Source organism: Dermacentor andersoni, chromosome 11 (genome assembly GCF_023375885.2).
Source record: "Dermacentor andersoni chromosome 11, qqDerAnde1_hic_scaffold, whole genome shotgun sequence".
Classification (NCBI taxonomy): Eukaryota; Metazoa; Arthropoda; class Arachnida; order Ixodida; family Ixodidae; genus Dermacentor; species Dermacentor andersoni.
Window position 1 is genome coordinate 69,127,377 of NC_092824.1, and position 60,948 is coordinate 69,188,324.

The window sequence follows — 60,948 nt, forward strand, 5'->3', positions numbered from 1 at the left end:
ATACCTGTAACTGCTCAAAGAAAGGGACCGCTAACTTAAATGGTTACCGTCCTTGTATACATCTCTATCTATCTTTAACACGTGCTCCTGAACACACACAACAAAAATCTTCCTCGATATGGCTACACAAATAATTGTTGGAACACCAGGGGCCTATTTAAGAATCTAGATGATGTCAAAGATCTAGTAGAGGAATATAAACCACGACTGTCATGTGTTCAAGAAACACATTTAAAGTCTACACACAAGAACTTTTTAAGACAGTGCATAATTCTCCGTAAAGATAGAAATAATGGTAATTTTTCTTCAGGAGGTGTGGCAATCATAGCCGAAAAGTCAGTAGCAAGCCAGCATGTATCACTCCAGAGCTCATTTGAAGCAGTGGCTGTTCGGGCTATATTTTTCAACAAACTTATAACTATTTGCTTCATATATATATATCGCCTGATGAACGGTTTCACAAAGCAGAATTTGAAAAGCTGATTGACCAGCTTCCCAACCCTATATAGTAATCGGAGACTTCAATGCTCACACACATTCTGGGGTGAATCAAGATCTGATGCAACAGGACGGACAATCGAACAGTTCTTTCTTTCATCTGGAGCCTGTCTATTTCACAAGACAGAGCCAACATTTTGCAGTCCTACACCCAACACGTATTCGTGTATAGACTGAACCATAGGGTCAGCATCACTTCTTCCATACCTCGGATGGAGAGTTATTATTAATTCATATAGGAGCGATCACTTCCCAACACTCCTAGAAACAAAGTGGCACGATGGACCAGCTTACCCCAAAAAGTGTAAACTTCATCGTGCAGGTTAGTCAAAATTTAGAAACCTATGTAAATTGTCCCTGGAAGATGTGGACCCCCTAGGTGCAGAGGAAGTGACCAGCTAAATCATTGAACATATCCTGTTCTGCTAAAAACTGCATACCTCAGTACTGCACAGATAAAGTTAATCTGAAACCGTGGTGGAACAAAGACTGTGAAACAGCCAGGAAACGCAAGAAAAAGGCATGGAGTAGATTTTCACGCTACCCAACAAAAGAAAATCTAATAGAATTTAAGCGGTGCAAAGCAAATGGCCGCCTTATCCGCCAAATATCCAAAAAGACACAGCTGGGCACGCTATGTATTCTCCATAACCTCATACACGGATGTTAGCAAAGTATATAATAGGGTACGTAAACTACGACTGCGTCCAAATCCCTTTCCTCCCATACCTGGCTCTGGCGATAGAATAGAAGATCAAGCAAACGCTCTTGGTGAACACTTTCAGAGAGTATCAAACTCGGAAAATTATACCAAAAAGTTCTTACACAATAAATGAATAGCTCAAAATATTCCTCTGAGTCCAAACAAGTTGTCATCAGAAGGATAGAACAACCCACTAACGTTCCATGAACGCAAGCTTGCCCTATACCCTTGTGGCAGCTCGGCTCCAGGCTCTGACGCAATAACTTATGAAATAACAATCTCCCTGGTGAGACCCTAAACTGCATCTTAGGTCTATACAAGAATATTTTTGCAGCTTGTCTTATACCTCATCTTAGAAGGAGGCTAGAGTTCTGCCAATACTGAAACACGGCAAGGACCCTTCCTTAGTTAACAATTACAGACCATTTGCGCTCCGTAGCTGTTTACTTGAAGTATTTGAAAAAATGATTAACTGTCGCCTTGTTTTCTTTTTGGGATGTAGTAGTATCTTGATCCCTCACCAATTTGGCTTCTGAAGAGCAAGGTCTACGAACCGATAGTCTTATTCTCCCTGAGTCATATATACGTGATGCATTTGTACACAGCCAATGCTGTCGATCTGTATTCTTTGAACTTGAGAAGGCGTATGATACTGTCTGGCGATAGGGTATTCTGCAAGACCTGTCGCCCTATGAAATTTGTGTTTATATGCTGAAGATCTTGCAAAATTACCTATCTGAAATCTGAATTGGCAATGTACTATCGCGCACTTTTGTTCAAGAAAACGGCGTACCGCAGGGAGGAGTGCTAAGTTGCACACTTTTCCTAATTAATATGAACTCGATCCCCTCTGCTATACCATTCATGGTGTCTTATTCTGTCTATGTAGACAACATCCAAGTCAGTTTTAAACATTGCAATCTGTCCATATGTGAACGCCAGACACAGTTAGGTGTTAATCGGCTCGGGAAATGGGCAGACGAAAACGGGTTTAGGTTCAGTGCAGAGAAGAGTACCTGTGTGCTGTTTTCCAGATGAAGAGGGACTTGTCCTGACCCATGAATTAGATGAATGGGAGAAGCCTGGTAAATAGAAAAGAAAAAAATCTGGGCGTAATCTTCGATAGTAAGCTAACCTTCATGCAGCATACAAAACAGTTCAAGCTGAAATGTTTTAAAACTATGAACCTTTGAAACTATGAAAAATGAAACTATGAAACTATGAAACTATTAAACTATGAACAGTCGTGGAGAACATATAGGTATTGTATCCTATCTCTTTTTAAAGGCCTTATGTTGTCACGCATAGACTATGGACGTATTGTTTACCAGTCAGCTTCAAAGACGGCACTTAACCTACTCGATCCTATCTATCACATAGGTATCCGCCTAGCACTTGGTGCCTTTAGTACGAGCCCTGTCCAAAATCTCTATACAGAGGCGGATCAGTGGCCACTGAATTATCAGTGCACATATCTCGGGGTCACCTATGCAAAAAGAACGATGTCGCAAAAGCAACATCCATGTAAAGCAATCATAAATGATCAGTTCGCAAACCAGTTGTATTTCAACCGGCCGTATCACGCCCCGCCGTTCCCATTAGCAGTAATGTCTGTTGCTGAAAAACTTGCAATAGTTTTCCAGATCTGCAGGTAAGTGACTATGCTTAACCCATCCCACTTTGGGAGTAATGTCCAGTCACCTGTGACTTGCAATTTACAGAGCTTAACAAAAAAAGTGGTCCAAGTGCCCTCATCCAGCAACATTTCATGGCTCTTGTAGACAAGTACGGATCTATTGCATTTTTCACTGATGCTTCAAAGTGTGCAAATTCGGTATCATGTGTCACCCATGGCCCAAACTTCTCCAACTTTAAAACTTTGCGCAACCATAGCAGCATCGTTACAGCGGAAGCATACGGTATTCTGATCATTGTTAAGTATATAGTACAGCACAAGATACAAAAGTCTATAATATACACAGATTCTTTAAGCGTTGTCACCGCCCCGTCCTGTGGCAAAGCAAGCCGAAACCCTGTATTAAACAAGCTCCAAATAATTCAAGTTGAATGCCGGAGTGGCTGGGTACCAGGCCACTATGTCGGATAAGAATGCTGGACAAGCGTCTCATCGAGATACAATTGATGTGCGCTGGGTACCTGGTGCAGACATGAAACCTGCGGTACGACAGACCCTCTGTAATCATTGGCAAGTTGAATGGGACAGGGTAGTCGAAAATAGGCTGCACCTTCTTAAACCGCAGTTAACCAAATGTTTCCCGCTGAAGCTTGATCGACTCACCCAAGTCTGGCTGGCACGACTCAGGATAGGACACCCTTATGGAACAAACAAATGCCTCTTGACTGTAACTGACCCACCGACGTGCACACGCTGCGGTGAAAACTTAACCGTCCTACATGTCCTGATTCAATGTACTCAACTTCACCGAGAGCCATTGGCTCATTTTACGGAATTTTACTCGCACCATATAACCCCCCCCCCATTCCGGAATGGTCTGATCAGAGGATGGACTTTCTAACTTTAAAAGAATGCTTATAATTATCTTGCACAAGTTAGCTTTCTAGACATCATTTCTTATCATCCTAACCATCAGATTGTGCCTAACAGGTGAGCTATGGTCTGATGCACAAAAGTAAGTCTGAGCTCTCGCTCTTCTTGCGTAAGCAAGAATTGTACAGCTAGGGACTCGGACAATCCACAATAATTTATCATCTGTGCCTGCAACCAATGAATTTAAGGCCTTATGCTCATCTTAATCAATATTTTATAATTGATGGAAAGGTATTTGTAGACATAGTTTATGTGTAGGCCTCTATACAGCTTTTATTTTAGGTCCTATTCCTAAACTCACAATTTTACTAAACCAAACCACATGTCCTGGTGCTTTTTGGCTTTAGATGCCCTAGCGCCAATAAAGTTCAACCATCTTCATCATTATCAACTTTGTAAATTCTAAGCTTCTATTGTTTTTAAGCTTAGCGAGTTGATAATTTTTCCCACTTGCAAGCCTGAATAAAAGTTATGATGGATATTTTGCCGCAGCTTAACTGTCTCTATCGAACGAAATTTCATTATTTGATAGTTCTAATTCTAAATTAAATAATCTGGTCTCGATGCCGGCCAAACTGGAATGATTAGAAACTACGTGCAAGGTAACACCGCACGACTCGAACCAAACTGTAGGTTGAGGAGGTCAACCTACAGTACCCAACGTTTAATTCATACTGCAGCTCACTATGTCTGACCCGTCAGATCGTGCAACATTAGCCATTACCACGTGTGCAGCAGGCTTTACTCTTCAGGTGTTCGTAGACTTCAACATGCTGCTGAACCTTTCTACTCTTCCTAGCGACAATATTTCCTGAAAAATTCACCGACCATTACGATAGCCCATAAAGTGAAATTTGAGAGCAGCTGTGTACGTGTTTTTATTACGGGATATATTCAGGCAAATATTTTGAGAGATACAAATAGCAGAGGTCAAGCGCGACGGCTTTTGTAAATGACTGATCGAAGGATCTAGTGTAATAAGTCGTGCTGTGTGGCTTCCATAAAGTTCGCGCATAAACTCAGATTGAAAAACAATTGCAGACCAATACAACCGAAGCAAGCAATTCATCAAGCGAAAGCGAGAGCCCACACGAGCTCATCATAGCACGAAATGAGCGCTCTGGCTGAGATCCGATGCTAGTACGAAACGAGTGGTAGGGTGAGTCCGCATGAAACCAGTCTTCTGCGCTCATGTTACTGAAGGGGCAGCTATCATTGGTCTCGGCCTCTCGACCATTCAAGGCTCGCGTCTTCTGTCGCTCCGCATTCGCTCTTTCATCTTTCGCTCTTGTGTCCTTCGCTCTGTTGCGCCGCCGACGCTCGCCGCAAGAATGGGTCATTAAGAGCTGCACCATAAAACGGAGACCTATTTTAGGTGACGCAAAACAGTCTTTCTCAACGCCAAAAGTCTCACTACCGAAAGCACGCTTCTGGACTTTTGCCTGAATATTCCTTGTGAGCGTGTTGAAAACGGGGTCGTATTTTCAATACTCAGACTGGCTAGTTCTTTAACTTACCATCAGTGAGAGGTACTTCTATTCTCCTGCACCTGTTTCATGTAGAACATACATGATGTATTAGATAATGCAAGGCTTCTGTTATGTTTGCGACTCGAACGAGGAAAGTTCTTAATTTCCAGTTTAGCATCACAGGCCACCGAAAGCCGCACCGTTCAATTTCTGCCAATCTAGAGCCCAAATCGAACGCTAAATATCAATGCAGCAACTTAGCGCTAAAATGGAACGAGTCGCCTTATCATTAACGAGCGATTTTCTTTTTGTCAAACACTCAATTGGTCAAAATGTGTTTTTGTATGTCCCATAAGGAGAGTCAGCCATATTGAGCTAATTTGCCCGTATCCTTGCAGGAATGCTACTGGAACCGGCGGAATGGAACAGCTAGACTCCTGCGGTGTCAGAGCAAGTGATCAATCGTCTGCCAAGAAGTCGAAACACAAATGTGAAACATGTGGTAAATTTTTAAGAAGGGCTCGCAATCTATCTGCACATTACCGCACGCATACCGGCGAGAAACCATACAAATGTAAAATATGTGAGAAATCATTCGCGGATAGTTCCACTTTCCGTAGGCATCAACGGATTCATACAGGTGTGAAACCCGATATCTGCCAAATATGCACTAAACCATTCAGAAACAAATCGGATCTTAACAGTCATCTCATATCACATAGTAAGGACAAACCTTTTGTTTGCGAAATATGTAATCTCTGCTTTAAGAGCCGCTCAAATCTCAGCAGACACCGCAAAATAATTCACGAAGGCAAAATGGCGCACGAGTGCAAGCAGTGTGGATTTCGTTCCACAAAGAAAGAAAACCTCGACGCACATCTCTGCAAGAATATTAGGTGCCAGTTGTGTGACGATTCATTTACAGATGCATCTCAACTGATTGAGCATCTCGTTACGCATGCGAGTGGGCCGTCGAAAGAGCGTGACCAGTGCCCATGTGAAGCAAATCGTCCACCGGTTTGGCACAGGAACACGTCCATGAAGCCGTGCAGCAAATAACGCTGACATTCTCCTACAGGGGTGAGAAACTACCAGAACGCATCGTGTTGAGAGACTGGCTTCTTTGGCGTTTAAAACTGCTGAGTGAAATGCAAGACGGAAACAATGCCGCTTGATTTTTCGAAATTACATGGCGAAACATCGCCTCCAGCAGAATTTGGGATGCTTCAATGTCGAAGTATACTGCAGGTCCTGGCTAGAGCTCACTTTTTGCGAAACTATGTTGTTCACCAACGTAGCTTTAGCAAACTCATTTCTAGACAAACCCTAAAGGGCTGCGAGTTTGCGTTCGGTGTAACTAGAAGGTTGAATGCTCGCACAAGATTCTTGACGCCTCCTTTAGTTTTGTTCAAGCGTTTCGCGAGTGTACTGGTAAATAAGCTTTAACTAACCATGCTTTTAATGATTCTGCAGTGCGAGTAGAAGGGAGTACCTCACATGAGGAACCATTTATAAAGGAGGCACTGTGTCGTCAAATAAAAACTAGTCTCTGCTAATAATAGAGGTCCTTAAGCCTTGCTGCCTCTCAGAGACTGCTTTTACAATGTACAGACACAGGCATGGCAAAATGTATTTCCCTTACAAACTGTTCAACGCACGTAATGTTTTAGTTCTCTCTTTGGCTCTTTAATTCATACCGAAGATTTTTGTTCTTAATCATGCTGATGACTACAGCGAGACTGTAATAACTCAAATCATTTGGTGCTTAATTATATATGCTGAACTGCGAATATGTTAATAATTGTTGTATTGAGGTGAGCCTGTGTAGCCTTTAAAGTGCAGTTTTTTAGTTACACGGAAGTCGCCTCTTTTGACTTGCGCTCCACTCTAGTTACAGCAGTGAAATTTTTTTAGCCTGACGTGACAAATGAATCTCTTCGAGCAATGATAGGACGATTGAGATTCAGTTCTTAGTTATCTTATTGACTCGCGTCCTTCTATATCTTTTTTCTGTGAACGCGTTTCACCGAATAACAAATGTTAAGTTACAGTTCAGGGAATGTGGCACCAGCATGTATCAGATCACTCTGCAATATTTTCGTTAATTCTATCTTTTTCCTATCTTATAGTCAAGCCTTCTGAAATAAAATTACACACGCAACGCTAATACAGTTGTGTATTTTGCAAGACACGCGAGCACCAGCGATTGCGCTGGAACCTTCTACGAATAAAGTGAGAATAGCCAACGCTCCTTAATCGCAAATCATTTCTTCGACTATCGAACTCAATTGCCGGCACTATCTTTGTGCCCGAATTTAACTTGCTTTGTTGGTTCCGGTTCGCCCAATAAAGAGTCTTTCATGACCCACGGTTCTTCTGACTATGTTTTTCGCCGTCGCAACAACGTGACATCTCGTAGAGGTGCTTCATGGAAACCGAATAAACCTTACCAGTCATGAAAATAACGTAAATGTCGCCATGGACGAGCGAGCTAGCCGCAGGCTACGGCTAACCCCCGAGTACAGACCTCTGCCCCAGAAGGCTAGGTAGATCGTGGCCCAGCGACGTTTGCTGTAAAAGCCTAGGTAGCCACCGATCATTCGCGGATAATTGTTGGGAGATCTGAAAAGCTGGCTGTAGACGTACCCAAGAACCGCTATGTTTATCAATTCAAACTGAACAGCTGCGGTTTCGCAGCTTACATTTCTTACGCCATTTCATTATTACATTACAACAGTTCCACAGACATTCATGAGCGTCATACTTACGGAGCGGCCTGAAGTTCAATGAGAACACCGTGATCTTCAGGACAGAAATCAACTGTTAGTTCAGACACGTCGACCCGCACATGGCAGAGATTAACGCGTTTTTCCTAGTCTGCGGTTTTGAAGTAAGTGGTTTACGCCGGATGCATACGTAAACCGGCCAAGACCATTACGGAATTCCTAACGGAAGCAGCGGACATCGAAATGACGTTGGAAAACCTCACTCGCCGACATTGTTGCCTAGTGTTCTCGCCCAGCTGAAAAATTCTAGCCCTAGGCTCCGACGGACTCTGAAAGACCACCAGAACAGTTGCACGCGAAGAACCACTTGAGATGTTCTCTTCGACGCAGCGTCAAGTAGCCTTAATTGTAGACGTCGCCTGAGAGGTGTTCCAGCAGCCATTCGCCTTTAATCAACTACCAACGCTAAAGCCTGCAGTGATGGCCCACGTCACCGTCTTCAGGCATCTGCGTCCCCCTTCGCGTCCGCACCTGACGACTGCTCGCTCTGCGGAAATAGCGATGAAGCGAGACACGTCAATTGCTTATACCAATACCATGAGATGCTACTAAAAGGTTTACCAGTCGGCTCTTTGCGTGCACAGCAAGACGAACGGCCCCGCGAAATTGCTAACTCTTTGGCGTCAACTGAACGGAGGAAACCCCGACTACTTTCTCGACCGCCGTTGTCAAGGCACTGCCTCTCACAGCAACGCCGAAGGTAGCCTGGGGCAATACATGGCCGATATGTTGGCCCGTATCCGCTAAACGAAACACAGCAACCTATGGATTTGCGGTTTCTGTTCACTGAAGTGCCCAAGCTCCTCCGCCGCAACGCAAGATCAGTCTCCACGACGAAGAAACGACGTGATGGAATGTCGACGAAGCTCCGAAGAAAAAAACACGTTGCCAAAACAATACCTGACCACGCCATGGAACCATGGGACAGTGCCATGGAGCCATGATCACACACCTCGAAATGAACCAACATAATATGAACCAACAACACCGACGCTGTCGCCACGCAGTGGCCGCTTTAGTGGACAGAGGACCCGACTACTCCGTCATGAATCAATACTTAACCGCATAGTCGATGACAGTTTTGACTACATGGCAAGAACCCCAAATGCAATCAGCTGGAGGCCACCTGACAAGGACGACTGAAATGAACTTGTAGGTTGATCACAAGAGGTGCTAGACACCCTTGCGTCGCAGAATCATCATTTTGTCGGAGGATCACGACAACTCGCCCGCCTACCCATCAAGCACCAGCCAAGGACGGTCAGACAACGCTACAATCTTCCGCTACGTTTCGTTGAGTACCAGGCCGGTGACCATGATTGGGTTTGCACCCTTATAAGCCAATGTGGACTGAGTGAATCTTATTACGCACGCTACAAGAAAATTGAGCGTATGTGCGCACAGCCCGTAAGCCCTTAACATGCCTGTAAGCAGTCCAACTTCCACGCCAGTTAGCGTTTTTACCTTCGCTAAACCACTATGATTATTTTCTTTACTACGTTTCCCTTTGGTCTTCGTTCTCGTTTTATCTTTTCGGGGTGAACGCATTTCACCGCCTAAAGTCTGAAGTTGTCGCTCCGCGCATGACGCGGTTTAATGTATAAGAACCTTCTGGGTCATCCTCACTAATTTTATCTGCTCTCTGTTATAGTGGAACCTTGAGTAATCAGATTGCATGCGTGACGAGAATAGTGCTCCACATACTGTAAGGCACTTGAGCCATTGCGACTAGTACAGAAAAAGGAACTTGTGCGTGGCTGCCATGCTCTCCTTGCGAGCTTCTTAATCTGATACGTCCTACTAACTTTCTACCGCCGCCTGCTAAGGTTCCATTTTCTTGGAATCAAGTGCGTAACCCTTAATGACCACCGGCTATCTTTCCTTTTCATTAAATGCCCTGCCCATGCCCATTTTTTTTTCTTGATTTCAACTAAGATGACATTATTTCGCATTTGTTCCCTCACCCAATCTGCTCTGTTCTTATCCCTCAACGGTACACCCATCATTCTTCTTTCCATACCTCGTTGCGTCGTCCTGAATTTAAGTACAATCCTTTTCGTAGGCCTCCAGATTTCTGGCCCGTAGGTGAGTACTGGTAAGACACAGCTGTTATATGCTTTTCTCTTGAGTGGAAATAGCAACCTGCTGTTCATCATCTGAGAATGCCTGCCAAAAGCGCCCCAGCCCATGCTTATTCTTCTGATTATGTCGGTCTAATGATACGGATCCACGATCACAACTTGCCCTAAGTAGATGTATTCCCTTGCCACTTCCAGTGCCTCGCTACCTATCGTAAACTCGTGTTCTCTTCCGAGACTGTTAAACATTACGTTGGTTTTCTCCAGATTCATGTTTAGACCCACCCTTCTGCTTTGCCTGTCCAGGTCAGTGAGCATGTATTGCAATTGGTCCCCTGAGTTACTAAGCAAGGCAATATCATCAGCGAATCGCAAGTTACAAAGGTATTCTCTATTAACTCTTATCCCCAATTCTTCCCAATCCAGCAAGCACGCTGTGAATAGCATTGGAGAGATCGTATCTCCCTGCATGACACCCTTGTTTATTGGGATTTTGTTGCTTTCTTTATGGAGGACTACAGTGGCTGTGGAGCCGCAACAGATATCTTTCAGTATTTTTTTACATACGACTAGTCTACACCTTGATTCCTTAATGACTGCATGACTGCTGAGGTTTCGACTGAATAAAACGCTTTCTCATAATCGATCAAAGCTATGTATAAGGGTTGGTTATATTCCGCACATTTCTTTATCACCTGATTGATAGTGTGAATATACTCCATTGTTGAGCAGCCTTCACGAAATCCTGCCTGTTCCTTTGATTGACAGAAGTCTAAGGTCTTTCTGATTCTGTTTGCGATTACCTTAGTAAATACTTTGTAGGCAACGGACAGTAAGCTGATCGGTCTATTTTTCAAGTTTTCGGCGTCCCCTTGTTTATTGATTAATATTATGTTGACGTTGTTCCAAGATGTTTGTACGCTCGAGTTCATCAGGCATTGCGTATGCAGTGGCCAGTTTTTTTACACCAATCTGCCCATCATCCTTCAACAAATCTACTGTAACCTAATCCTCGCAAGCTGCCTTCCCCTTTCGCATACCACCCAAGGTTTTCTTTACTTCTTCCGGCGTACTTGTGGTATGTCAAATTCCTCTAGACTATTCTCTCTTCCATTATCTTCGTGGATGCCACTGGTACTGTATAAATCTCTATAGAACTCCTCAGCCACTTGAACTATCTTATCCATGTTAGTAATGATAAAGCCGGCTTGTCTCTTAACGCATACATCTGATTCTTGCATGTTCCTGGTTTCTTCTTCACTGCTTTTAGGCTTCCTCGTACCTGAGGGCATGCTCAACTGTATCGATATTATACTTCCTTGTCAGCTATATTACGCTTGTTGATTAACTTGGAAAGTTCTGCCAGTTCTCGTCTAGCTGTAGGGTTAGATGCTTTAATACATTGGCGTTTCTTAATCAGATCTTTCATCTCTTGCGATAGCTTAGCGGTATCCTGTCTAATGAAGTTACCACCGACTTCTTTTGCACACGCCTTAATGATGCCCATAACATTGTCGTTCATTGCTTCAACACTAAGGTCCTCTTCTTGAGTTAAAGGCGAATACCTGTTCTGTAGCTTGATACGGAATACCTCTATTTTGCCTCTTGCCGCTAACTGATTGATCGGCTTCTTGTGTACCAGTTTCTTCCGTTCCCACCCCAAATCTAGGCTAATGCGAGGTCTTACCATTCTGTGGTCTCTGCAGCGCACCTTGTCGAGCACGTCCACATCTTGTATGATGGTATAACTAACCCTCAATAAAAGACACCGCCTGGACGTACTTGGAGAAACTTGAGTCCAGCCTAAGAACGTGGGAGCCGTTTCGCAGCGGCTTCCTGCAATGATTCACTAGTGTCGTGTGCCGTGAGCTGGCCGACGTTATGCTGAAAACTCGTGTGCAGTTACCGACTCAGAGCATCACGATCTTCACGGCGGAAATGAACCGTCTGTTCAGCCACGTCGACCCCGACATGCCTGAGAAAAAAGCAGCCAAGACCATCGCGAAATTTTAACGCAAGCCAGAGAAATCGATAAGGCGGTGAAAATGCGCAATCTGCAACAAAGCACCCAAGGGCTTCGCCAAGGTGAAAAATGAAAGCCTTATAGTCTACGATGATTAGCGAGAAACCACCAGAACCGTTGCACGTAATATGTCCTCTTCGACGCAGCCTTAAAAAGTCTTCGTTGATGACGTGGTGAAAATGAAGGTCCAGCATTCACTTGGAGTTCATAAACTGCCACAGCTGAAGCCACGAGTAGTGACCTACGTCGCTGTCTTCGCCCCTCGGCGTCGCCCTTCGCACGGGCACCCGACCGCTGCCCACTCTGTTGCCGCCGCGAAGTCGGACAGGTCTATTGCCGATGGCCATACCATGAGATGGCACTGAGAAATTTTGCATAGAGAAAGATAAAGGTAAAAGAGGAACACTCCCGTAGGGCCCTGCGGCCGTGCTACGGCTGGTCAGACCACCAATTTTGTCTTCAGAGATTTAATACACGTGGTTTATCTGTCTTGGTTTCCGTTTTGATAGGAATAATTTCGATTCTTGTGTACCTTTGCCGGTGAATATGTGCAAGTACGTCGCCTATAGTGCAGCGCAAGAGCCCAACAAATAGACGTAAGAAACCCGCAGATCGCAACCTATATTACTGGAAAAGCCGCCAAGCTTCTCACAGAGCCTCAGTAGGGCTGGCTCATGCAGACTGGAAAACTAATGGAACAAGAGTTCTCATTATTCGAATTATTTTGCCAATTTTAAGGCGTTTTTCGCAGTTGCATGCATTAGGAAGCAGTTGGTCCATCAAAAAGTTTATTGTTTACATAGGAAACTACACAGAAAAAATGCTGCTTTACACGCTTGATATACACAGAGACAGAAAGACGCAGACTACAAGAACAATGTTTTAGCCATGACAAGCAACGCGTCAAGTAAATGTGGCACTTGCCAACCGGGCCAGGCAGCGTATGCAGCGACTGTATATGCAGCGTGCATATACAGTCAGGCAAACATCCTTCGCAAAGCGATCCGAAATGCGCATTACACTGCTCGATCCAATCCAAAACGCTTGTGTAAAGGTAAGGGTGAGCCACAAATAACAAATTCTGCGCTTTAAACCGAAGAACTGGCCAGTGACTTTTGGAAAATTATGTGTTGGAAGTAATGGATATGCTCTTGCAGAAAACACTTGTGCAAAAACAAATGACCGCGTGGACGGTAAACGGCTTCCACGGCTCAGGTCCTATGCTACTTGTGCAAAGTACGCTCACCAAGCATAACACACGATTTTCTAACAGTGTTGGTAAACCAAGAAACAGCAAAAGTATGTCTGCAAAGAAAACACTTTCACATCAGAGCGAGGTGACGCACGAAAAATCGTGGTGGGGTGCGTGTCAGCAACGACACATGACCTGCGTTGCATCAACGTCTCTCTGGAAACAGGATGTGAGGATGAAACCGCGCAGACGTATGATACGCTAAAGGATAAACAATTAGGCGAGTTGGTACGATAACATGATCTTGGCTAGTAGCGCGAAGTGAACAAGGACACAGAAAGGAGTAGCGCTTGTCCTGTCTGCTCCTTTCTGTGTCCGTGTTCACTTCGCGCTACTAGCCAAGATTATGTATGATAAGCTGTCCACCATTGAGGTCAAGTAGGAGCGGACATCACCACGCCGCCTAACGGGTGGTCATATCCTTACTTGTTCGGCCACGAAACGGCTCGGGTGTCAGCTCTTACATAGGTATATTTCTCAATAGTTTCGCCGCCTACTCTCTGCGTCCACAGCAAAGTGAACGACCCGGTGAAATTGCTCACTGCTTGGCTGCAACTCAGCGGAAACTCCGACGAATTTGCCGATCACCCACGATACACTGGGCGGATGCGTGGAGGGTATCTGAGCCCATATCCGGTATAAAGTAGAAGCAACAACCGATGGATGTGTGTGGTCGCAGTTCACCGCCGACACCAGATCAGTCTCCAGGACGGAACGACGACACGCTGCCATTTTGACGAAGCTCCGCTGGAAAAAACCGCGCTGTCTAAGGATTAAATGATGCCGCGACGTAACAGCGGGACAATGCTGTACAGCCGAGATCCGCCACCGCGAATTAATTAGGCAATACCACGAACTGCCAACCTCGCCATGCTTTTCTATGGCCGCGCAGTAGCCGCTTTATTGGGCCCAGGAGCCGACTGCTCTGTCATGAGTGAGCCCTTATCCGCGCAGCGGGGGAAAGTTATGACTAAGTGGCAAGACTCCCAAATCCGAGCAGCCGGAGGTCACCTGATACGGATGACTCGAGTGTTGCCATTACGTCGAACGCAAGACCTGCGGTGCCACCGTTCCGTACGTAGCCTGCGCTTACAACACAGCAGTCAAAGAATCAATTGAGCTCACGGCGTTCAAGCCAGTTCAGGGAAAAGAACGCAACTGCAGCTCTCAACGGCACGCCGCCACAATTCACCGCCGAAGAGATTATCAAAGACGCAAGCTTTCTGCAGCCCTGAAGAATCGCAACAACTCGCCCGTCGTACGTAACTTAGATGTAGTGCCGGGTGGCACGCAATCAAAGCGGCGCCGCTCAGGCCCTTAAGTCACGCCCATAGCAAAGTCAAGTCAAGCTCAGGCCTGTAGCTAATGAACTCTGTAATTTCCATTGTTTTCTTTACAACGTCCTTTGTTTTTCGCTCTCGCGCGCTGCTCATAGTAATCGGAGGATGAATTTTAAGATGGGTGCAATAACACATGTACTGTTAATGTTCTGTGTACGCGTTTCATCGGTTAACAAATCATAAGTTATCGCCCGGCTCATGCCGGGCTTGCATTTATCAGAACATTCAGAGTCACCCACGCTGATTTTATCTGCTGTCTATGTTGTAGTAGAGCCACGTGTAATCAGATTGCATGCGTGACGAGAACACTGCTCCACATTCTGTAAGGCTCTTGAGCACATGCGATAACGCCGGAATCTTCCAGTAAACATTTATGCATGACCGACGTGCTTGAGAGGCAGAGGACTTTTCCGACGAACTACGTATATGCTCGGTGCTATCATTCAGCCCGAGTGAAATTCGTTTTGTGCGCACAGTTTCGCTTAATAAATAATTGGTTTCGCGACTGCCGGTTTTTCTACTGTGTTCCTCACCGTCAATGCAAGGTGAAAATACCGACGATTTACTCGCATCTTAGCGGAACCTTAGTCGATAGTAAAAGACAAAACACTTATCGATGTGGAAGGTATCTATGTTGTCTCGCATTACTTCAGTTGCAGATATTCCGTCTCTGGCAAACGAAACGCGAACAGTGGAGCCCGTGTCCGAATCATAGCTGAATGAAATGTGGGCGCCGTCGGCTAGTCTTACTGCACTTGGCGATGATGCTCACCTTATACTGCGATATTTTCGCAGCTTCTTTCTTTGATTTTTGTTTTCTAGCTACGAAATTAAAGCGAAACGAAATAGAAGAGAATGTGTCGCAGTGAAGGTCCGGCATCATCGACCGTTGAGGTCAAACCAGACGTGTCCGCCTCTCAATGCTGATGACTGGCAGAAGATGCGCACTGAACTTGTGTGTTCCACTTCCGAAACGCACGCACTGTTTCCGTCTCATTCGGTACCGATACAGAATATTTCAGCATATTGTGACAAGGAAAACAACTGGGAAAGGAATGAAAGGGAACTCTTTCTAGCAAACATACGTACACGCCCAGAACCTTCCCCCAAACTTTTGCTCACTAATTGAATTAAAGAAATGATAAATTAATGAAATTGAAAGTGGATGAAGAAGAACGACTTGCCGCAGGTGGGAAAGGATCCCACATCTGCGCCCCCCCCCCCCCGGTGCTGTATACCATACGATAGTTTTTGCTCACGGGGATGCCGACGCAGGAGCCTGACGCCGACACCGTAGTTTCTGTCATACGTACTGCGCCCTCGACGGTTTCGTGTTAACATCTATCGTTCCATAAATGAAATACAATAGACGCAAAAGACTTGTAACCTGGGGGAATGAGGATTGCAGCAACACGTGAAAGAAACACAAGAAAGCACTGGGCATACTTCGTTGATACCGAAGCACGGAAATTATTATCTAATGAAAAACGTAAGTCATACAGTACCCGACATAGTAGCAGGCTGAAGAGCAAGCTGGGGAAAGTTTTGAACGCGAAGGTTTATCGCATTACATATTTTTGTAGGTTCGGGCAGGTCACCTTAATGGCAACTTTGGGTGCGGAGTGTTTGCTTGATAACAAATACTTTTTTCACCTAGGTTTACATAAACTGTGTTTAACACGCTTAGCAAGCATCAACAATGTGGCAAACATGTAGAAACACTGTTCTTCATTTTTCGAGTAAGATATTGCGTAAGAAGAAAGCATTTGCTAGTCACTGTCACGCTATGGGAAATAACTTGCGTAAATTGAGTTAAAAATTACTTACGGCAATTGCATAAATACGTGAACAATGTCCAGCTACGCTAGCACTTTATAGCATTGTATATTGACAGATTTACTTACAAAGCATAGAATATACCAAACACGGAAATAAATGTCCTTCCGTTTATCATTTAGAGCACATAGTCCTCTACGAAGTCTACACACTGTAACGAGCACCATTTCCGAAAGGTATGAAAAACCAAAAATATAGCTGGTATCTGGTAGTAGCAAGAAAGAAATTACTTGAGGCAACGCGCAGACAGGCACGTAGGACAACAGAAGTGAGCAAAAACACAGCGCTTCACTTATCTTGTGCTACATGTCTTTTTGCGCTTAGCCTGAAAATATGCAGTACCAAATAGCCCACCTCTCTGTTTTCATAAAGAAATAAGTTACTACAACTGCGTTTGTATTACCTATTGAGCACCTGTGGGCTATAATTGTGACGTCAGTGAATTGCGTATGTAGACTGCTGTCCTTCTGAGAAGCTGCATGTGCTCTTGCGCTGCAGTCACCCTGTTAACGAGACTTTTCGCTCTTGCTTGCGCAATAAAAACAGACATAACTTACTACTATAAATTAACGTTATCTGAAACATTAGCTCATTGAAATAGCCTGTTGCTGCTCAGTCTAATGTATTTTCAACTGACAAAGCTACAGAAAGTACAAATAGCACAATGACGCGTCGACGATGCAGAACGCGCTCGAAATTATTAGACATCCCAATTTTCCTCGATTTGCTCTCAATATTCATTTGCGTTTGAAGTGGCGGAAACTTTTGTACAGCAACAATTTTCATAAAGCAATGGAAGTTTGTACAACTCATAGGCTTCCACGACTTCTTATACGAGCAACAATGTCTTCCCAGCAAGATGTGTACTTTACTGTGAGTGGAGCATGAAAGTATATACATAGCGTTATCACCCGATAAATGTACTTTTTTTCGTAATACCTGAGGTTTAGTTTAGTTAGATGATTTAGCGGATAGATAGCACGGGTAATCGGGGCGCCTCTGCTGGAGCTCAAAAATTTGTACATTAGAGTCAAGCTAGTGGCGGCCTCAAACGTTTAGTTTTTTCCAGATATGCGGTATCATTTTAAACGAAACACCGAAGGGACAAATATTTTATTAGTTTCCCTTCTTTCTTGGCATTGAGTGCGCATGCGCGGTGATTCCACACCGCGCAGTCGGCAATACACGCCAGTTACAGGACATCGAAACATCAGGCATGGCGGAAGAAAGGAGCAACGAATGCATGCCCCTTGACTTAAGCATGAAGGGCAAAGCAACACCAAGTACAAGCAGTGACCGTACCCAGGGCGCTTCATCTACATTGGGCGCCTACAATACGTGAGCTTTACCACTTGTCAATATTTTTCATTGAATACTGTTACCCTTAGACAGGACCCATATAATGGGCTTTAACATCTGTACATTTGTTCCCACCTCCAACCGGTCTTTTTTACAGCCAGCTTGAGCTTTGAAATCGGAGGCTTTCTTTGCCGCGTCGACGCAAGGGCCGTGCAAAAATATTGTCATGTTCAGCGCAAAGTCAGCTGTTTGGCGGTGAAGATAAGATTTTTCAGAACATGAAGCGAACGTGTACTTACAGAAGAAAATATTTTTCATTGGTGTATAATTATTGCACTGCACTGCAGTCCGGGTTACAATTCCGGATGGCACCACCGTATTTCGATGAAAGCACACTGTAACCAGGCTCTTGATTACTTCCCTTTAAGTGCTCCTTACACAAGCCCGAATGGTCAAAATTTATGCGCAGTTCCCCTAAATTCGGTATGCGTTTTATCAGGTCATGGCTCTTGCACGAAAAACCTCGCAATTTGTTTTACCGCAGTGTCCAATTGGTGGGCTGTACCATAGGTGTTTTCAAGACAACTCGTCAAAGTGCGCCGCAATACTGCCATATGCCGATTAACAAAAAAATGTCACCAAGTGGGTGGTGCCCGCTTAAAGCTTTGCTTTAATAAAAAGTAAGCACCGTGCATGAAAAGCCACAACTTGGTTTAACACGATTGTACTTCCGTTTGAATGTGTTGCTTAAGGAAAACAAGCTTGGATTTGTGCGGCCAAAGAAGTTATTTGTTAGTTTTTATGTTTCTTGTCAGCCTAAGTTTAGATAACTTTGTTGTCAAGTGTTTTCTTTTTTGAGATAGCAAACTGGGGTGAGTTAATACGACAGCGATAAAGTGGGAAGTCGGAGTTTTCTACGGTACCCCTTACCATTTGTGAACGCATGCAGTTGCACGTCGCATTTCAGCGATTCCTTGCTAAGCATTGCATCAGTCATAGGATATTTTTCATGTCGTTCTCACAATAAACATCGACTTTCAGAGAACTGTTAGAGGTCCCAGCGTGAGACATAGAAGCAAACACTCGGGTCAATACATGGTGCAGAACACTCATCCACCATAGACGAAACGGCGCATTGACTGGCACGCATACTGTCAGTTTCACTGTTAAAGTGCTTACAATGTGCCCTATGTAGTTTGCTATGTAACATGCGTGCTTCACTTGCCCCAGTGACAGAATCTTAAGGACCTCTATGGAAACGTTTTTCCAGTAATCGAACACGTTGAAGCATGAAAATGGCACTATGCGGATGCGCCGTTTCGTCTATGGTGGATGAGTGCTCTGGACCATGTATTGACCCGAGTGTGCCGTTTCAAAACAAATATTTATGAACTCCATTCTAGTTCATCCTTTCTTCTTTCGAACTCGTCACTTTGTTCGTAAGTAATCAAAATAATACTTGGCTAAGAGGCAGAAATCTGTTTTGTATCCTTCAGAGAAGTCCTGTAAGCCCATAATAGCAAGTATTCTTCGAAATACGATACATTGCTGATAGCTCGGGGTACATGAGTCGTGACTGTAATTTGCGTGAAAACGCGACATTCACTACGATTACGCCAAATCCCACAAGGTGGGTACAAAGCAGAATTTCTCTAACATGAGCGCTGTTTTGCATCCTAATTGCGGAAACCATCCGCATAGTGCCATTTTCATGCTTCAACGTGTTCGATTATTGGAAAAACGTTTCCATAGAGCAACAGTTTTACTCAGAAATGGTCCTTAAGTTTCTGTCACTGGGGCAAGTGAAGCACGCATGTTACATAGCAAACTACATAGGGCACGTTGTAAGTACTTTAACAGTGAAACTGACAGTATGCGTGCCAGTCAATGCGCCGTTTCGTCTATGGTGGATGAGTGCTCTGCACCATGTATTGACCCGAGTGTGCCGTTCGTCCTATACCAGTCAGCATAGTCGGCATTTAATGAGAACGAACCATTGCGAGCAGCGCGTTTACAAAACACGACTTTGCTTTTTCCGAACTTTGCTTTAATAAAAGATAATTTCACTTTTTTTGGCACAGCTAGTAACTGTCTGACCAATACTTCATCAATTGTAGGATTTCTCACGATGCCTTGCGTTACCAGGGAAACAGGCCGCACAGACCGACGACCTACGAGACTTACAGCGTCCACGGTACGTAGACGATTATGACTCGCTTTTCGCAGATAGCCCCTACGGTTACCATGGTAGTGGTACATTTATTGCGTAAGTAGATGCACTTTACCACCACCGCCAAGACGGTTCCCGCATGAACCAGTTTATAACAGTCCTTATTAAGAAATTTGTGCTCATCTCAATATATTCAAATTCATTCATAACCTATGCAGTAAAAGATGTTGAATGAATTTGTTCTTGTATCGGTGGGCTGGTAAACCACAAGATAACGAGGGCAGAAGCCGATTGTGCATTCCATGTAGTAATTAATTCGCTCGTAAATGGAATCATCGCATGACCATTGGTCTACAATTTTATTTGCCAAGCAGAATCCAGGTGGGTTTGACCTGGCAACACCGTGAATATTTTCCTTAAACCAATGACGCTGGTTGACAAAGCAAGTTCTTTGATGCGAATGCCGCGTGTGATATGTAATTAGCGGGGCGCTTCAGATCTCATTACGGGAGGGTCGCAATGGTAATGTCACGTTTTAGGCAAAGTGTGGGAATTGATCACCAATAGCATGTTACGAGCAGCAGACATATCCCGCTGCTGCCGAATGCAGAAGTTACAGAGCACAATTCGGGGCACCCGAAAAGAGTTTATATTGCAGCTCTTGGTTCTCTCATACCACATACCAAGGAAGCCAAGCCACAGCCGCAGCATAAACAGTGTTAAATAGTTGTATGAAAATGCAACGCAAGGGGAAACAAAATTGTTGGCTAGACGTTTGCGCTCTGTTGCCATAAATTCTTACCAAACATCCCAACTATGCGCTTCTGAAGCGTAAACATTATTCGTATTGTATGAGTAACAATCACAGTACCCAACGATTTCCAGTGAGCGTGCCCCTACTTAAAAATTGTAATGCTTTGTAAACGCGAAAATCTACGCATGCTGAAACACCCGCCTTCCAACCTGAACATTCTTTTTTGTAAGGTGATTTGCATTCCTTGGATACGTGAAGCATTATTCGCTCTGACAGTGTCTGCGCAACCTCTTTCGCAGGCCTGACGAATGTTGCGACTTTAACTGCGTGACTAATGAAGTTGAGAATGCCAGACAATAAAAACTGAGTTCCCTAACTTACGCCTATGCTATTGTACTGTAGTTCATTCGAAGTCAAAGATGAAACTCAAATCTTTAGTTCCTCTGGTTTGTAATCCGCGTTAAGTGTTTTCTGTAGCGTACGAAGGCAAAGATACGAAGGCATGCGGCTGTAGTAATGCCGTAAACACTCTTAGCCAGCTTGCCCACCTTTCATATTGTAAATACAGGCGCGTTGAAAAATACGGAGTCTCCCAGTAGTTTCAATGCCACTTGCAGTGCCGTCCATAGTCATGCCTAGAAGGGTTCTGCCGTAATTTCGGCCTTTTAGGTCTATTGCATATTCCTTTCAGTTTCGCGTGATTTTTGCGCCATTAAAGGGAATATGTGGACCTAGGTACAATACTTCCGGCGCTATCTATAAAGTCCACACTTTTACCGCGTTTTGAGGCTTTCGGTTGCATATATTAGTGATATTGCCCCCTGAAAAAACACTTCCGCATGCCTTTCCAAGCTAGTGTGCTGTCTGCAATACGATTCTTACATATGCGCCTTGAGCAATCTTTTTGAGTGTTATCTTCTACTTTATTGATGGCCTACACAGGAACATGTGCGAGGACCGCTGTTTAAGTGCTCGTAATGAGCTGGTAAACCTGCAGTGCTTACAGCAAGTGCTGATGAACTTCAGCTACACGAGTCAGCAAATGGAGTTCGGATAACCAGTTTCTGAAAGGCGAGAAGGTATTTCGATGACGCACATGTGTCCTAGAAGGTCAATAATTTAGGGGCATACGTCAAAAAAGGATTTAATATCCCCCGGTAGAAATGCGTCCTCTCACTTTTGCTTTGTTGTCGTCAGCATGGGGCTATGTCTGCAGCTCGTAATAGATGAACAATAAGCAATAACCTCATGAGGCATCTAATGTGCTTATTACTGGATAACACAGCAAATATATTAGGCCAAGTGTTTCAAGCACAAGAGACCCAAATGTCCTTTTTCACCTCGAGCACTGTCGTGCACATCTTCTGCCCGAGGTTTGAGACAAAGCGTAATAATTTTCACAAGAATCCAACACTGCACAATCTTGATTGTGCTCGACTTCCCCATCGCCACGAAATTCTTGCATGCATTTAAGACAAAGTTGCAGAAAAAAAAGCACCGCGTACGGAAGCACAGCAGTAAAGTTTCCCTACCATTAAAAGCTTCTTGCCTTGCATCATAAGCATGAAGTATTCATTTCCCATAAATTGACCTTGCACTACGGTCAATGAGCACCTTTACTATACTTTTGTCAAACAGGTGTCGCTGACAATGGCAGCACAAGTTGCCAGCCCCTGAAGTCATTCAGGAACATCGATGAGGCAATGACCAGCACATACCGCGCTGGCATGGAGGAAGCATCAGCGAATTCTGAAGAAGGCGTTACGTAAGTTCCCATTTAGAAAAGTTCCATTAAAAGCAACTCGGAGACGACTGGAATGGATGCCCGTGTAACAATATGCCCCTACTCGGTAATTTCTCCTTGGGAAGGCTAGCTCTGATGGCTGAAACAGGTACTGCATCAGCAGTTTTGAACGTTCGGCCAACGCGGCTGGCCTTGACATACCTTATGGTTGGAACAGCGCTACCGGACACCCCACGGCAGTGTGGGCATCGCATGCCGCAATCCAGAAGCTACACAAGCTCGCCCGATTTTCCAGCATGTTAACACGCTGGAATGTGCGGTACGCTAGCAGGTGTTAGCCTGCTTACTGACTCCCCATTACGGAACATGTAAAGATTGTGAAGGAAAGATGCTCATCGGAGTCAAGGCTCATGAAGCGAAACAGGGTTTTTCTGTTTTCCTGTAAAATTCCTGCAAATATTAAGCAGGCACTGTCGCCCTTGCACGAGGGATAAAAGTTCCCATGACCTAAATGGCAAATATCTGCTGCTGTACACACAATATAGTGTCGGCGTAAGCAAAAACCTTTAGCTCAGGATCTACAACCTAAGTACACTGCAAAAGACAAAATGAGTGTGCTTGGCAACACTGAACGAGTATTGAATCTTGTGGCATTCAAAGAAATGTGGCAATATCGTAACTGAAACAGCTGCACTTTAGATTCGTCAAATACTTAAGAAAAGATAGAGAAACTCAAGTAACAATAATACATCTTTATAACCACCACGATTCAATCAACTGCACCAAATAACACATTTAAAGTACTCAAAATTCATGTATTACACAGCGCTCTCAAATTTACTGTTTTATGGGTAGAGCATTCACCAGACCTCGGAAAAATTTTAGCAATTTCTGGCAAATTGGAAATGAATGTACAGGAAGTTACCCCTTTGGATGCTCCAAGACATGCAGCTAATAAAACTGGGATATATATATTTTTCATGTAGTTAACTTTGCAAATTCTAAGCTTCTATTCTTTTTAAGCTTAGCGATTTCATAATTTTTCCCACTTGCAAACCTAAATAAGTTATTTGCCGAAATAATTATTTGCCGGAAGTTATTTGCCGGAAACCTAAGTAAGTTATTTGCCGGAATTTAAGTTGCTTTATCAAACGCAATTTCATTGTTTGATAGTTCCGATTTCTTCATTAAATAATCTGGTCTCGATGTCGACCAAGCTGGCATGATTAGAAACCACGTAGAAGGTAACACCATGACTGTAACCAAACCATAACATTGCATGAGCCATGTGAACAACCACAACAAGAATAAGTACAAGTATACAAGTAAAAAGTACATTACCGCAAGAATAGCGACCAATCTTCATCTAGTGCTTCGCGTAGACATTTCAAACGAGCAACAGGCTGTACAAAATACATACACCATACGCGCTGTCTCTGCTCTACTGCCTGTCGTATTTTTCATCGCTAAACGTTTGAAAAGACGTCGCACCAACAATGCCTTAACTCAACGCTGGCAGCGTCCCTTACCGTACCGAGAAAAACAAAAGTAAATACTAACTTTTCCGGCAGCATATTTCATCCATTGTACATCCATTGTACATGAACAGCAGGTTGCCACTATCCCTCAAGAGGAAAGTGTATAACAGCTGTGTCTTACCAGTACTCACCTACGGGGCAGAAACCTGGAGGCTTACGAAAAGGGTTCTGCTGAAATTGAGGACGACGCAACGAGCTATGGAAAGAAGAATGATAGGTGTAATGTTAAGGGATAAGAAAAAAGCAGATTGGGTGAGGGAACAAACGCGGGTAAATGACATCTTAGTTGAAATCAAGAAAAAGAAATGGGCATGGGCCGGACATGTAATGAGGAGGGAAGATAACCGATGGTCATTAAGGGTTACGGACTGGATTCCAAGGGAAGGGAAGTGTAGTAGGGGGCGGCAGAAAGTTAGGTGGGCGGATGACATTAAGACGTTTGCAGGGACAACATGGCCACAATTAGTACATGACCGGGGTAGTTGGAGAAGTATGGGAGAGGCCTTTGCCCTGCAGTGGGCGTAACTAGGCTGATGATGATGATGATGACATGGAAACACTTAAGTCTTTGACGTATCTGTGTTTGCTACGTATGGGGCGAAATGATTGTGTGTGTCGTTCTCGGGATGCCTTCGGCAGGAACGATGTGCAGCTCGAATGCGAGTCAAATATTAAATGACTTCATACAAACACTGCAGGAAAACTTGAACATGGAAGCTTTTCTTCGTATTCGATATGTAGGGCTTGAGTTAACACGTATAATGTTCGACGGGGTGCCACGTACCTACATGTGCCTCAAATAAACGAATAGTTCGCCTTTGCGCCATTTCCATTTCTTAAAGCAAGATCATCAATTGGCTAATTGCAGTGGCTTATACCCGCAGAAAAGCAGGTGTAGTGCTATGCGCGAAAGATATCATGTTTAGATGGGGTAAATTGCTTATCTAACCACCACTACCAGGCATTTCCTTTGTGTTCGAGTAGCAAGAAATACCAAAACCACGCTTTACTTATTTCATTATGTATAGCTTATGTGAGACCTGTACTGGTCTTTCTTATTCTCAAGTTTAGCCACACAAACCACCAAAAGCAGCAGTGTTCAATTTATGCCAAACTAGATCCCCAATCGAGCGCCAGGATTAAATGCAGCAAGTTAGCGCTAAAGTTAGCACTAACGCAGGATTGTTTGTAAACCTCACAATTGTCAAGATGTGTTTTTCTCCTTTCGTAACAAGAGTCTGCGGTTTCGAGCTCTTTTGTCTGTGCCCTTGCAGGAATGCTCCTAGAACCGGAAGAAGAGGGCAGCGAGAAATGTGCGCTGTATGTTGCAATTTTTCGAGCAAACGTGAAGCCTTACACGGGTACGCCAAGGAACGCACGGATGACACAGCCCACATTTGCAAAGCATGTGATCAATCGTCTGTGAAGGTGTCTGAGTTTGTAGAACATTGCCGCAACCGAAGTGACAAAAACCACAAATGCGAAACCTGTGGTAAAGAGTTCAACCGAGCTTATCTTCTAGTTCGACATTACCGCACGCACACAGACGAGAGACCCTACAAGTGCAAAACCTGTGATAAATCCTTCCGACAGTCTAATCACCTAGATGACCATAAGCGGACGCATACAGACGAGAGACCCCACAAATGTCAAATGTGTAATAAATCGTTCCGGCGGTCTGGTCATCTAGCTCACCACGAGCGCACTCATACAGGCGAGAGACCCTACCAATGCCAAGTGTGCAATAAATCGTTCCGGCAGTCTAGTCATCTAGAAGACCATAAGCGCACGCATACAGAGGAGAGACCCTACCAATGCCAAGTGTGCAATATATCGTTCCGGCAGTCTAGTGATCTAGATCGCCATAAGCGCCAGCACACAGGTGAGAAACCCTACATTTGCAGAACATGCGGTAAATCATACACACGGGCGGCGCATCTCCGTAAACATGAGCATGCTCACACAGAGGAGAAATGCAAGATGTGACATAATGTGCTAACTCATTCAAAAACAAATACAATCTCAAGAGACATGTAGACTCGCAATGTGGAAACAGCGCTTTCGTTTGCGAAATCTGTGATCGATCTATTCAGACCAATTCAAGTCTTCTTGTTCACCGCCCAACAAAGCACGCGGATAAAACACCGTATGAGTGTACGCTGTGCGGATGTCGTTTTGTAGACAAAGAAACACGCGATAGGCACGTGTGCCAGAAGGAACGCAGGATATGAATGATGCCTTCTGGGTCTTCGTAATTGCGCGACGAAATACTGCAGTTCCTGGCCAGCGCTCACTGTTACATGAACTATGTTGTTGGTGTACATTGTTTTATCAAACTGACTTCGAGACAAACCCTAATAGGCTGCAAGATTCTGTTTTGTGTAACTAGAGTGCTGAAATATCCACAAAAAAATTTTTGACCCCCGCTTGGTTAGAGAAACTTCTTGTGCAGTTCTTTGCACAGTGTACCAGCAAAGAAGCTTTAATGACCCATATTCGTAGCGATTTTGCAGGGTAACCAGAAAAGAATATCTCATTAGGAAGCACTTGAGAAAGGAGGTACTGAATTTTTGTCAACATAAAAGTAATTTCTGCCATTATATGAGGTCTAAAAGCCCAGTTGCCTTCGAGAGACGGCACTTGCAGATGCTTTTACGACAATGCATAGCAACATTGCACGCGTATGAAAATTATTTGCATGAAATTTTGCTCAATGCATTGACTGCTCTTTAGCACGGGTATTCATAGTGCCGATGTTTGTTATATAGCGTAAAATGAGCTGATGATAGTAGTGATATACTGAAGCAAGGTTTGAGTACGGGCTAGGCGGTATTCCATGGTATAAATCGTCACTTACAGCGCATAGACAGACGAAGGACAAAAAAGGACGACGAAGACGTCGTCCTCTACGTCGTCCTTTTTTGTCCTTCGTCTATGTATGCGCTGTAAGTGACGATTTATACGATGGTAGTGAGACTGTATTAGTTACTAGTGAGACTGTATTAGTTATTAGTGAGACTGTATTGGTAACTTTAGCTGTTTTATTGCGGCGGAACTTCGGAAGTTTAATAGATAGCTTATTTTTTGTCCACACGGAAGCTGCAAAATCTTTTAGTCTTATGTGACTTAAGTGACTTTAGTCTTATGTGTAAAATTGACAATAAAGGATAGACATGACAAGTTATACCCTTGTCGCACGGGAAGTTTTGATGTCATGTGAATCGAACAGCATTCGATGCCTCAAATGCCATTGAGTCTATTGCGGTGCTACACACTAAGATATAATGGCATTCGCAACTGATAGCAATGACGATATGGAACAAAATTTGTGTAATTCAACGAAATTTTGAGCCTATAATTAGAACTTTTACGAGTACTTTTGAAACGGACGAAAACATTTTGACGCCAATTCTTTGCAACTAAAAGCACCTCTACCAACACATCCAATATTGCCGACCTCCGCAAAAGACTCCTGACGCTAAGAGTTGTAGCGCTTGAGCACAGCCCATGGTGAAAATATCGCGGCAAAAACATATTTCCTTTTTATAAGTAAAAAAAAAACATATCTTTTGACTTTGCTGCCGCACGCAATATTTTTTCGTATTGCGTGTCGCTGTTGTCCATCTGGGGTCCGGTGTATACATTCGGTTCGAAATCGAATGCGAATGAGTTCCCTTAACTCATTGGATGGCTAATGTCATTTCATTCGAATGACATTAAATTTTCCCGTGTAAATCGCAATTACTGAGATTATCTGCGAATGCCATTCGATTCGAATGTTATTAAATTTACCCATATGACAGGGGTACAAGCTTTCATTTTTGTTTGCACACTTACTTGTATATATATTTCCTATGAATAAGTTTCACCGGCTAACAAAGGTTAGGTTACCGCTCAGCACATGACGCGCCTGCGTCTATCAGAACCTTCTGGATCTTTCTCACCAATTATACATTTTTTATGCTGTTGTCGAACCTTTCGTAATCAAATTGCACGCGCAATGCGAATAGAAATGTGCAATCTTCAAATGCTTGCAAGCACCAAAAATTACGCTACAATTTACAACGAATCATGCGTGAATATCCGTCAATCGTTAGCCCTAAATCTCTTATTGGACGACCAATGTCTACGATCGGAACTATCTGTCTGCTCGAGTGTAACTCGTTTTGTGCTTTCCCGTTCCCCAATAAAGAGTTAGTTGCGTGATTCAATGTTGTTGCTAGTGTATTATTCACCGTCACTAACACGTGGCATCTCGTAGAGGTACTCGTTATGACCGGATACACCCAACAAGCCACGATAACAACGTAAACATTGTCATCGGCCAGCGAGCTCGCCACAACCTATCATTACCACCTGAGTACGCTCGTCTGGCCAATAATAGGAAGATATGGCCCAACCAGCAGAACCAATGACAATTGTTGCGTCGCCAGCAATGATCGCACTGGAAGAGACAATGGAGCCAGCGTTCTTCCGCAGATCACCGTTTAAGATACGCAAACCTGGCTGGAAACCGAAGCATAAATTGCCAAATCAAACCAAGTGCAACTAGCTGCGTCATGGCTATTTTTCAATAAAATACATCGTCAGGGCGTGGTTTGGAAAACGAGACTCCGGCATAAAAGCGTGAGAGCTCTATTGGAGGGGCTCCCTACAAACGTTCACGATGGCCATGTGCGAGGAGCGGGTCAAAACTATGATATAAACTTGTGTGCAGCAACCAAATGAGCATATCGTGATCTTCACGGAAGATATGAACCGTCTGTTAGGCACGCCCACTCAGACATGTCGGAGAAGAAAGAGTGTTTCCTCATGTGCCGTCTGAGGCAAGAGATTTACGCCGGACTGATTTGTAAACCGGTCAAGACCATCGCAAAATTTTTTACAGAAGCCACGTAGACAAGACGCTGGAAATGCGCACTCGGCAACATAGCCCGGCCTAGGAAACTCGGACGCTCGGCTGGCAGAGGTAATTGACGCCATCCACCTGGAGGGCGGGAAAGCAAATCGGCTTCCCTTGTACGACCAGGATCTCTCGCAACACCTTCGCCTTCGACTGTGGCCGCGCGCGCTCGGTGGTCCGCCGCCTGCTTAGTCCTCGGCATGACGTTTCATGTTTCGTTATGTGCTGTTATCGGGAAGCATGCGCTGCTGTCCATTGACCGGCGTGGGTAGTTTCGCCAGTTTCGTGGTGCTCGATAGCTGTGTGCTTGTGATCCGCGATGTTTCGTAGCGCACGCATTGGCATTGGCAAAATAAACAAAAAACAGAATGCGCGCGTACAGGCAAAAAGAAAAGTAAGCGGCGCGCGTGGCAAGGGGGAAAGGGAGCGAAACGGGTCCGCATAATAAACACAAAGAAAAAAAACGCTAGGGAGAGGAGGCGCCGAGTGGCTGCTATTCCTGTTGCCATGGCAATCTAAACAATCGTTTGCGCCGCCATTTCGCTAGAGCATCGCCCTCCTGTTAGAGCCGTAACTGAAGGGGGCCTTGGAGCTTGCGTCGAAAGGGCGTCTGCTCGAAAACCGCCAATGGCAGCAATGCAGGGATCCACCTATGCGGCATAGCTGCCATGCGCTTTCGCTGAAGTGAAAAAAGCGGGCACTGGGCTCTGACAAGCTCCCACAGCCTATCGGAGCCGTCGTACGCGAATAAGCGCGTAGGATCTTCTGTTCGACGCTGCCTCAAGCAGCCTTAATTGCCGACATCGTCTGAGGGCATATCCAGCAGTCATTTTGAGTCCCTGAGTATTTGGCAGTTCAAGCAGGAAGTGATGACCTGCGTCGTTGTCATCCGCCGTCGACGTCCCCTTCACCGCCCACAACAGAGTGTTGGAACTCTTAAATTCCGTCGCCATTTGCCGCCACCAACCCAGCCGCACATCAGCTCACTCAGCTCCCCGAGGAAGACACACGTAAGGTGTGCATCCGACCACCGCCCGCTTTGCTGTCACAGCGAAAATGCAGGCCACCTCTACCGTCAATAGCCGAAACGTGAGATGGGATTACCATGTTTCGCGTGCTAAATCTTCGCGTCCATAGTGAGGCGAGCGACTACGTTAAATTTCCAACTACTAGACTGAAACTCGGGGGAGAGCCCGACGACCTTCCCGATCGCCCAGGCCGCGGCTCTACGCCTCACTGCGGTGCGCACAGTTCAGTGGCCCAGTACGTTTCGATTATTTCCATGAACCCACATTCGGTAGACTGCACGACGTAGCAATCTGCACGACGTAGCAACGACATCCTCCAATTTCGACGAACCTCCGAAGGGAAAACACGCCGCCTACAGAGAACGCGGTGTAACTGTGAAGCAATGCGATCCAGACTTCATTCGACGCCACGAAATAACTCACGCAGCAATAACTAGCAACCTCGACGTGTTTCTCGATGTTCACAAAATCGCTGCTTTATTGAACACAGAAGCCGACTACTCCGTCATGATTGAATCGTTCACCGTGCAGTCGGTGGAAGTTCTGACTACATGGTAAGGCCTCCGAATCCAGGCAACTGGAGGTCAGCTGATAAAGACAACTTGTAGTGCTACCGCCGTTCACCGCAGAAGACAATCTCAGAGTCACCAACTTACTGCCGCGTGCCGAAGAAGCACCACAACCTGCTTGCCTACTATTCAAGTACTAGCCAAGGACGGACAGCCGAAGCTACAATCTTCGACGAAGCTATGAGGAGCAGCGGCCAAGCGATCGGGTTTGGGCTTGGGCTTGGGCACCAAAACACCGACGCCGACTGAGTGAAAAGCTATGAAGTGCTCGCATGAATGAGAACATTCTCGCTCATCCTCACTGATTGTATTTGTCGCCTATGATACAGTGGGATCTTTTGTAATTAGATTGCACGCGTGGCGCGAATAGAGTTGTACATTCTGGAAAGCACAGAAGCACAGTCGATTACGCTTGAGTCTGCGACTGATCCTTTATAATTTGCCCAAGCGCTTGAGACGCAAATCAGCTTTAGGACGATCGACACATGTGCTGGGCGCTTACATATTGCATGAGTGCGACTTCTTTTGTGGACACACGTTTTCCCAATAAAGAGTTGGTTCCCTCTCTCACGCTTATTGCTACTGTGTTCCTCAACCTCCCTACAAAGTGACAATATCGAGGAATAACGATTATCAAAGCGTAAATTTATGTGCGTTATTCGGAGCTTCCAGGCTATGACACCTTGCCAGATACACCGGATTGGCAAGGAGCCCCCGTCTTTTGCCTGTCTTTTTTTAGCTCGTGCCCGGCTCCTGCCGACCACTTCGAGATCGGTCAACTCACGCTCGGCCTCCCACCACTTCCGTTGCTTCTCCGCCTTTCTCGCTTGGCACTGGGCCTCTCGATCAAGAGACGGACATCCATAGCGCAAACAGAGCCCGGAACAAATGCGAGGGAATATGAACCCAGCGCGCCTCCACCTACCCTCCTCCTCCGCGGCGCTCCGCCTCCGTCCACCTCGCCTCGCCGCCGCGCGTCCCTTCTCACCACCTCCAAGAGCCCTCCTCTTCCGACGCTCGGTTCCCTCTTGCAGCTTGGCAGCCTCTGATTTGACCTCGCTGACTTCATGAAGTGAACTTGTACGCTTACGCGTCAAAACCACTCATCCAGGTGGAAGGCATCTGCGTTCAGTCGGAGTGCTTCAATTGCAGATATGCTAACGGTGCCACATTAAACGCAAATGGCGGAGCGCGTGTCCGCTGTTCTTCGCAAGCGAGAAAGGAAAGGTCAAAGGAAAGAAAAGCGATAATGTTGCACTATAGGGTGAGTGGCATCGCGAAGTGCGGTGCAACTGGGTGGGCGCAACTGCAAAGGTGGTGACTGGCCGACGCCGCACCCTATACCCACAGGTATGCTTCGAACGCGCTGTACCATTTCCGCATCTCATTTGGCGCCCACATTATAATATTTTAGCGCATTATTACAAGGGAGAAAACGGAAGAAGGAATGAAAGGCATCGAGATGTGTAAGTGCGCTTTGTTCAGTTTCTACACTACAGTTGGAGACTAGGTAAGCATGGTCAATAGAGTAGTAAGTCAAGAAACGAAAATTTTTCCGTGGATATGCAAATCATTATGTTTCCATTTAGAAGCATTGATAAACAAAAAAAAAACGTTTTCCGACTACCGTTCACGCCTAATTTCACGGTTAAAGAACATTTTTCTGTAGAGCGCGTGCTTACCATGTCCGCGATTCTGTGATGGTCGCCAATTGCACAACGAAACGAAAATGTCTATGCATATGTCACTGGACATACTGCAGTATATCCTGGAACATGCAACAGCACCAGCAGGGCTCCGACTGGTGTGTGGACTGACAGGCAATTTTGTATCAGTGTTTCAGTATAACATATACGAGGTCATGCAGTGGATCCTAAACGAGGAGATTGCATAACTGACCCCGTAAAAATTCTCCCGACGAGTCATATAAAAAGTGCAAAAAGACGAATCGGAGAATTGCTGGGAGGTCGAGTTGAGCAGTTGCCACTATATAAGGCCATCCGTATGTTTTTGAGGAATATTTATCGTTTCTAAATTACGAAACGGTACCAGACAACATACCAGCCTCTAACCTAAGTTTGCCAACAAAAAATAAAAGTTGTTTCTGGATTCCAAGTACGCGGCACCCACTTAATCATGTAGTACTGTCTGCGATCTTGGAAGTGAATTTTTCTGAGCTAATAAACGCACTCAAAAGTAACTAGAGCAATAACCAATGCTTGTCCATTGAGCCTAACTGGATTGGTTATTAGAAAGCACCATAAAAATATGGTTTAAAGAACAAATCCTTAAAATGGATCGAGTCCTAAGCTAAAAGGAAGCGTGTGCCCCCCGCCACGTGCTTTTCAGTTATGCACAATATGATAAAAAGGCTAGTAGCAGACTGTCACCTAGTGCTCAAAAACTAAAACGGTGGCGATTCCGCATGCGTACGAAACAGATATAAGCGTAGAAAGAATGAGCCCGAAAATGTGCAGCTTCGTTCATCGGTGAATCATGTAAAGCGAGCGCAAATTTGAGCGTCGACTGAGGGCGTCTTGGAAAGCTGGAATAATGGAGAGCAGCGCTAATGGCCATGCAGTCGCCGACTCTCGATGCTGTTCGACAACCATAAAAATTATCTCATTAATTTAGCGTCACGTTTTATTGTCATTTGCACATTGTACACGACGCTGTCGTTTCCACACAGTTGACGCAGCAAGTGCTCACTGGTCAGCAGGTGTTTGGTTTGCCGTGACACCAAAGGGGGGACTCCAGCCCATGGGGATTGGGCCCTTCGGTGCCTCATCATGCGAGGCTTAGTCGTGTGCAGGAGAAAGTCGATCAGGACGGTGGAGCCCATGCTGAGTGCCAAGGCTCTTTTAGGCCCCTCGGCGGAGGCATCACGCGCTTTTGTCTTGGGCCTCACGTATGCCCCGGACTGACCCATTCCTGAAAATTCAGCGGTCGCCTTTCCCCGTCCTCCTCTTCGATTGCTGTTTTTTTTTCGCCTTTCCTTTCTCTCCTCTCACCTCCTCTCTTCCTAATTGTTCTCTATTTCTCAGGCGGCTTAGTTAACCATTTTGTAGTTTGCCCAGTCTTGGGTATAATTATTCGAGTTACAGTACCAATGTACGGCTCACAATACCTTGTTGCATGATAAGTCCTGCAGGGTCCCCTAGTTGGACACCATGCTGAGAGGCTGCCATTGGTATTTAACCAAAATACAAGGGTATTAGAACCAAATCGTTTCCTTGTCTACCTGATCATCTCTCTCCAGAAAAAAAATGATGTGCCATGAAGGTTTATCAATTCCTTCACTCGACCGAAAGACTTTCCGCCATTTCCATGTAGTACGCTGCGAGCAAACTGAAAACCAAGCTAGAACACTTTCTCCTTTTGTTGATCGCAATTCTTTGACTGACACCATAGGCGTGGGCGATAACGTGGTAAAAATGGTCAGCGAGGACCTCCTGCTCGAGGTTCATGAAAAACAGCAATACGGAAAGCCAACCAGTCTTGTCCAGTTGGGAGATATTACCCTGATACTCCACCTATCAATGAACAACGCGCTCGAACCAATATCTGAGGCTAATCCCATTGATCTGACCAAAATTGTGCTCCTCGAGGGCTGTAAAGAACAGTGAAGGACTAATGCACAGGGAATCAATATCTGGCGTGACAAAGAAATCAGACATGCCCACGAAGCTTTTCTTGCTGACCTTTGCGTCTAGCTTTCTACCGCGGAAAATAGAAGCGGAATGTATAGCATTCCAAACACGCGACCCTGCTTCCGATGTCAAATCTCTGACCATAAGGCACAGAAGTGCCCTGGCTAGCTTACCGGTGCAAAACTTGCTCTCCAAAACCACCCCTCGGACCAGTGTGCTAGCACAACCCGTTGAAAGACGTGAACCTCGATGGCGACTACACTGCATATTCACGCTCAACTGCAAGCAGAAAAAAAGCAAAAAGATGTCATCACCCCGAAAGTCAAAGACAGTATCTCATTAAGAAAGGCCGTACGAGGAAGGTGTTCAGTATTGTTCACTTGACCGCGGCAAAAAAGAAAAAAAAATGAATATCGCCCATGGTAAAGGAGAGTGAACACAAACTGCAATTTCTCCCGGTACATGGAACAATTTTATTTTATTAGTACTGCTATGGCGTTACGGCTAATGTATTCAAATCAATAGAACTTATTCGCAACCTTAATGGATTATCCAAAACTATTATCTAAATGTAAGCGTAAGGTGTTTGGGTCCAGGAGAGGCATTTAAACTCGGAACAGTCAGACTTTCTCTGGTGATATGCCATCTTCTGAAAGCACCGTGAAGACAGTGTTACCTCATTCGGTTGTGGCACACTCACTGTGTAGACAAGTCTGTCTGAAAATGCCGCTCGAGGCAGTGTCTATGCGAGTAATTCTAATTGATAAATTCGTTACAATTTATTCTCTTCCCAGTAATTCCAAATCATTAAATATTGAATGTTATGGTTGGTGGCTTCATTGATGCACAATTTATAGAGAGAATCTCGGTGTCGTGCGATATGTCGGCTCATGTACTACGTACTTGTAACTTCGGGTGGATGCTTATTAGATAAGAAAGAGGCCACCTATTTCAATGTATCAAACAATTCATATTCTTCCATTGATTTATCGATTGTGAAATAACGCTTCTCCCCAAATTGGAGTGGGTTGTTATTACATTCCTTTAGAAAGGAATGTAATAACAGTAGAATTTACCTTATTGCAGCAACTCGCCTCTTTTCCCCATGTCGCTAGGTTATAAATAGTTTCACACGATTGGTCGCCTTTTGATGCGAGAGCATCAAACGGTCCATTGACCAAAATAGACGGCGTCTGTAACAGCGAAAGGACAGCTATATTCCCATTTTCTGCGACTTCACATCACGTGCGCGCCTCCAGGAGCAGAGCGGGTGAAGGGAAAAAAAGGGGGGGGGGGCGGCATTTCGTTAGAGTCCACCAAGTGGACTGTCCATTTTCGAGACTACTAGGGGGACACATACAATACCTTCCCCGCTGCGGCGCTGCAGCGCAAGGCAGTGCGTGAGGAGTGAGGGCATCGGCGCAACGCCAAGTCACTCTCCTTTTCGGGTGCCAGCGTCCTCCGAGATCAGGCTCTCGCCTGTGTCCTAACTTTGACTGGGGTTCTCGCTATAAAGAAAGCAGTTTATAAAAAAAGATATAAATTCGAAAGAAAAACGTTCGAGATAGTGAGTTTGGAAACTATGACCCCAAGCTCCGAAGTCCGCAGTCTTACCCGTTTTACTAAACCAACGTCTAATAGATAACCGGCCTGTGCACTCTGCATTCTAACAGCAGGCTACTTGGACATAAATTTTCATTGCCAAGCCAGACGTGACTAATGTTGGGACTTGAACATCACTGCTTACTCTATGGCGTCCACTGTAGGTTCTATGGCAGTCTGGCTAGGTAACATGACGTCACGGAACGAAGTGCTTCGGTCTCTGGCTATATCGGAGGCGTCAGCCAAGCGTCTTAACGCACTCGGTTTTGAGCGAGGAGTTCATAACTCGAAGGATCACTCAGCACAGTGTCCTATTTGACATTAATGCCTTCGTATTCACAACTCACAAGAAGTATTTAGGTGTCCTCGAATATTTAAAGAATCGCAATATCTAGCAAGCTATTATATAAGCAAGCTTTTGCTGAATTATTACTGACTCAGCAAAAGCTTGCCGGACACTTAAGCTTCGCCTTTAAGAGTGGAACGCCGATAGTATTCAAAGATTCCTGACTGGTTCTCACGCTTCCCGCCATCTACAGCTTACGCTATCGCAATGGTTACCTGGAAAAGCTGTCAGCGAACGCCATGAACCTAGGCGAATTTTCTCGTTCCAAGGCATTGTTACTTTCTATTATTACGTGCTTCCGCTTAACTCGTTTTTCTCTTGTGCACTTTTTCGGTCGCCTAGGCATTAAATTGAATTATAGGGTTTTACGTGCCAAAACCACTTTCTGATTATGAGGCACGCCGTAGTGGAGGACTCCGGAAATTTCGACCACCTGGGGTTCTTTAACGTGCACCTAAATCTAAGTACACGGATGTTTTCGCCCCCATCGAAATGCGGCCGCCGTGGCCGGGATTCGATCCCGCGACCTCATGCTCAGAAGCCTAACACCATAGCCACTGAGCAACCTTTGTTTCGCTCTTGTTCCTGGGTGGTTAAAGGCACGCTAGAACGGCCGTGGCAAGTCTATGAACGCCTTTAGTACACACACGCTGGTTCGCTGAATGATTTTTAGCGCCTAATTTGACGAAGGAAGCTTTATATATTCTCTTAGCACAGAATGAGAGGGACACGGAAAGGAAAATTAGGCAAACACAGAGCGCTAACTTTCCACGGCAGATGCACTTCCAGTTCCCGCAGACGTACTGATACTCCTCAACACGTCGTAAGACACGTGTACATTGCTCGGTAAACGTGAACAAAATCGGGAAAACCACACGCAGACGATTTTGTGGCCACACTGCTTATTTAGAAAAGTGTCCATAAAATGCAAGAAAGGTGATCGAACTCTTTTTTTTATTATTGATAAAGGAATACAGACGCATGCGCTTGAATTTTGATTCCATAACGCCAGACGGTCAAATTTTCGGCCCATGAGAAATATAAGGCTTTCACCTTAAAAAATACATTTCATGTCAGCGGTTTTTAACTGGGAGAGGGGGCTACACGGTTTTGATTCTTTGGTGGGAAGACAGCGCGGGTTATTAGAACGCCTCTTCTACCGTTAAAATGTGAGCACTTCAGCGTCGAGGCAGTGGCGCCACTCTATCGTCTATTTCTTTCAGATGAGCTCCAGCGGCTGCCTTCGAGTTTCCAAAGAGCCAAACGTCTCGTTTATTCCCTTTCCTCATCGGCACTGACTGCGCATGCGTTGCGATTCCGCGTGCTTCTGTCACGAAACAGACGCTAGTGCTTCAGAGGCGCCCAAACAGCCATGGCTGAAGAAAGTAACAGTGGACGCACGCCTCCTGCGTTTACCTTCGGCGACGAAGCAACGCCGAGCACAAGCCAGGAATTCTTCGAGGGTGCTCCGTGCACGTCCGACTATTGCACTACGTGAGTCTTGCCGCTTGTAAACATTATCGATAAATATTGTACCCCGTAGGTAGACCCGGAACACCAGACGTTGATAGCTATAGATTTGTTCTTACTTCAAAGCAAGCCTTTGACAGACTTCAGCCTGCGTACGGGGGCGTCATTCTTAGTTTTTTTTTTTTTTTCGCGCGTCGATGCACTCCTGATGCCGAAATCTTGTCACGGGAAGTACAGCTGCGGCTGTTTGTAGTTAAGGTCCAAAGGAATGTCACTGCGGGAAGCAAATGCTATTACCAAAGGACTTGTTCGTCGCTCGTGTTTGGTCACCGCATCGCACACCCGTTCCGGTGGCCCATTGGCTACGGCATAGCGCTACCGAGCTCGAGGTCACCCCTGATGTACAGTCAACAGCAAAAGTTTGCGGGATCTGCGAGCGCGTGGCAAAGCGACACTCCTCCCCTTCTAGCGGTGAACCCCTGGGCCGCTATTTTGTAGCGATGCGTTATGCCTTATTCTATGCTATTCTTATCCACCACACACGGCCGCCTGATCGCGTTGATAATGTGGGCAGACCGTCGGTCTGACCAGTGGCCAAGTGCGAAAAGACTGAAAAAGCATAGAATCGGAAAAGGCATCGCTACAAAATACCGGCCCTGGTGTCGAGACCGACGCCTGCACGCATGCGCGTCCCTCCGATACTGTAAGCGTGCATGTTTCCGCGCTTCCTCTTTGCGCGCCGGCGATATCCGAATGTAACCGCGAGATAGCCCACTTGCGATATGCGCCGTGGCGGCTTCGACGGGCAGAACTTCGGTTAGTATACAACGGAAATCAATTGTCCATTTTTGTCTTGCCGGTCTCCTCCTATATAGCGCGTCTTCTGCCACGCTCTTCTGCGGTAGAACGCACCATTCGTAAAAAGAAATAAACAATGAAAATTGGCCACGAGAAGGTGCAGCCCAGAAAAAGAAAAATGACTTGTTGCGTTCGCCACCGGGCCGGCCCTATGCGTGAGCGCTCGTGACTCTACAAAAAGCGGCCGCAAGTTCATGCTTCTAAACACGTTTCACACAGTTTCGCCTGTCGAAGCCGCCACAGCGCATATAGCAAGAGGGCTACCTCGCGGCTACATTCGTATATCGCCGGCGCGCAAGGAGGAAGAACGGAAATGTGCACGCTTGCAGTCTGGGAGGGACGCGCATGCGTGCAGGCGTCGGTCTCGACACCCGGGGTCACCGCTAGAAGGGGAGGAGGGTCGCTTTGCCACGCGCTCGCCGATCCCGCAAACTTTTGCTGTTGACTGTACCTGGCCTATCATCACTGATGGTGACATGCAAAAACACACACGGGTCTACGTGCCTGTAGCAGAAACCCATGCGGCGAAGCATCATTTCGTTGGTGTCAGGCTTTTCGAATGCTCTTCCCCGTTACCTTTCAAAGAGATATTTTGTTAACGGTCCCCTTTGCACTAAATAAATGTTTTTCACACAAATATGCGCAATAAATAGGTAGGCGGGAGACGCGAAGCTAGTGAAGCCGAAGCGAATTTGGTACGTTTGACATACCTTTAGAAACAGCGATCACCACATGTCCCGTCCGTGTCCGCTGCTTCACCTGAATCACCGCGCCGGCAGCCAGCGTCGGAACGCAAAAAAACTAGCGCATGGGGCATGGCCAGCACGAGACCTCATTCCGGGATGCAGGCACTATAAGAACAAACGCATACAACGCGAGCAAAGAAACTAATCCTCCGTAGTACCTAGGCAAAGTCAAATATTCAAAGAGCAGAAGTACCTAGATTTTCTCTCTCACACCCGGTTTTACACACGCCTGCGCACAAAGTCGGGTGATTCCTGAAATGCCACCTTGATCTGGGTGATTCTCTGAGCAGACTTATGCGCCCCTTATACGAGAGTTTGTCTAACGCATAACATAAAACACAACCGCACCGTTCACGCGGGCTACTTAAAGCGCGGCTGTCACCTTGGTGATGTCTTGCTTCTTTAGGTGAAGTGAAACTTATATGTATATATAGGTTCTATATCAGGTTTTAGCGAGTAAACCTTCAACTGTTTTACTGCCACGGTAAAGAAATCGCAAGTTAGAATTATTTGCGGCATGCAACTGCAGAAGCACGTCCTTTCATTTGCGTTTTTATTTCAAAGGCTTATGTCTGCAATTGCGCCTTGTTCACGCCCCTGTAACTCAACTTAATTTTTTCGGAAAGGCAGCTGTACATGTCGTGAGTGAGTGATTGAATAAACTTTTATTGGGTCCAGCAAAACGAGATTAAACACGCACCCGGCTTTTCACACGACAGGACTGACAAATCTAGTCTGCGGGACGGATCGCAGGCCCACTGCGCGGCCAGCATTTGGGCCTCAAAGACGGGACTTCGCAGGAGCGCGTCCTACATGTTATACGTGAAGCCAACTCACAACAGATTTTTGTCACATTTGCTCAATTTGAACTGACTGAGTCGTTCTCTTCTCGAGTGTTCAAAATTAGTCTTCCCTAAGAGACAGCTGTCGGTTCACTATTATTCTGTGGAGGTCATGTTGCTCATAATTTCAATTATTTTTAACATATTGACACGTGTACTTTATCAAGCGGCCGCGGTTCGCGGCCTAACAAATGTTATCGCACAGCGCGGGGCACGCCTGCATGTATCCGAAGTTTCTGGAAAGTTATCGATGCTTCTACCCGCTGTCTGTTGTCGCCGAACCTTGTGTTATCTGATTTCATCGCTTGACGCGAATGGTGTAGGCATTTGTAGAAGGCATGCGGGTCCCAACGATTAGTCTGGAACATTCCACGACTGCTGTATAAAAGCCGACACGCTTGACCCGCTGATCAGTTTTTTCGACGATCGCCGACCATGTTCGCCGCTATCGTTCTGCTATAAGTGTAGCCTGTTTACTGGGCACAGGTTCGCCCAATAAAAGTTAGTTTTGTCGTTCACAGTATTGCTACCGTGTTATTCAACGTCACCACCACGTGACAATATAATCCTCATGGCACGGATCTATGATTCGTCCATTTAAATTCCCGTGAGAACCCTAAATACCACCACGGCGATTGCTAATTCAATCCGGCGTGGAAGGAGCATCTCTTTTTATTACACCTCTTCTTTGAAACACAGCATGCAAGAAGTTGACGCAGCCTCGTCTTTTGAGCCTCACCCTATTTTATAGAACAACGGGATAAAAAGATTTCCGGTGCGCCTATTCGGAAATTATCATTGCGATTCTCCTGCACGAGTCGACGCCATGATAGTTAGAAAACTGAACACATATACCCAACTACAAAGCACTAATCAGAAACTCCGTAAGTGAACAAAAGCTCAAGTTCTACACTAAACTAAACGAAAGTTGACTTCCATGTTTGTGCAAGTCAAGGAGGCGTTTCCGCACGGTGGATGGCTGTTCCCTTCTCCATGTGTTACCTTGTACCAGCCAGCAAGTGAGCATTTGGGTAAACTAAAACATTGCACGTATCACGTTCATTAACAAAGTAGTAGTTTGCGTGTTCCAAATTGTGCTTTTACAAAAGCTTCATCACATATTTCCCGCGTTACCTGGAAGCAATGAGTCCGATACCAATACATATGTTTAATTCTAGGATTTGTGACGACTTCTTCGAAGACCTGTGGAACGCGTTCAACAGCCTCAGCTATTCCAAGGACGTTACGGGTACGTACGGCATGGCCTTCGACCATCGATGCCACTTGCGAAGACGCTTAACAACCCTCAACGGAAATAACATTTACGTAGGCCACGACAGCGGTGTATTTACTGCAGAAGAGGACAGACTTTACGAGCGTCAGCGTGTCTGTTTCCGAATGAACAGCCCGAATGCGAATTAACAGGATAGCTGATAGGAAAGTTGGTGCGTGAAAGCCATATAGCGTGATAGCCATACTTGAACGACAGAACTGACAAGGACATAGTTTACAAATTTGTAGCTCTGCCTCCCGCCAAAAAGAAAAAATATATATCAGCTCCGTAATATCAGATATCACAGCTCCGTAATACTGCGTGTGCCAGAGCACCTGAGGCGGCTAATATTGGTTCATGAATTACCAACTTACAAAAAGTTTAAATGTTCACGAGCATTTTGAAGAAGTCCTACCCCAGCATAGTATCATATTTCAGAGTGCCCCCCATTATATTGTTTGGACTACTTTAGATATATTATTAGCTGTTTGCAAAACAGTGTTATTTTTTTTAGTGCTCCATTAGATTTGAAAGTTTGATATTGTTCATATTTTAGAAAATAGTCCATAGTGAAAAATTTTTATAAGAAACATTCACAGCCAAAACAAAACTTCGTTTGCTCCAGTCACTCCATTAGAACTTTTTGTAAGTGCAACAGACCTCAGCAAATTTAGTGCAATTGTTACGGCGTATTTCTCATGTATTTAGACAGAATACCCCAAGCTAAACTTTAGTCTTCTGCGCTACTAAGGAGCTTTACTATAGTGAGAACGCGGCCTTTATTGTTAAGGAAAGTTACCTTTGTGCAAAACCTAGCTTACAGAATTTTGCATATTTTTTATCGGCACCTTAGTAAAGCCTGAAATATGCTTATTGCTGAAATGTAGAGCCAAGATATGACTCCGATTACAGACACAACAAAATTTGCAAAAAGCTTTAGCTTCGCCATTAAGAGTGCAACGCGATACTATTCAAAGATACCAGACTGCTTCTGGTGCTTCCCGGTAACTGCAGCTTATGTAAAAGTAATGTTTACCGGGAAACGCTGGCGGCAAGCGCTATGCACGAATGCGAGCTTTCTGGTAGAAACGCCGCTTTTTACGTGGGCCGCGGATTCTCAGTGGCGAGCGCCATCTGGATGCTTTTGCACAGAAATGGGCATGCCGCTCTACGAGTGGCAGAAACACTGGAAAAGGGGTGTGCGTTTGACTTCCCGCGTAAAGGACGTTTTCTCGGATATACCAATTACAATCTGATGCTATCATGTCTGTAGGCTGTGTTAGGTCGTACTTTACCATGTTTCTGACGCATTTTACTTAAATTCATTTATTTCAGGAAAGCATTCGTGCTACACGGAAGGCCTGCATGGTTCGGTATGCATGATTCGGAATAATTTTTTGCTCACAAAACAGTGAACGCCGGTGGCGGACGCAGACACCGGATTTTCTGCGACACGAGGTCCCGGATGCTATCGCGTTAAGAATGCGTAATCTCTTCTTCAGCGTGGAGCAATGTTGTGTTCGATTCTGGTGTACTAAATACAGCACATATCTTGGGGGAAGTTCTACATTGCATAAATTCCGTCACGCACGTCTCTTGTGTATTGAAAGCATATTTTCAAAAAGGGCACCGCATACGGAAGCACTGAAGTGAGGTTACCCTATCACTACATTTCAAGTAAATCTGTGTTTTTTTCTTCAGCACAAAATGTTGCCGCTGGTTGAATGACCTTTGCACAGGGACGAGCTAACACCTGTTATTCTCCCAGGCGACATACACATGTCGCTAAAAGCGGAATCACCAGTTCCCCACCTATGGTGTCCAGCAGCAGCATCAATCACGCACAGCCCAGTACAAGCCGCGCTGGCATGGAGGAAACATCGGCCATTCCGAAAAACATCGATAGGTGAGCGCAAGTTTGAAAAAATTTCCTTGCACTAAGCAAATCACAGACGGTGTGTAATGCTGCCCGTGGTACATCTATGCCGCCACTATGACACTATCGCTATGGAGGAGAGCTCTGATATGTGAAACGCGCACAATATCAACCGTTATTCAAAACACACGGCATGATGGATGTGGTGCTAACATGCTTGTCGTGCTCAGCGCTCTTGCAAATTTGTCAAATGCGTACGTACTATGCCATATTCGTTTGCAAAGATACTAAATAGAAAGGCGTCCGTATAAAGACAACATTAAATTAAATTATGGGGTTCTACGTGCCAAAACCTCTTTCTGATTATGAGGCACGCCATAGTGGAGGACTCCGTAAATTTTGATCATCGGGGGTTCTTCAACGTGCACCTAAATCTAAGTAGACGGGTCTTTTCGCATCTCACTGCCATCTAAATGCGGCCGCCATGGCCAGGATTCGATCCCGCTACATTGTGGTCAGCAGCCTAACACCATAGCCTCTGAGCAACCACGGCGGGTGTGTAAAGCAATCGACCAATGCAGGGACAAGCCATATTGCTTAAGTGACGTTCATTTCAGAGTGCAGCGTTGACTTTCGATCATTTGACTATATGCGAAATGCTATGATATTGTGCAGCTTTATGACTTTCTCTTACCAAGGTAACCTATGAGCCTGGAGGCATGACTGTATGATGCTAATGCAATGACGATGGAATAAGAAGGAATGCTATTACGAGGTCACCGGATCGACTCCAGGCCACGGCGGCCCCATTTCGATGGGGGCGACATGCGAAAACACCCTTGTAGTCCGATTCAAGTGCACTTTAAAAAACCCCAGGTGGTCAAAACTTCAGGAGTTCCGCACTACGGCGTACCTCCTAATCAGATCGTGGTTTTGGCACGTAAAACCTCATAATTTAATTTTAATTTTAAGGAATGATATTGATGTAATGGTAAAGTCGTACAATGGCGACGACATGACAATGACAGGTGCATTCTTAAGTCATGATCATGGTATAACAAGGACGACGTGATGACGACGGTAAGAAAACCGCATGAAAAAGCGACGATGACCGCACCGCTAAGGTGGCACGATGACTATACCGTATTACAATGAATGCATGATAGGGTCTGTGTGACGACAACGCGATGACAATGATGGCATGACAACGACGGTATAATCCCGATACGATGCCGACAGCATAACTGCGGCCTAATAACGAATAAAAAAATGACGTCGATACATCAACGAGGGTGGGGCGACTGCATGACGACAATGGGATTGCGACACTGAAGTGACGACTGCGGCGGCTGCTGTGAATCACGCTGCCTGGTGTGACCTCCCGATTAGAGAGGCAGTCGCGCCACACTTGGCTCCGTTTGCAACGTGCCGCACGAGACACTGTCCGCACCAGCCAATATATCGCGAAATGAAAACACGTATGGAGCTGGCCTCAAATTAGGCATTGGGAAGTAACAGAATCGTCTGGGAACGTTATTGTATGGTAAATAGTGTTTACCTGTGTATGTGCTCCTCAACCCCAGGCAAGTAAGCAGTGCTTTAGGTCGCATTAAGGTCGACGTTGATCGTGAGAAGAATTCTGCCTGAATGTTGATTTATATATTCCTTCAGGTAAAATTTTGCCATTGTTTATGAAGCAAATATTTACTTAAGTTTATGGAGTTATTTTATGTGCTTTATTTACCTCCTTTTACTTAGATACATATTGCGTCATAGATACCGCATAAACCAGTAGAGTTAATCAGCAAAATCAGAACAAGGTGAAAGCAGGAGGGTACGTTTCGACAAGTGGACTTGTCTACTCCCGCCTTGCCCGTGTTTTCCAGTAGAGTTAAGAAAGGCTTACAAAGTAACATCACGTGGGTTGAATCGTGGCACATATTTGGCTTAGGCGCCTCAACAAAAGTAGCAGAATAAATGCGACTACACAAATCTAATTCTGAAACAGCGCCAGCGGCGCACACAGACAAAAACAACGGGATGGCGCGCTGCCTCTCAAGGGCAGATTTACAATTATGCTAGCTCGTAAGCTCGCCCTACAGTTCCAATTGTTCATATACTAATGTATCACATATAGAAGGTAGAAGTAATAGCTAGAAATGTTCAATATTTTAATGAATAAAACCAAGTATCTGCCACTAAAGCAAAAGAAATAAAGAAATGTACAGGTTATCTATGTTACAGTAAAGCAACTTGCCATCAGTGTTGAAATGGATATTTAGTGATTTCATAAGTTTCCCCCTTGCAAGCCTGAATAATTGATGAATAATTTGCCGGAATTTAATTGGCTCTATCAAACGAAATTTGTTTGTTTGATAGTTAAAATTTCTTTATTAAATAATCCGGTCTTGATGCCGGCCAAGCTGGCATGATTCCAAACGACGTACAAGGTAACACCACACGACTGGGACCAAACCATAACATTGCATGAGTCATGTAAACAGCCGCTACAAGAATAAACAAAAGTATACAAGTAAAAACCCATTAACGCATGGATAGCGACCAATGTTCATCTAGTGTTTAACGTAGAGATTTAAATGAGTAACAGGCTCCACAAAAGACATGCACCATACGCGCTGTCTCTGCTCTTCTGCCCGTTGTAGTTTTCTTCACCAACCGGTTGAAAAGATGTCGTACCAACAATGCCTTAACACAACGCTTGCAGTGTTCATTATCTTACCCAGAAAAACAAAAGAAAATACTAACTTCTTCGGTAGCATACTTCATTCATTGTACATGAAAACACTGAAGCATTTGATGTATCTGTGCTCGCTACGTATAGGGGAAATGATTGCGCGTGTGTCGTTCTCACGATACCTTCGGTAGGAGCGGTGTGCAATTCGAATGCGAGTCAAATATTAAATGACTTCATACAAACATTGCAGGCAATCTTGAACCCGGAAGTTGTTTATTGCATTCGACGTGAAAGAGGTCAGTTAATTCCACATACACTTGTCAGGATTAAAGCGAATACTTCGCCTTTGCGCCATTTCTATTTATTAAGGTGGAGCCTCGAATGGCTAATTGCAATGGTTTATACCACAAGAAAGGGGCTCTAGTGCAGTAAGAGAAATATCATCGTGTTTAGATCTGCTAATTCCTAATTTAACCACACTTACCAGGCATTTCTTCTCCGTTCGAGTAGGAAGAAATACCAAAACCACGCTTTACATACTACATTACGTATAGCCCATGTGAGACAGGTGCGGGTCTTCTTATTTTCAAGTTTAGCCACACAGACCATCAAAGGCAGCAGTGTTAAATTTACGCAAATTAGAGCCACAATCGAGCGCCAAGATTAAATGCTTCAAGTTAGCGCTAAGGTTCAGAACGACGCCTTATCAATAATGCAAGATTTTGTTTGTCAACCTCTCAATTGTCAGGATGCGTTTTTCTCCTTTCGTAACAAAAGTTGGCCGTTTTGAGCTCCTTTGTCCGTGTCCTTGCAGGAATGCTCCTGGAACCGCAGGAAGGGAACAGCGAGAGTTGTGCAGTGTCTGTGGCACCGTTTCGAACAGACCGGACGCCTTACACGGGCGCGCCAAGGAACCCACGGATGACACAGCCCAGATTTGCAAAGCCTGTGATCAGTCGTCTGTGAAGAAGTCTGTTGAATATTGCCACAACCTCACTGGCAAAAAACACAAATGCGCAGCCTGTGGCAAACAGTTCGACCGTGCCCACCACCTAGCTCAACATCAGTGCACGGACACAGACGAGAGACGCTACAAATGCAATATGTGTAAAAAATCGTTCCGGGATTCTTATAATCTAAAAGTCCACAAGCGCACTCATACAGACGAGAGACCCCACAAATGTCAAATATGTGCTAAATCGTTTCGGCAGTCTAGTCACCTAGATAACCATAAGCGCCTGCACACAGGTGAGAAACCCTACATTTGCGAAACATGCGGTACATCATTCACGCAGGCGGCAACTCTCCGTAGACATGAGCGCTCTCACGCAGAGGAGAAACGTCATGCATGCCAAAAATGTGCTAAATAATTTGAAAAGAAATATAACCTCAAGAGACACGTGGACTCGCAATGTGGAAACGGCGCTTTTGTTTGCGAAATATGTGAACGATTCTTTACGAACAATTCTTCTTCGTCACCGCTGAACAAAGCACGTGGATAAAACACCGTGTGAGTGTATGCAGTGCGGATGACGTTTTGCAGACAAACACGTGATAGGCATGTGTGCCAGAAGGAACGCAGGATGTGAACGATTCCGTCTGGTTTTTCGAAATTGCGCGACAAGACCTCGTCACCAGAAGTATTTGGGATGCTTCGATGTCCTGGCCAGCGCTCACTGTCTCATGAACTATCTTGTCGGTGAATGTTGCTTTATCAAACTGACTTCCAGACAAACCCTAATGGGCTGCAAGATAGTGTTTTGTGTAATTAGAGTGCTGAAATGTCGACAAAAGACCACTGACTCCTATTTGGTTTGAGAAACTTCCTGTGCAGATTGTCTGACGGTGTACCAGCAAAGAAGATTTGATGAACCATAATCGTATCAATATTGCAGCGTAAACAGAATGGAATATCTCTTTAGGAAGTATTTGAGAAAGGAGGTCCTGTATTCTTGTGAACTAAAAAGTAATTTCGGCCATTAATCGAAGTCCAGAGGCAAAATTGCCTTCGAGAGAAAGCACTTGCAGATGAAATTGCGACAATGCTTAACTACATCGTACGTGTATAAAAAGTATCTGCTTGAGAAAGTTTGTTCAATGCATTGACCGTTCTTTGGCGCCTGTATTCATACCGAAAATGTTTTTTCTATACCATAACATAAGCTGATGACGATAGTGAGACAGTACTAGACTCGAATCATTTGGAAATTCATTATATGACATGGTCTCCCCTAGGAAAATTTTTAGTTATTGTGGCAGGACTTCTGAAGTTTAATAGACAGCTTTTTATCCACTCGGAAGTCGTCTGTTTTGACTTGGACTGCTCTCTAGTAGCAGCTCTATAATCTTTTTAGCCTGATGGGGCAGAAGTTTCTGTACAAAAATGAAAATAAATGTTTGACATGACAAGTAAGTTTTCATATGTGTTTACACGCTTACTTTTATATATTCTTCCTGTGAACGCATTTTTCCGGCTAACAAATGTTACGTTACCGCTCAGCGCATTACGCGCCTGCGTGTATCAGAACCTTCTAGATCTTTCTCGCCAATCATATTTTTTCCTTTGCTGTGGTCGAACCTTTCATAACCAAACTGCATGCTCAATACGAATACAAATGTGCATTCGTGAAGGCTTGCAAGCACCAACGCTTACGCTACAATCTTCAACGAATGACGCATGCATATCCGACAAATGTTAGCCGCCAATCACCGATTCGGCGATTGAGGTCTACGCTCGTCACTATCTTCCTGCTCGAGTGTAACTCGTCTTGCGCCTTCCCGTTCCCCGATAAGAGTTAGTTGCGTGACTGAAGTTTCTTGCTAGTGCATTGTTCACCGTCACTACAACGTGCATCTTGGAGAGGTGCTTGTCGTGACCAGATACACCGAGCAAGCCGTGAAAACAACGTACACATTGTCATCGGCTACTGAGCTTGCCACAACATACGACTACTGCATGTGTGCGCTCATGTGGCCGAGAATACCAGGAACATCATGGCCCAATCAGCAGTCCCAATGACAATCCTTGTGTCGCCAGCAACGATCACGCTGCAACAGCCAATGGAGCCACCGTTCTTCCACAGATCATCGTTTAGGATGCGGAAAGCCGACTGCAAACCGAAGCATAAATCGCCACATATAACATATGAAAGTGCGACCAGCTGCGTCCGGACTATTTCTCATTAAAAGACACTGCTAGGACGTGGTTTAAAAAAACGAGCCTCCGGCATAACAACATGGGAGCTGTTTTGCAGGGGCTTCCTACAAACATTCACGAGCGCCATGTGCAAGGAGCCGGTGAAAACCATGATGTAGACTTGTGTGCCGCTACCGAATAAGCACATCGCGAACTTCACGGAAGATGTGAACCATTTGTTAGGCACGCCGACCCAGGCATGTTGGATAAGAAAACGTGTTTCCTCATGCGCGGTTTGAGGCGAGAGATCGATGGCGGACTGATCCCTAAACCAGCTAAGACCGTCGCGAAATTTCTAACAGAAGCCACATCGACGAGGCGCTGGAAATGCGCACTCGGCAACATGACCGCCTAGTGCTTTCGCTGAAGTGAAAAATACAGGGCCTAGATTCCGACAAGCTCCCAAAGCCGATTGGAGCCGTTATCGAATTTTCAGTGTCGGCGTTTGGGAAGCCGGGTTTAATAAAAGTTTTTCTGAGGTTTGCGAAAGCGTACACTCCCGTGTGGGTGTAAGAATGCGATTAGCATTCTTACCCAACTTTCGCCCTCCCTGCTTCATATTTTAAATTGGAGGAGTGTTTAGCACTATGGTGAGTCCCTGCATTGTTTTAATCCTAATGGCACTAACGTCCATAGTCGTCCCGCGAAGAATCCAGCCGTATTCTTTGGCCTTTTCAATCTCTCGGCTTTTACTTCTCTTCAATTTAATGCAGCTTTTGAGCAGCTAGACAAGATGTTCCCCTAGCTGCAATCTTTGCAGCGCTAGGTATAGAGTCCGCACTATTAACGCACTTTGATGCTTTCTGTTGCATAGTTTGTGGCATTGTCCCGTGTATTGACACTTCTGCGATACTTTCCAAGCTAATCTGGTTTCTGCAACACGACTATTACATATGCGCATTGAGTAACCTTTCTTTAGCGTTGTGTGATAGCCTACAGATAGCCTACGGATAGCCTACAGATGGCCTACATAGGGACGTAAGGGAGGACAGCCGTTTTCGTTTTCGTAATGAGCTGCTAAACGTAAATTGCTTACGGCATGTGCTTAGGAACTTTAGCTACAGGAGCCTCAGATGGGCTTCGGATAACCAGTCTCTGAAAGGCAAGTACCTCGTTGGCTGACGCATGTATCATAGGAGGTCAATAGTTTCTGGGCATGCTTCAAACAAAACTTTTTAGTCCCTCGGTTGGGATGCGTCCTCCCACATGTTTCTTGTTCCTCTCCTGCAACGCGTTATGTCGACAGGTTGAAATAGAAAAAAAAAACGTCATGACCTATCCAATGGGTTTATTGCTGAATAATCCCCCCAAACGTGTTGGGTCAAAATGTTTTTCGTTTGGAACACTATCGTGTTCCGTGCGCGACACGAGATAGAGCGTAATAATCTTCAGAAGAATTCAACACTGCGCCATCTTGATTGTGCTCGGCTCGATCAGTTTCAGATAGAAAACCTACCGCGTACGGAAGCACTGCAATAGCGTTCGAGTACCACGAAATGCTTCTCGCCTCACAGCATCTATCAGAATGAATTGTTCATTTCCTGAGAATTTCTCTCGCACAGCGGCGAATGAGCACCTTTGCTGTACTTTAGTACCCTAATTGTGTCACTGGCAATGTAAGCACCAATTAGTTGCACCTGTGGTACAGCAGCAGCATAGACCATGAAAGGCCCAGCACAAGCCGCACTGGCAAGCAGGAATCAATGAACTGCCATTTTAGAAGTTGGCGCCCCCTAAGCCCCACATTAAGAAAAGCTTCATTGCAAAGCAACTCGAAGACGACAAGGAATACTACCCGTGGAACAATTAAGCTTGTACGCAATGGTTACCTGGTTACTCACTCCCCCTTATGGAATATACCAAGATAGTTACCACCAAGACGTTCACCTAAAAGAATACGCACTAAATGAAACAGGATGTGTAAGTTTACCGAGGCAATGTAGCGTGGGTACGCAGGCAATAAGCAAAGCGGTCGAAATTAATCTGTGCTTCCACACTACAGCGTACTTAATAATCAGATCGTGGCTTGGTTACATAAAACACCAGAAATAATTTTTTAGTTTTTAATATTTTTACCTCCACCAAACGTTTCAAAGGCCATAAGAGCAAAACTACTAGGTAGCCGTAATGTAGCCACTTACTGAGCCGCAGGTAGCTCAATAAGGAAACATGAAATATATCCAAATGTCAAGGAAAGTACTGCGTAATCCAACGATTCTTCTTTTTTTCTGATAAATAAACCATTTCCGTCGATGATGACCTTAATGTACATATTCTTCTAAATTTAGCCTGCCGTGTTTCCGCATGGAATTGAGGGGGAGTTCCAACTTTGATTATTGCGTAGCTATGATATCTTAAACGCTAGGCGTACTGCACCAGCGAGTCTTCTACCGATAATACGGCAACTTGCACTGCTGGTGTATAGTGGCAGCACCCAGACCGGACTATGCGACCCACTTTGGTCTTAAACTGCCCTTCTTTCTTTCTACTGAGAGGGCAAGAAATAAATTATAAAAGTGACGTCAATACGCTTGCCCCGACTTCGCCTGTGTTCAAGAACTTCACAACAAGACGTGGCTTTAAGCAATTATCAGTGCGACTTCACAACAAAACGAAAAGACAGGAAAACAAAGCAGTACAAGGTGATATGATAAGCATATTTCTAGCAGTAAAGCCTTGCCGAGGACACGTGCTCTGGGCTATGCTTTACGCATGCGCGCGCGTTCTCGATCGTTTCATTGATACACTTCGTCATACGGTCCTGACTTCCAGTCTGGTTGACGTTCACGCGATATTATAAAATTGCACACGTGTGCCATATACCTGAATTCTTCAAAGGCTTACGCGTTCGGTATTCTCGCATCAAAGCCATGGACCTTATTTCAAAGATCTGCGTGACGAGTTAAATAAACGCACGCTTTCACTCGCAGATACAGTGTTGGGTGAGCGGAGACGGTGTTATCGGCCATGGAGCTAATACGGAACACCAAGGCGATGGTGACGCCAACGGCATAACTGCGTCTGGAGTTTCCATGAATTTGTTATGGGATATAAAATAAGCTTTCCCTAGATCGGCTGAACAGGCTTTGGCAGGTTGGTCGGGACGCGTTGACACGTGAGCCTTCTGTTTCCTGTGCATGTGTCTACCATTAACAATCGCTAAATATCCACCGTCTCTATGTTATTTCCCGAGTTTATGAGGTCATCGGTGGAACATTACAAATAACCTTGCAAGTTTCAGTTGAGGAATGAACGTCCAATGTTGGATTCTTGGCTAATTGCTGCATGCCGCAGTGTATTATTTGGCTTCCCTGCTGCTAACGTCATTCGGTACACATTGCTGCGGTTCGCCTACCGTATGAAAAGAGGGTTCCCGTACATTTTGAAGAAAAGCGGCTGCCTTGACCCGACTCTCCCATATAAATCATACTGTGTATATATAGGTTGTTTATACAGGAGTGAAAGGCACTCCGGACGCCAGTTGAACCGAATCAATGTTGGCACTAGCCTAGAGTTACTCAGGCTCTTTATTTTTTACATTCCCTTTAACTAACGGATTAGTTATGTTTAATTAATCAACTTTATGAATATTGGCTGCAGACCGCAGGTGTGAAACGCAAAGTTCTAGTGCAGCTTGAGAAACCTCTCAGTAAATTGTTTCCAACACGATATATCTCAAGTGGTCCTTTCTTCCGCGTTCCAAAGAAAGCCTGCGAAATACGAAAAAATACCACGTGACGGGGTGATTGTGCACTGTTGTGCTGCTGTAAACCGTGCGATGGATGAACAAGGTCGGCTGCAGCGAGACTGGCCCGCGAGAGGACGACAGGGCCCGCGACAGTGCCTAATATATTCAGTTCAACTCTCGTCCGGAGCGCCTTCCGCTTTTAAAGCTTTGTCGCAAGTTATGTGGGACAACCTGTGTTCCTTCGGGCACACATTCACGGAATATGTATAGCCTTAAGAGCGCCGGCGGCTTCGAGTCTTCCCGTAGGCGTAAGTTGTGCAACTCTACTGTTTTAGCGGGATACGAATCGCAGTAAGCACCTAAGAAATAGCGTTCTCGCTGCTGCTTGCAAATACAGAAGCTGCTTCGGCTTTTACTACATTACGTAGAAGGAAAACTTCCGCTGCGTCTTTGTATTGCACGCATCGTAATGCGGGATGTGGAGACTTACGATCGGCATCGTTCTCGCAGAGCCAGGGCACCTAGAACCCGCGCTTGGAGAGCACCGTTCAGTCTTTCATGATGGTTAATTTTTTATTACTAAAATAGTACTTAATGAACTGTTGTTTCTTTATTGATAAAAAGTAACTTTTGCTTTTCAATCATGAGAGCTCTTGTGTTTGGGTGTACAATTAAAAGAAATGCATAGATTGCCTGCGAGCCACTGAAGTTAGAGAACAGACACGATTTGCGTAAGCATTTCAACATTTTTCCTACCGTGTTCTTATCTACTGCAGGCGAGTAAACTTTATCGAGCGATGTTGTGCCGGTGAATGATAACATTTTACGAATATTTCATATTAATAAATCGGCATTCATGAAGTGACGACCATGTTTCAATTCATACAAATTTAGAGACTACGCCTCGGACACCCGTATCGCGGCATTACCATGGCGGCACGGTGCCTATTAGAAAACTCGCATAGATTGTAGCGCCAGATTTCCGACTGGGTGATCTTGCGAGAAAGATTACGATAGGAAATCTCAAGGCATTCTTGCATCATCGCGACCACCGTTCTATTACCCTAAGTCTCACTGCACATGGGGCGCCCAGGCGGACTTTGGGAAGTGACGTGAACTTCTACGCGTGGGGGGTAGGGGGGGTATTACCAAAAGACGGCGAGAAGAGAACTTGCACGCCTGGGTATGCAATGGGTTAACGCTACCCTTATCTGTGCTTCGGAAATCACGTCTAAGGGAGTGGCCTTACGCAACGTTCTCTTTGGGACAAGCACCTGTATTCGTCTTTGCCCACGCCGGCCGCATTTCGATGGGGGCGAAATGCGAAAACACCCGTGTACTTAGATTTAGGTGCACGTTAAAGAACCCCAGGTGGTCGAAATTTCCGGATTCCTCCACTACGGCGTGCCTCATAATCAGAAAGTGGTTTTGTCACGTAAAACCCCATAATTTAATTTTTAATTTAACTCCTGCGGGGACGGTAGAGTATCCGCCTCCCGTGCAAGAGGACCGTGATTCAAATCCCGGTGCCACGCAATTCTCCACCGGAAAATACCAAAAAAAGCCGTGTGTTGAGAAAATTGCACAAACAGGCCTGGAGTGCGGCCTGATCCCGGTGACCAGAAGCGGTAACGCACTCTTTCACCAGAGCAGGATTGGCCACCCTGGTGCAGTACTTGGCCACAACCTCCTATATGAATACAACAATCAAACCCCGGCCCTCAGTCTCCAGCAGCCGCGAAGCAACTGACCACGCGGCGGTCAGATCTGTGACGCAGCAGAGGGTGCTAAGAATACCTGGCTCCGGAAAGGCCGCCATTGGAATCTGAACCTGGCAACGTTTAACGTTAGAACGTTATCTAGTGAGGCGACTCTAGCAGTGCTATTGGAGGAATTAGAGGGTAGTAAATGGGATATAATAGGGCTCAGTGAGGTTAGGAGGACAAAAGAAGCATATACAGTGCTAAAAAGCGGGCACGTACTGTGCTACCGGGGCTTAGCGGAGAGACGAGAACTAGGAGTCGGATTCCTGATTAATAAGGAAATAGCGGATAACATACAGGAATTCTATAGCATTAACGAGAGGGTGGCAGGTGTTGATGTGAAACTTAATAAGAGGTACAAATTGAAGGTAGTGCAAGTCTACGCCCCTACATCCAGTCATGATGAACAGGAAATCGAAAGCTTTTATGAAGACGTGGAATCGGTGATGGGTAAAGTCAAAACAAAATACACTATGCTGATGGGCGACTTCAATGCCAGGGCACGCAAGAAGCAGGCTGGAGACAAGTCAGTGGGGGAATATGGCATAGGCTCTAGGAATAGCAGAGGAGAGTTATTAGTAGAGTTGGCAGAACAGAATATGATGCGGATAATGAATGCCTTTTTCCGCAAGCGGGTTAGCCGAAAGTGGACGTGGAATAGCCCGAATGGTGAGACTAGAAATGAAATCGACTTCATACTATGCGCGAACCCTGGCATCATACAAGATGTAGACATGCTCGGCAAGGTGCGCTGCAGTGACCATAGGATGGTAAGAACTCGAATTAGCCTTGACTTGAGGAGGGAACGGAAGAAACTGGTACATAAGAAGCCAATCAATGAGTTAGCGGTAAGAAGGAAACTAGAGGAATTCCGGATCAAGCTACAGAACAGGTATTCGGCTTTAACCCAGGAAGAGGACCATAGTGTTGAAGCAATGAACGACAATCTTATGGGCATCATTAAGGAGTGCGCAATAAAAGTCGGTGGTAACGCCGTTAGACAGGATACCAGTAAGCTATCACAGGAGACGAAATATCTGATCAAGAAACGCCAAAGTATGAAAGCCTCTAACCCTACAGTTAGAATAGAACTGGCAGAACTTTCTAAGTTAATCAACAAGCGTAAGACAGCGGACATGAGGAACTATAATATTATTACAATATCATCGAGTGATGCTGAAGGTACGAGCCACCGCGAGAACGACGACGAAGTGCGTCGGTGCCCTTTTGCCGCGAGCGAGTGTCGGCCTGGCGATCTGGCTCCAGTGTAAATAACCTGTATATAGCTTCTTTATTCTGTGTCTTTCCACACGTAATAATATGGATAGAATCTAACAGGCTCTCAGGTACGGAGGAAGCCTAAAAGCAGTGACGAAGAAACTAGGAATAGGCAAGAATCAGGTGTGTGCGTTAAGAGACAAAGCCGGCAATATCGTTACTAATATGGATGAGATAGTTAAGGTGGCTGAAGAGTTTTATAGAGATTTATACAGTACCAGTAACACCCACGACGATAAGGTGAGACAGAATAGTCTAGAGGAACTTGAAATCCCACAAGTAACGCTGGAAGAGGTAAAGAACGCCTTGGGAGCTATGCAAAGGGGGAAGGCAGCTGGGGAGGATCAGGTAACGGTAGATTTGTTGAAGGATGGTGGAAACACTGTCCTAGAAAGATTGGCCGCCCTATATACACAATGCCTCATGACCTCGAACGTACCGGAATCTTGGAAGAACGCTAACATAAACCTAATCCAAAAGAAAGGGGGCGCCAAAGACTTGAAAAATAATAGACCGATCAGCTTACTGTCCGTTGCATGCAAAGTATTTACTAAGGTAATCTCAAATAGAATTAGGAACACTTAGACTTCTGTCAACCAAACGACCAGGCAGGATTCCGTAAAGGCTACTCAACAATAGACCATATTCACACTGTCAATCAGGTGATAGAGAAATGTGCGGAATATAACCAACCCTAATATATAGCCTTCATTGATTGCGAAATAGCGTTTGATTCAGTCGAAACCTCAGCAGTCATAAAGGCATTACGGAATCAGGGTGTAGATGAGCCATATGTAAAGATACTGGAAGACATCTATAGCGGCTCCACAGCCACCGTAGTCCTCCACAAAGAAAGCAGCGAAATCCCAATAAAGAAAGGCGTCAGACAGGGAGATACGATCTCTCCAATGCTATTCACAGCATGTTTACAGGAGGTATTCAGATACCTGGAGTGGGAAGAACTGGGGATAAAAGTTGATGGAGAATACCTTAGCAACTTGCGATTCGCTGATGATATTGCCTTGCTTAGTAACTCAGGAGACCAATTGCAATGCATGCTCACTGACCTGGAGAGACAAAGCAGAATGGTGGGTCTTAAAATTAATCTACAGAAAACTAAAGTAATGTTTAACAGTCTCGGAAGAGAACAGCAGTTTACGATAAGTAGCGAGGCACTGGAAGTGGTAAGGGAATACATCTACTTAGGGCAGGTAGTGACCACTGATCCAGATCATGAGATTGAAATAACCAGAAGAATAAGAATGGGCTGGGGTGCGTTTGGCAGGCATTCTGAAATCATGAACAGCAGGTTGCCACTATCCCTCAAGAGGAAAGTTATAACAGTTGTGTGTTACCAGTACTCACGTATGGAGCAGAAACCTGGAGGCTTACAAAAAGGGTTCTGCTGAAATTGAGGACGACGCAACGAGCTATGGAAAGAAGAATGATAGGTGTAACGTTAAGCGATAAGAAAAGAGCAGATTGGGTGAGAGAACAAATGCGGGTAGATGACATCTTAGTTGAAATGAAGAAAAAGAAATGGGCATGGGCCGGACATGTATTGAGGAGGGAAGATAACCGATGGTCATTAACGGTTACGGACTGGATTCCGAGGGAAGGGAAGCGTAGTAGGGGGCGACAGAAAGTTAGGTGGGCGGATGACATTAAGACGTTTGCAGGGACGTGGCCACAATTAGTACATGACCGGGGTAGTTGGAGAAGTATGGCAGAGGCCTTTGCCCTGCAGTGGGCTTAACTAGGCTGATGATGATGATGATGAATCTTATTGTGCTAAAATAGTACGTATGGAACTGTTCTTTCTTTATTGTGACACAATAATTTTTGATTTTCAGTGATGAGCGCTTGTGCTTCGATGTAAAATAATGTGAAATGCATCGGATGCCTGCGAGCCACTGAAGTTGGAGAACAGACAAGATTTGCGTAATGATGGCAACATTTTACTAGCGTCTGCTTATCTACTGTAGGCGAGTAAACTTTATCTAAAGATGTTGCGCCGGTCAATGAAAACATTTTACGAATATTTCATATTAATAATTCTGCGTCTATGAAGTCACGACCATCTTTCGAGCCATGCCACTTTAGAGACGACTCCTCGGAGACCGATATCCCGGCATTACCATGGCGCTACGATGCCCGTTAGAAAATTCGCTTAGTCGGTGACACCAAATTTTTCTCTATGTGATATTGTCAGAAATATTGATAGCGAATCTCGAGCCATTCTTGCATAGTCGCTACCACTGTCCTAAGTTTCACTGCACATCTGCCACCCAGGCGGACTTTTGGAAGTCACGTGAACTTCTACGCTTGGAGGGGGGGGGGGGGGGGTGACCAAGAGACGGCGAGCACGGAAGCGTAACGCCTTGGTAGTCAATGGCTTTGCGCTCTCTTCAACTCTGCGGCAGAAATCACGTGTGAAAGGTAGAGGCATCAGGGAACGTTCGCTTTGAGACACGCACCTGTAGACCCCTTTGCGAGTCTTCCCCTTCTTGCCATGTTTCGACCATGCATGTTAGAGGTCTTTACGTTACGTGTTGTGTGTGTGTAATTGGGCACGTCGTATAACATTTGCTTTGTTAATAAGCGAGTCGTTATTCAAATATACAGTGCCTAAATAAAACTAGCCTTAGTTTTGTTTTCTAATATCATGCTGTAGATGTCATAGCTTCGCCCTTCCGCGAAGACTGCATCTATATTGGCACGAGAACTTTCATTCCGATATCATCGATCGTAGTATATTGTTTCAGTTCAATATGTCTCTGTGCTGAAGGATTTTGGAGGCGAACGTTTCCACAAGGCAACTTGTCCTGACATGTTGTGTCCCCTAGTTGAACCCTTGGCTTCAGCTACAATCGTTGTTCAAGCACTGTTGCCTCAGTGTTCATTTGAATGTCTGTCTTGTGTTGCAGAAATCCTGAGACAATCCGTGCTGACCCATGTGACACGCACTGCCACCTGGCTGATGGCACATCCACCGACTGCTGTAGGTGCGGGAAGGTTTTTGGTCACTGGTATACTACGCCTTGCCGTCAAGCTGATTTAGGAAGCTAACGTTTGCTATCGCACACAACACATTAAAACAGCATGAATGAATGAATTTGGGATTTTAGGTGTCAAAACCATGATTTTATTATGAGGCACATCGTAGTAGGGGAATCTGGATTTATTTTGACCACCATGGCACTTTTAACGTGCCCCCAATATTAAACACGATCGCCATTGCGTCAGGTATGGTGGAGTAAATGTTGTTCATACACCTTTTCGTTATTGGGTTGATCCAAACTTTTCTTGCATCAGTTAAATCATTTTATTGCTAAGCATTATTTGCCTCATCCAACATAATGTGATAATCTAAGAGTGGAGTGCAAGCTCCGCCTACAAGTCCCGAGTCCGACCGCCCTTACCCTATGAAAACCAAGCCAGCACGAATCCGCTCGTACAATCACCACCTTGCTCTGCTAACGTAAATGTCCTTTGTCTCAGCGCTGATAAGAGGATCACCCGTAAAATTTGCCAAGATCTGCAGGTTTCATCATAAGGAATGACAATCTTCTCTTTCGTGAACCATTCACCGCTTTTCAGGGCGAACTGATTCTGCATAAGCCCGATTCTGTTCTAGCGATCTTAAAGATAAAAGATGGAAAGTTTACTTTTTATTTTTCAACAACAGCAGCAACCTGGTATGCAGCGATTGTTCCCTACATGCATTTGCATCTCCGATTTTCATGTATGACGTGCAGCACCGACGTGTGGCGCTGAGTCGCTTATTACAGACCACAGGCATTATCATATCGCGACAAGAAGCGAGAGAACAAAACTCAGCCATCACAAGGTCAACCAAGCTCCGATCTAGGAAGAAAAAAGAAAGGGATACAGCAATGAACACCCCTCGAAACACATGCCTGTCTTTTTCGTAGCATCATGTTGTGGCTTCCTACTTTTGTTCTTTGAATTTAGAGAATCACGCCAAACGGCCGCAGTTCTGTCAGGGTCTGTTCCAGGCTCGTTATCGCACAATGGCAGATCGGCACCTCTGCTTTCAGGTCATACACACAACACAGAAACCGGAAGCACTTGTTTCACACATCTGGTCTACAGCAGCAGCCCAGTCGCCAGTACAAGCTACGCCCGCATGGAGGAACCATCGGACATTTTTGGAAACGACGCTTGGTGAGCCATACTTTTGTATGAATTCGTTTCGATAGAGCAACTCACTGAAATGACACGAAACGTTGCCTATTGCTCAAAAATACTTGCACTGACGAACTTGTGTGACGGGTGGAAGTGTTGTTCCCTGAATTGCCAGATGTCATCTGCAGTTCAGAGAATATGGCGCTTGCATGAACAGGAAGCATTAGCTCACGATGTAAGTGAACAATGACTAGAATAAATATAGGTAAACGAATAAATAGCATATTAGCAGCCATATTGTAGACAATATCCGTCCAGTGCATATAGGGCAGTAATTTGGAAAAATAGACTGGAGAGAAAGCGCGAACTAGGCAATTGTGCATCTGTCCTTTTCTGTTCGCCCTTCTTTTTCATTTCTGCCCTGAATGGTAGAAACGATGACGCGCCCACAATGCCGAAAGTCCACGCATGCAAACTTCATGTGTGGACTGGATGCGACAAAAATGTTTTTTTGTCGGCCCGTAATGAGAGTCGCCCATATTGAGTTTCATTGTCCGTCTACTTGCAGGAACGCTACTGGAACCGGAGGAAAGGAGGGGCAAGAATTCTGCAATTTCTCTAGCATCGTTTCGAGCAAACAGGATGCCTTACATGGGCATGCCAATGAAGACACGGGCGATACAGCCCACATTTGCAAAGCATCCGATCTAACGTCTGTAAAGAATTCGAAGTTCGTAAAACACTGCCGAAACACAACAGGCAAAAAACACAAGTGCGAAACGTGTGGCAAATCATACGGCCAGGCTCGTAATCTGACTGCACATAGCCGCACGCTCACGGGCGAGAAACCTTACAAATGCGAAATATGTGGAAAATCGTTTCGGCAGTCTGTCCACCTAAATAACCATATGCGCCTGCATACAGGTGAGAAACCCCACAAATGCGACATTTGTAATA

At 45.2% G+C, this 60,948-nt stretch overlaps 1 protein-coding gene across 1 annotated transcript; it reads left to right on the plus strand.

The window, feature by feature from the left end:
- Positions 1-25,712: 25,712 nt before the first annotated feature.
- On the plus strand, positions 25,713-47,573 carry LOC129381404 (uncharacterized). Its single transcript, XM_055064235.2, has 4 exons — positions 25,713-26,001; positions 41,262-41,322; positions 43,115-43,252; positions 46,732-47,573. Exons 1-4 carry the CDS (start codon positions 25,713-25,715, stop codon positions 47,285-47,287), a joined length of 1,044 nt encoding a protein of 347 aa, XP_054920210.2. The 3' UTR covers positions 47,288-47,573.
- The last annotated feature ends 13,375 nt before the right edge of the window (positions 47,574-60,948 follow it).

Coding starts and splice junctions, on each gene's coding strand:
- LOC129381404 (XM_055064235.2), top strand. CDS start 25,713: ATGTGTAATAAATCGTTCCGGCGGTCTGGTCATCTAGCTCACCACGAG. Junction 26,002..41,261: donor CACACGGGCGGCGCATCTCC/GTAAACATGAGC, acceptor AGGATTTGTGAC/GACTTCTTCGAAGACCTGTG. Junction 43,253..46,731: donor ATTCCGAAAAACATCGATAG/GTGAGCGCAAGT, acceptor GTGTCCTTGCAG/GAATGCTCCTGGAACCGCAG.